Below are 72,089 nucleotides of genomic sequence, written 5' to 3'. Positions count from 1 at the left end.
TTTTATTTTGGTGAACTGCATTTGCAGTCCAGTATATCTGGGAAAGGGAGGATGGCGCAGATCTTGGCCAATGAGTGTGGGGGTTCATTTGGCTTGTTCAGCACTACCACCCCATGATGCTGCAACTGGGTGGCTGCATCATTCTTGGCTACCCCACAGAGGCAAGGCGACTGTGGTGGGGCAAGGTGCTCCACCACCTCACACAGATCTTTGGGCCAGGAAGGAACGACCACCAACTCAAGAATGGCTGGGCAGATCTTGTAACAAGGGAGCAGGATCTGCTGGATCATCTGGGCATAGAGATTGGTGGAGCAGTTGGTAAGTCTTCGATTTCCATACAAAGTCCTTTCTTTTGCATGTGCATGACAGTTGTAGATACGGTTTAGTCCTGCAGGTAATGAAGCCGATGCTGGGCAGATGTACCATTTTCCCTGCACACCGATTACAAAGTGTTGTGATGCATACATAGGGTAACTCGGAAATGAGCAGCACCAAATGAGGCCTGCGCCATGCATCATGTATGGAAAGGGGTCCCAAAACCTGTTTGGGAGGCAAATGTATAAGCCACTGAGTAAAATGAGAAATCCCTTATTTCAATTTTTCATGCATTCTGAATGGCTGCTGAAAGCAGGTGTGATATGGGTGCATAAAAATGATTGAGATGGGTCCCCATGTACTCAGCAGAAGTTGTGATGATCTGTTGCAACTTCTGCTGAGTACATCATTTACCAACACATAAATAGATGCAGTTGGACCCTACCTGCATCATGCTGTGCCTTAATTCTCATTAGGCGCACACATGGCGGGGGTAAGCAGTGTGCTGAGGGCCTCAATGGCTGTATAGATGGTGCTGCACCCCTGTTGTTCTATCAGCCCCTTTGTGCCATTGTCCAAGGCCATGTAAGGAAGCTTGACCATGCACTTTTTCCAGACTACTAGCACTTGTTCCAGTTCATTGTGTATCACATACACTCTATACTATGTCTATTACCACACACATGTGCAGAGTCAGCTCCACAGGCCTGCCACTTCTAACTGACAGTATGGGGCTGCCCTGCATCTGCTCCATCACTGGCACATCACTCAGTGACCTGCACCAACAAATGCATCCTTGGACCACAGAACAAGTGTTTCTGTGTTGAAACATATTTCTATGCACGTGTTCTTATCTCTCTCTGGACAATTAATAGTAAACCACAGCAACAATGGCTGGCCACACACTATTGGCAATACATCCATGACTCCAATCAGTCAATGTGCAGGTAGGTACAACTATCTTCACATTAGTATACTCCCATAGCATTATTGCTCATGTGGGTGCCTTGTGATGGCACACACAAATTACTTGCTTCACTGAAGGATGTATCACGTCTTCCTCAACACCTTGGAATACCCATATAACCCCTGGGCAGTAGTTTGGCAGTTTACTGTGACAATGAGGCAGATGTCTACAACATCTGAGGCAAGTTCAAATGCTATGGGTGCCACAATTGGACAGCCACTGCAACAACCATTACATGCCCCTCTGATGCAATAAACGGTGTTAAGCAGTCCCATATGGTCATGGAGGTGTAGAGCTAACAGACACCTGCATGACAATGCCATGTATAAATGGTGCAGGGAGAAGCACCACAGGACTGTCAGGGACAGTGGTTGTAGGTGCGTGGGTCTACATTATCTGAGACTATGGCCCTCATTATGACATTGGCGATCAGGTGACCGCCATGCCGGCGATGGTGATAGTACCATCACCAGGCTGGCGGTAATGACCGCCAAATTATGACCATGGTGGTGATCCCTCCCATAGACAGCCAATGTACCACTACAACCGCCAGTGCGGTACAACCACTGTCCACGGTGGTAGCCGCCTACAGGCTGGCGGAAGACAAGGACCCACCCACCATATTATGACATAGCAGACAGCCAGGATTTCCGGGGCGCTAGCACCGCCACCAAAAGCCTGGCAGAAGCACATCATATAAAAGGAGACACTCACCTCCAGGGACACAGAGGAGTCCGCGGCCATCATGGACCCCAAACTGGAAGTTTTCACGATGCTGCTCCACGCAATGGCAGTCCAGGAGCACCAACGCTGACGAAGACGACGACGGTGAGTACAGCTACCTAGCACACAAGGGAGGGAGGGGAGAGTGACCCACACACGTACAACACACACCATGCACACACACTCAGAACTAACTGCAGAGTAAGTCGACAGCAACAGAACCCAGGAGCCAAGAAAGCTAGGACACATACCTACTTTAATCATGTTGGATAGCGAGCATAAATTAATATAAGTAATTAATAACATATAAAAAGGCAGGGCCATTGGACAGTTCAAAGTACGCAAATGGCCACAGGGTAACGTCCAAGGCCCAACTTGACTCCTGACAACCTTGGCACTCCACTGGGCAGGGGCATCATCGAGATGGTAGGCAGGCACCTCAGGGGTCAGAAGGGGCTGGGGGGATTTTCTTCTTGGGAGGGGGCAGGTCCTTGCACTTCTGTTTTAGGGACAGAGGAGTGGTGTGAGAATGACCGGCGGGAGTCGACACTTGCGTAGGTTAAATGAAAGGCAAGTTTATTCTGAAATACGTCGTACAACAAGTCCTACACCAACCAAGTCCTTATCTCTTCATGCCATCTCTCTCTCTCCCTCTCAACGGCCTCTTCACCAACGCCTCCCACATTCCACTTTCCAACATTCCACATTCTCCTTGTTCTTACGCTTGCTCTGGCTCTCTCATTCTTATGCTCATGCCAGAGCACCCACGTAGAGGATACCACAAGTGGCCTTGGGACGGGGGGCCAGAGTGCCATTTTTTTGCACGTTAGTGGCAGAGTACTCTTAGGTGGAGGAACTGGAGTCAACTTGGAGCTGGAGGTACTGGGTTGGGGAGGTGAGACTTTGCTCTTGCAGGCAGGACGGGGTGGGGGAGGAATGAGGTCAAGGACGGAAAGGAAAAGCTTCTTAAGACAAATGGGGTGGGGTGTGGGAGGAGGAATGGGAGTGGAGGTACAGGGATTGGTTGTTGGAGGAGGAGGTGTGCTGAACTTGGGTGGAGGTTCAAGGACAGTGTGCGTGTGTGAGGTGGATGGCTGTTGGGTTTCTGAGTGGGAGCGTTTATGTGTTTTTGGAGGGGGGCAGACAGGGTGTGGGAGGACAAACAGGACGTTTGGATGTATGTTGAGGTGGTGTCTGCAAATGAGGTGGGTGTGCTGCATGAAGTGGTGATGTTGGTGGTGGTGAATGCGCATGTGGTATGTGGGGTGCATGTCTGCTGGTCTGCTGTTGTGGTGACTCTGGGCAAGGCTGTACAGGTGGCAGGATCTGGGACTGTTGATGCAGTGCATGCAGGTGTGAGAGCTGATGTGACTGCGAGGGAGGAGGAGGGGGAGACAGTAGAGGCAGTGGCTGTTGTTGTGAGTGCATCTGTGTGTTGGCTGTGTGTGTGCTTGTGAAGTGAAGTGTGCTGCCTGTATTTCTCAGTGCGAGTTCTGTCTTTTGTTTTGGGTGCATGCTTGTCAGAATGTGTGCATGGGATGGGTTGGGGGAGAGGAGACAGTGACTGGGAAGAGGTAGTTGGAGGGGGGACGGAAGAAACAGGGACATTGGCTGCCGTCAGAGAGGAGGCCAGAGCCTCAAATGATCTCTGTAGGGCTGCCAAGCCACCATGAATGCCCTCGAGGTAGACATTGCATTGCTGATTCTTGGATGCTAGCCCCTGGATGTTATTCAATATGGTTGACTGCCCTACAGAGATGGATTTCAGGAGGTCAATAGCCTCCTGAATGAAGGCAGCAACGCTGACAGAGGCAGGGCCTGAGGAGCGTGGGGAGAGGGAAACGTCCACCCTCCTCGGTTAGGGGGCACGGACAACTCAACTGGGTGAGGAGATACTGGGAGGGCGGTGCTGGTACGGGGTGGCGGAAGATCTTGTAGCTGGGCTGGTCCCAGGGGGGTCCGCCACCAACAGGGAGCTTCCATTGGAAGAGGAATCAGAGTCAGTTATATCAGCTCCAGTCTCCTCTGTGGTGCTCCCCTCGCCCTCCAACCCACTCGTCCCCTCGGCGTTGGTGGATTCTGCCTCCTGGGTCCCATTGACTGCAGCTCCCTCACTCGCCAGTACACCTGCTCCTTCGCCAGATGATGCTAATGCACACATGACCAGGATGACAAAAGGGGGGGGGGAGGAGAAAGGAGAGCACAGGGTCAATTACAGTACCAACTGCACAGATGACATACTCATCACCATTACTCTCTGGGACTTACAGTGCGCAGAATGGACCACAGTGCCATAACATTGCCTAGGTACTACAGCAGGAAGGAACCAAAACACTACCATCTGCACCCCTACTGGGACAAACTAAGCCCTGTCTGACATGGCATGCTAGCTACCTAGCAATACCAAAAATGGATACCACCCTACATAGCTAAGCAGGACCACACAGGAATGGCCAAACCGGCATGTTGGGGCATCCACTGACTCGAACCTTGCACCCAAATCCCATGGCAGGCAACAAAAAAGTGAATACCACACACACTGTACTCACCCCCTTGTGGCTGCTGTGCTGCCCTCTAGCGCTCATCAAACTCAGGATTGGCCACTGCCAGTATGCGGTCATTAGGGGGGGGTCATGCTCGACGGGCACCCCTACCTCATTGGGAGGCTGCCCCCAGTTGGGCCTCTGCAATCTTCTGGGTTCAGCGTCTCAAGTCCTTCCACCGTTTCCTGCAGTAGGTGCTTGTTGGAAATGGCCCTTCTGCAGGGTTACCCCCAGACTTTTTGCCTTCCTCCTTCTCTTTTTCTGACCTCATTTTTGCTGGTTTTTAGACTCTGCGCACTTTACCACTGCTAACCAGTGCTAAAGTGCATATCCAATCTCCCTTTAAACATGGTAACATTGGATCATACTCAATTGGACTATTTAATTTAACTATAAGTCCCTAGTAAGGTGCACTGTATGTGCCCAGGGCCTGTAGATTAAATGCTACTAGTGGGCCTGCAGCACTGGTTGTGCCACCCACTTAAGTAGCCCCTCAACCTTGTCTCGGGCCTGCCATTGCAAGGCCTGTGTGTGCAGTTTCACTGTCACTTCGACTTGGCATTTAAAAGTACTTGCCAAGCCTAAAACTCACCTTTTTCTACATATAAGTCACCCCTAAGGTGTGCCCTAGGTAACCCCTAGGGCAGGGTGCTGTGTGGGTAAAAGGCAGGACATGTACCTGTGTAGTTTACATGTCCTGCTAGTGTAAAACTCCTAAATTCGTTTTTACACTACTGTGAGGCCTGCTCCCTTCATAGGCTAGCATTGGGGCTGCCCTCATACATTGCTGAAGTGGTAGCTGCTGATCTGAAAGGAGTAGGAAGGTCATATTTAGTATGGCCAGAATGGTAATACAAAATCCTGTTGACTGGTGAAGTTGGATTTAATATTAATATTTTAGAAATGCCACTTTTAGAAAGTGAGCTTTCTCTGCACTTAAATCTTTCTGTGCCTTACAATCCACGTCTGGCTGGGTTTAGTTGACAGCTCCTAGTGCATTTACTCAGACACACTCCAAACACAATGTACTCAGCCTCACTTGCACACATCTGCATTTTGAATGGGTCTTCCTGGGCTGGGAGGGTGGAGGGCCTGCTCTCACACAAAGGACTGCCACACCCCTTACTGGGACCCTGGCAGACAGGATTGAACTGAAAGGGGACCTGGTGCACTTCTAAGCCACTCTTTGAAGTCTCCCCCACTTCAAAGGCACATTTGGGTATAAAACAGGGCCTCTGCCCTACCACCTCAGACACTTCCTGGAGAAGAAACCTGAACCAGAACCTGCACCCTGACAAGTAGAACGGCCTGGCTGCCTAAAGGAGTCACCTGACTGCTTTCTACAGAGGACTGCTGCCTTGCTGTTGCCCTGCTGTCTTGCTGCTCTCTTGCTTTGCTGCAGAAGTGCTCTCCAAGGGCTTGGATAGAGCTTGCCTCCTGTTCCCTGAAGTCTCAGGACCAAAAAGACTTCTCTCTTGCAAACTGGACTCCTTGTGCAGCGAAACATTAGATGAACAGCTTGTTCTGTGGTGAAAAATTCACTGCACGCCGAACAGGGGACGAAGCCGCTCGACTTCGCAAGGAAAAGATCGACGCAGTGCCTGAGGTGCGACCGGAACTTCGACGCACAGCCCACCCGGGACAACGCCGCCCGACTTCCAGAGGGGAAATCGACGCAGTGCCTGCCGTGAGGGAGAAATTTCCCTGCATCGCCCACCGGAACGACGCAGAGCTGGTCAACAAGCCCAGGATTCCACGCACAGACCCCGGGGCATGTGAAAACCCCGCAACCCGAAGAGGAGGCCCGTCCGCGTGCCGGAAATCGACGCAACGTCTTCCCCGCGTGGAAAATAACAACGCAAGTCTGTGTGCGAAGGGGCGAAACCGACGCACACACCATTTTCCACACATATCCTCCTCTGCGGCCCTTTGCGTAGATTTTTCACTCAAACCAGGTACTTTGTGCCTGAAAGAGACTTTGTTTGCTTTTAAAAGACATACAACACTTTATATCACTTTCCAGTGATATCTTTACATTTTCTTATTGCATCTTTTATCGTTTTGACCTGCAAATATCCAGATAAATATTATATATTTTTCTAAACACTGTGTGGTGTATTTTTGTGGTGCTATATTGTGTTATTGTATGATTTATTGCACAAATACTTTACACATTGCCTTCTAAGTTAAGCCTGACTGCTCAGTGCCAAGCTACCAGAGGGTGGGCACAGGATAATTTGGATTGTGTGTGACTTACCCTGATTAGAGTGAGGGTCCTTGCTTGGACAGGGGGTAACCTGACTGCCAACCAAAGACCCCATTTCTAACAGTGCTCCACTGGCTATGGACCCCCAGGGTCTGCACATGCTTGGTGATGGCACGCTACAACCCCTTCTTCTGATGGGCGCTAACCTGCAGAGGTAACAGACAGAAGGACACCATGAACCATGCAATCCAGCATGTCAAATGGCCTACATACTGCATTTGCCCCTAAACAAGCACACACATGACCTGTATCTCTGCATTCACATTGCCTGCAGCCTTACCCCCCTTAATGACACAGTGCTAGCACACACATACATCTACATGCAGCCATGTTGCATGCAACGTACCCATGATGTACTCACCTGTTGATCTGGAGGCCCATACAACTGCCCATAGAGGGGTAGGACCCCATCCACAAGCCTCGCCAATTTCTCCGACGTGGAGGCTGGGGCCCTTTCCCCTGTAGCATAGGCCATGGCAGGTTCCAGACACAGGTCACAGCAGCACACGCAGAGGAGATGCCATTCAGTGGAAAGTCAGGAATCAAGTGAAGTGGTGGTAAGAAAATGGTGGTCACGTCCGCACCGGTGAACACCGTCACCGCTGGCATTGATCATCATTGGTTCCTGCACTCCATAGAGCCCCATGTTAGCCAATGAGGAATTGCACTGCGGTGCAGACAATCTTCGGCCATGACGCCTAATCCTGGCAGAGTGAGGTCACTTCCACCTGTCACTACATACAGGAAAGGCGTTTGCCGTTTCCTACTGCTAGTACTCATGTTTAGTATTTATATGTGCGTCATTGATGTTGACTGTACACACCTAGACAATTCTAGTGTCCTACATACATACATGTTCTGTGTACTATGATGTTGTGTGTCCATAGGTCCTGTAGTCACACCCATTTAACTTTTGGCTCACTTAGATACCAACCAGTGCGGAGCAATAGATGGAGGAGGCAAGCGCCCGTGCACAGACCTCTTGTGGACTTGGCTACACTGGAGGACCGGCACATCATACTCACCTATTGTCTGGACAGGGTCACAATCACAGAGCTGTGTGCACAATTGGAGCCTGGTCTACTACCAGCTATCCGTTGCACCACAGTAATTCCCCCTCTTGTGCAGGTACTGTCAGTGCTCCATTTTCCTGGTAACTAGGTATTTCCAGGTGGCTGTGGGCTTGGTTGCAGGAATGTCACAGCCAACGTTCTCGATTGTGCTTTGAAGGGTTTTGGCTGCCATGCTCAAACACATGTGCAGCTACATCTCATTCCCCCAGATTGAAGATTTGCCCACTGTGAAGGCTGGATTATACGCAATGGGACACATACCACATGTGATTGAGGCCATTGACAGGACCCATATTGCCTTAGTCCCTCCCAGGGCAAATGTGCAGGTGTACAGGAAAAGGAATAGTTTCCACTCTCTCAATGTCCAGATGGTGTGTTTTGCTGACCAGTACACCTGCCACATTACTACCAAGTATCCTGGATCTGTGCATGATGCCTATGTCTTGAGGAATATCAGTGACCCACAGGTGATGGCACAACTACAGAGGCACAGAGGGTAGTATATAGGTGAGCTTGATTCCCCACCCAATGTATGTCAATGTATGCCTACTGGAGTCATACAGCATGCCATTGTGCATGGCTAATGTGTGTCCTTCACTTCTTCCAGGTGACTCCGGCTAATCAAACCTGTCCTGGCCGCTGACCCCTGTTAGGAATCTGAGGACAGGGGCTGAAAATCAGTACAATGATGCTCATGGGCATACCAGGAGGATTATGGAACACACTTTCGGTCTCCTGAAAGCCATGTTCAATTGCCTCCATTTGAAGGGTGGATCCCTATGCTACTCCCCTGAGAAAATCTGCCAGATTGTGGTGGTCTGATGCATGGTGCACGATTTGGCCCTCAGACGCCATGTGCCCTCTCTGCAGGAGATAGGGGGTGACAATGCACCTGTGGAAGCAGTGGGCACTGGGGACAGTGAAGAGGAAGAGGATGAGGATGTGGACAACAGGACACCTATCATTCACCAGTACTTCCAAAAACACTCAGGTAAGACTGTTGTAAAGTGCTGTGTGACTGTAGTGTTGTGCCAGTCACTACCTTTGCATCACAATTGACTGTCACCTATGCCTTCCCTTATTGCAGATTCTGGTGTGGTTACAACAGTATACTGATGTCATGACTACAAACTGCTGAGACACATTTGTTGGATGGATTGACACATTAAAGGGCATTTTCACAAGATAACAGAGTTCTATACAGTTCAATACATTGCACAGTTCTATCTGATAAAGCACTATTACTCAAGTTGTGTTCTAGGGTGTTTATTTGAATAAGATAAACAATGGAAAGTGCAATTGAGTGGGGTGATGGTTGGGAACGGTCCAGTGTAGTGGGCCAGTCTGTTTGTAGCACAGTTCCAGTGTCCAAGGGGCCATAGGAAGAGGAACAATGGCAGTCCAAAGTGAACAATGTGAGTCAGTGGAACACCAGGGGGACATTCTTGAGGAGCTCATTTCCTGGCAGTGGGCTTGGTCTTGGCAACTGTCTCTGGTGTCTGTCTGGGTCACAGGGAACGTTTGTGGGGTGGTTCACCTTCTGCAGGGGGAAGGGTGCTGGTGGACTGTGAGTCCTGTGGCAGGGCCTCCTGTCCATTAGCTGCAGCATATGTGGAGGGCTGGTCAGTACACTACCTGGTGGTAGGGGCCCACTAGTGTGCTGTGTGCTCCTGCATGATGTTTGCCATGTCTCTCAGCACCCCTGCAATGGAGCCCATGGTGGTATTCACGGCCTGCAATTGCTGCATGACCTTCTGGTTGTGTTCCCCCTGCAGCCGCTGGTTCTCCTGCATGATGTTTAACACCTGACCCATTCTGTCCTGGGATTGTTGGTATGCCCCTAGGACATTTGTGAGTTCCTCCTGGGCAGTCGGTTCCCTGGGCCTGTCCTCCCCCTGGTGCTCAGCCGTCCTCTGACTGTCCCTGGCACCCTGTACCTGTGCCCCCGGAATGGTGTGCCCACTCTCACTGGCACCAGGGCCTTCATCGTCTTGCCTGTGTGGTGTCGACTCAAGTCCATGTACGCTACTGATTGATGTGTCCTGGAGACAGTGGTTTCGGGACGTTGACTGGCTGCTGTGGTGTTTGAGTCTGAGGGGGGGCTGGGATGGACTGGCTGTGGGATGTGGTAGCTGACTGACCAGTGATCACAGATGGGCCAGGGAATTTATCCAGATCAAGATCTCCGGGTTTGCTGTTATCACTGATGGGCTCATCCGGTGGGGGACTGGGTTGCCGTGGCACCTCCTCGCCACTGACATTGGCTGGTGCACCTGTGGGGATGTGAGTGATTTGTTAGGATAATTGTCTGTCACATATTGCGCATTTCTACCTTTACCATTGATATTGGTGTTGTCCTCCCACTTTTGGTAGTGTATGGTGATGGATTGGTAGTTCTCCATGCTGTCATGCATTGGTGGTCGATGTGCATGCTGAGCTGGGAGGGATGTGCTTGCAGTGTGTATGGCATGCAGGGGTAGACATTTAGGTGTGGTAATTGGGGTGGTGCACATTGTGGGATGGAGTGGGGTGAAGGGAGTCAGGGTGAGGGGGTGAGATGGCATGCAGGTATGGGGTGGTGGAAGGTTGGTAAAAGTGACTCATCAGAGTCCAGTCCTCCGGCTACTCCAGTGAGGCCCTCTGGATGCAGTATTGCCAAGACTTGCTCTTCCCATGCTGTCAGCTGTGGGGGAGAAGGTGGAGGTCCACCGCCAGTCCTCCTTATGGCGAGCTGGTGCCTTGCCTCATAGGTCATTCCACCTATTCCGAATGTCGTCCCTTGTGCGTGGATGTTGTCCCACGGTGTTCACCATGTCCACGATCCTCCGCCATAGCTCCTTCTTCCTCGCGATGGAGATCTGCTGTACCTGTGCTTCAAACAGCTGTGGCTCTACCCAGACTATTTCCTCAACCATCACCCGCAACTCGTCAGCAGTGAAACAGGGGTGCTTTTGTGGGGACATGGGTGTTGTCTGGTGTGTGTGTTGTGCAGAGGATTTTGTGTGATGTGGGGGAGGTGTGGTGCGTGACGGATGAATGGGTAGTTATGGTGTGCATGTGCGCAGTTGTCTCTGGGATTGGTGAGGCAAAGTGTAGTGGTCTTCTCTTGTTCGCAAAGGTTTGTGGGTGATGTTGGGGTGTGTTTTATGGTACTGTTGGTGGGTGTATGAGGTGTGTGTATTTGTGTCAGTTGTGGGTTTTTTGTTCTGCCCAATGTTGCCTTGTTTTGTTTTTGGGCGGCCATTTCAGCCGCGGCGGTGTTCACCGCCAATGTTTTACCGCCGTTGAATGCCTGCTGAAGTGATTCATGGGTCATTATTTGGAGGACGTTGTTTTAGTAGCGTAACGGTATTGATGATAGTTCTGAAAGTTTATTGCGTTTGTTGGGTCTGGCCGATATGTGGTTGTGGCTGGTTTCTGTCGGTTTGGCATGTGTATGTCAAAATCTAGGAGTCGGATGTTCGCCTCCACGGCGGTATGTTGGCGTCCATCACCACAGCGGTAATTGGAATTTACCGCCAATGTCATAATAAGGTCCTATGTGTGATTGACTATTCATAGATGTTTGTCAGTTGCTCTGATCTACCACTAAGATGACTTGCTCACTCAGCCTAACAAGTTAACATTAAACAATGTCGTCCATTAACTGGTATGTACAAATTACACTACGCAATGTTTTCCATTCATGTCCCGTAGGTGAGGTTGTCCGATTTGAAGACCCCAATGCATCCAGTAAGTGTCATCTTGTGCTTCAGGTGTGCTAATCCAGGATTTGGTGAGAGTCAGTATTAAGGCCCTCATTAGATCTGACCACCGGACGGCCGCCAATGCAGCCGCACCCCGCCGCGGTCATTATGAGATCCCCGCTGGGCCACAACATAGGAGCCGGCTCCAAATGGATCCGGCGGTGTTGCGGCCGTGCGACGGGTGCAGTTGCACCCGTCGCGCTTTTCACTGTCTGCAGAGCAGACAGTGAAAAGCTGCATGGGGTCCTGTCAGGGGGCCCCTGCACTGCCCATGCGGTTCAAACCGCCAGGAAAAGGCGTAATCCCCTGGGCAGCTCTGCAAACAGCGCTGCCCTGGCGGATTATCACCGCCTGGGCAAATTTTGCGGGAAACCGCCGGCCCCGGTGGTGCGACCGCGGCGCTACCGCCGCAGTCGTAATCCCCTCTGAAGCACCGCCAGCCTGTTGCCGGTGCTTCAGCCAAAACAGCCCTGGCGGTCTTGGACCGCCAGGGTTGTAATGAGGGCCTAAGTGTGGAATGCTATGAAAGATGATTTTGCCTGACCAATGATGTGATATCATTGGAGAATGGATGGTGACATCATGTATGTTGGAATGTTGTGCAATGAGAATGGCTTGCTTGTAGTTCAATGGGCTACGTGTGCTGGCATTGAATTGTGAAATAGGAATTGTAATGGCTGGCCACTTATTCATGGATGTGTGCCATGATAGGTCTCAGGGCAGCTGTTTATGTACATAGCATGCCTATTGACAACCAATTTGTCACAGCACCATTGTCAGCACTGTGTGCTACACATAGCTTACACTTACTGACAAGACAGTACAGATGCGGGTCATATATGCAGAGGTCTCTAGGGGGCTTATGTAGGAGACACATACACCACAGTTGCCTCAGTACCCTTCAGATATAATGAGTCTGTAGTACAGCCTGCAAGGAGCTATATTGTGCTGCACAGCAGTCAGTAGTGTACACAATTAATAGACAACTAAGCTCCAGATGGTTGTGTGAAAAGTCTATGATTCTTCCCACACCAGATCTCACCAGTTTTCACAACATGGTCCTGCCACCATGATATTTGTGAGTGATTGTAGGAAGTTGGCTCTGTATGCACTATTTCAAAGTAAGGAATAGTATGCACAGAGTCCAAGGGTTCCCCTTAGAGGTAAGATAGTGGCAAAAAGAGATAATACTAATGCTCTATTTTGTGGTAGTGTGGTCGAGCAGTAGGCTTATCAAAGGAGTAGTGTTAAGCATTTGTTGTACATACACACAGGCAATAAATGAGGAACACACACTCAGAGACAATTCCAGGCCAATAGGTTTTGTTATAGAAAAATATATTTTCTTAGTTTATTTTAAGAACCACAGGTTCAAATTCTACATGTAATATCTCATTTGAAAGGTATTGCAGGTATGTACTTTAGGAACTTTGAATAATCACAATAGCATATATACTTTTTACATAAAACACATTTAGCTGTTTTAAAAGTGGACACAGTGCAATTTTCACAGTTCCTGGGGGTGGTAAAGTAATGTTAGTTCTTGCAGGTAAGTAAACCACCTACGGGGTTCAAATTGGGGTCCAAGGTAGCCCACTGTTGGGGGTTCAGAGCAACCCCAAAGTTACCACACCAGCAGCTCAGGGCCGGTCAGGTGCAGAGTTCAAAGTGGTGCCCAAAACGCATGGGCTTCAATGGAAAGAAGGGGGTGCCCCGTTTCCAGTCTGCCAGCAGGTAAGTACCCGTGTCTTCGGATGGCAGACCAGGGGGGTTTTGTAGGGCACCGGGGGGGACACAAGCTCACACAAAAAGTACACCCTCAGCGGCACTGGGGCGGCCGGGTGCAGTGTGCAAACACGCGTCGGGTTTTCAATAGGTTTCAATGGGGGACCAAGGGGTCTCTTCAGCGATGCAGGCAGGCAGGGGGGGGCTCCTCGGGGTAGCCACCACCTGGGCAAGGGAGAGGGCCTCCTGGGGGTCACTCCTGCACTGGAGTTCCGATCCTTCAGGTGCTGGGGGCTGCGGGTGCAGGGTCTTTTCCAGCCGTCTGGATTTTAGAGTCAGGCAGTCGCGGTCAGGGGGAGCCTGGGGATTTCCTCTGCAGGCGTCGCTGTGGGGGCTCAGGGGGGACAACTTTGGTTACTCACAGTCTTGGAGTCGCCGGAGGGTCCTCCCTGAGGTGTTGGTTCTCCACCAGTCGAGTCGGGGTCGCCGGGTGCAGTGTTGCAAGTCTCACGCTTCTTGCGGGGATTGCAGGGGTCTTTAAATCTGCTCCTCTGGATACAAAGTTGCAGTCTTTGTTGAACAGGGCCGCTGTTCTCGGGAGTTTCTTGGTCTCTTGGAAGCAGGGCAGTCCTCTGAGGATTCAGAGGTCGCTGGTCCCAGGGAAAGCGTCGCTGGAGCAGTTTTCTTCCGAAGGCAGGAGACAGGCCGGTAGGACTGGGGCCAAAGCAGTTGGTGTCTTCTTTCTTCTTCTGCAGGTGTTTTCAGCTCAGCAGTCCTCTTCTTCTGTAAGTTGCAGGAATCTGAGTTCCTAGGTTCTGGGGAGCCCCTAAATACTGAATTTAGGGGTGTGTTTAGGTCTGGGAGGGCAGTAGCCAATGGCTACTGTCCTTGAGGGTGGGTACACCCTCTTTGTGCCTCCTCCCTGAGGGGAGGGGGGCACATCCCTACTCCTATTGGGGGAATCCTCCTTCTACAAGTTGGAGGATTTCTAAAAGTCAGAGTCACCTCAGCTCAGGACATCTTAGGGGCTGTCCTGACTGGCCAGTGACTCCTCCTTGTTTTTCTCATTATCTCTCCTGGACTTGCCGCCAAAAGTGGGGGCTGTGTCCAGGGGGCGGGCATCTCCACTAGCTGGAGTGCCCTGGGGCATTGTAACACGAAGCTTGAGCCTTTGAAGCTCACTGCTAGGTGTTACAGTTCCTGCAGGGGGGAGGTGTGAAGCACCTCCACCCAGAGCAGGCTTTGTTTCTGTCCTCAGAAAGCACAAAGGCTCTCACCGCATGGGGTCAGAAACTCGTCTCTCAGCAGCAGGCTGGCAGAGACCAGTCAGTCCTGCACTGAACAATTGGGTAAAATACAGGGGGCATCTCTAAGATGCCCTCTGTGTGCATTTTTTAATAAATCCAACACTTGCATCAGTGTGGGTTTATTATTCTGAGAAGTTTGATACTAAACTTCCCAGTATTCAGTGTAGCCATTATGGAGCTGTGGAGTTCGTTTTTGACAGACTCCCAGACCATATACTCTTATGGCTACCCTGCACTTACAATGTCTAAGGTTTTGCTTAGACACTGTAGGGGCATAGTGCTCATGCACCTATGCCCTCACCTGTGGTATAGTGCACTCTGCCTTAGGGCTGTAAGGCCTGTTAGAGGGGTGACTTACCTATGCCATAGGCAGTGTGAGGTTGGCATGGCACCCTGAGGGGAGTGCCATGTCGACTTAGTCATTTTCTCCCCACCAGCACACCCAAGCTGGCAAGCAGTGTGTCTGTGCTGAGTGAGGGGTCCCTAGGGTGGCATAAGACATGCTGCAGCCCTTAGAGACCTTCCCTGGCATCAGGGCCCTTGGTACCAGGGGTACCAGTTACAAGGGACTTACCTGGATGCCAGGGTTGTGCCAATTGTGGAGACAATGGTACATTTTAGGTTAAAGAACACTGGTGCTGGGGCCTGGTTAGCAGGGTCCCAGCACACTTCTCAGTCAAGTCAGCATCAGTATCAGGCAAAAAGTGGGGGGTAACTGCAACAGGGAGCCATTTCTTTACAGTGATATAGGTCACATCAGATATACATATGATGTGAATGCTGTGTGCGTACTTAGTACTTTGATGATGTCTACCATGCATGTGCAAATGATGTACAATGTTTCTGGATACTGTTGCAACACTCAGTGCAGTGCTAAACTCACAGTGGCCTAAGTGAACCCATACAGCCACCATGTGTGTGCCGTTTAACACATGTAGCTCTACATAGCACAGGGTAGGGGGCTTCACTTCTGTTATGTGTTGACAACTTTGATGTGAAGCTCAGGCTTTGGCCAAACTTTCTGGGGACGTGCATCAGTTGTACATGTGGATATATCATGGGCAACAGCGTGCCCCCTTGTAACGTATGCTCAGGCCTGATCTAACACCAGAACTCATTAATGTTGCTTTACCAAACCTTTAAATAGCAGGTGGGAAGTTACCAGACCCCCTATCATATGGCCCACACCTTGCCTCCATGATGACTGGGCAAGCCTTGATATTTCACCAGGGGTGTTGAGGTGATGGATTGCCTGCACAGTCCCCCATATGCACAAGGACACAGGAAATCCAGACTTGTTGGGGCACGTGATCCTCACAAGTTAGAAGACACAAATGTTGATCATGGACAATTTTGATTAATCAGCTCTGAGCCCTGTTGGTTAGCAATAGATTGTCATTATCCCAGTGACATGTACATGATACTGTTGATGGCTGGTGGGATCTAGTCATAGATGAGGAGTAAGTCATTGCTGAGGAATGTGTGTTGGACTGTATGTGTTATCTGCAGTTGCAGTGTACATTATATGGCTGTACAACCTCCACCCAATGCTGATACTGGCATTTGCTTCTCCTCATATTTCAGCTGCCAACATGACACAAGAACAGAGGTGAGCATTCCACAAGAGGGCTGAACGCTACCGCCACATAATGGAGGTTGAGACCGGATAACGCCGAAGGGGCAGAAGGTTCAGAAGTGAGAAAGCCTCTGGGGAATGGCGTGCATTTGACTACGGTGGACCTTCACTGCAGCCACATAAGAACACTGGAGCAAAGGTATCGGGGTGCAGGGAACCACAGCTGGACCAAGGCCCTCCACGTCAGATGCACTAGTCATCATGCAGCCACCAATTCAGCCACCTGCAGCAGTAATCCAGAGCCAGTTTGATAAGGACATGAGAAGGGACATCGGTAAGATTTTAGCCAGACTAGAAAAATTGGAGGAAGAATCAGCAGAGAACCAGAAGATGTTGCAATACATCAAGAAGAAACTTAAGAAAAGCAGGAAGTGAACTTTTTTATATTGTACAACCTCCCAGTTCCTTCCCTCCCTTTTACTTTTTTACATAGTTTTATATTGGGTTTTAGATGTGTAGTTTTAGGTTAGTGTATGGTAGGCATAGGTTAGGTTAAGTATAGTGGGGGTGGGCTGGTTTTTCTACATTATTTTATTGTTGGGGGCTTGGGTGGGGAGGTCTTGTTGGGGTATTTGTGTATAAAAAAATATATATACTAAAAAATCAAAATACCAAAAATATATATAGTTGTTTAGGCCGTAGGTTCGGTTAGCACATATGCAGTCATAGTTTATGTTGTCCTACTTGTATCTTGTCTCTTAAAGGGGTTGGGGGGACAATGTTTAGAGTGTTGTGTTACATGTGTAAGATATGTTTAGAATAGGTTAGATAGGTGTAGTTGTTAATTAAGTATAGTTAGTATAGGTTAGTTTAGCATAGGGTAGGTTTTAGGAATTTATTTGGTATATGGTTTTAAAATAAACCCTGTCCATCTTAGCCTAATAAGTTTTGTAATTTGATTGAGTGTCTTGCGCTTATCATGAGTGCACTGGCCATGTTGAGGGAATGGCCTAGGGTATGCTTACTGTCTTGATTTCCCAGGTTTACCATATGCACTCCCTAGAAGCAAGGAGCTGTCAGAATGGCTGCTACATACTGCCTTCTAGTGCATACATTTGCCACAAAGTATACCAACCGTTCTCAATATGTATGTATTCTTTATCATGGACACGTAAATATGGTACTTCACCTGTCATTGGTGGTGTCCTGCTATTTCAGTGCTGGCAAGTGTGGTACATCTGACAAAAGGCAAATTTGGAACTGTATTCTGCAACACTGACAGGTGGTCATCACTGATAAGGCTAGCTTTTCCTGTTCCATCCAAATAAGTTGTACTGGTACTCCCATCTGGGTAAATTACCATTGATTGGGTTCAGAGCCATACATGCCGTATGTCTACTTCAAAGGATATGGGTTCAAAATCATTTAGTATACACTGTAAGCTGTCTGTATCCGACAACACCACCATTCAGCTTCCTCTTGTTCGGATCCTAGTGTGTGGCTTAGTGTCTGACAGTCATGCACTCATGTGCTGATATTCTGTACACATTGACATGGATTGACACAATGCTATCTTTTAGCTGAGTAGATGGATCACAGTAAACGTAGAAATGCTGCATGTATACAAGTTCCTTTATTTACAAGTGCAATTGTAATTGTGATTTCTATACAATTTCCATTTCACAGACCCCATGAGTGAACATTTGCCATATAAAGCACAATCGGAGTCCAGGGTTGAGGGACATGTCATGCAACATGGTTAGGAGTAGTGTGCATTAGTGAGGAGTGCATAAAATTGCCAGTTGGTATGAAAGAGACAATGACAGCACATAGCAGACAATTCAACAGTGGTTAGGTGAAGAGGGCACATTTCCTACTGTCACAACACTGGCATGATCTTAATCCCAGAACTAAGGAGAAACTGTCCATCTGGCACAGACTGGTGCTATCGGGTGCTTTTCCTTATGAATGTTATTCTTTCCACATCTTCATCCTCTGATGTGTGTGGTGCATCCTGTGCCATGGCTGATGCTGTTGTAGAGGTAGAGGGGGCAACACACACTTGAAGAGAGAGAGATTTGCAGTCTAAGGTCCTGGCAGCTGCCATTTGTGGCAACACATATGGTATCACTGCTGCAAGGAGGAACTGCTGATTTTTCAATACCGCAGCAACATCACAGTGGTAGGCAGCTACGTTTTCCCTGAGGAAGGCCACTTCCCATTGTATGGACTCTAGGGTATTGTGCATGCTGCTGGCAGTTTGGGAGGGCATTTGCTGTTGCCTCTTCTTCATGACGGCAGCTATGTCTGCCAGGGACTGCTGGAGTCCACATAGCGGGGAGTGGGTGCCTCTGATGGCAGCTGAGTTGCCCTTGTTTGTACTGAGGCACATCCACACTTCCTCTAGGCTACCTGGATGGTGTCCATCCCCACCCGAACCTGCTTTGCCAGCTTGCGCTGGACTCCTTTCACTGTCCTCTAAAAGCTGATATCTGAGTCCTCGGAGTCCAGGGCTGTGTGAGTACTCACTGGTGCTGTGTGTTGTTGGCTGGGTTGTTCATGTGGAGACCCTGCAACGCTATGTATCCTCCCTATGACTGGAGGTGGTGTATGGAGTGATCCTAGGACATCCTGGAGAGTCTGTTCATTGAGGGGTGGCAGCTGATCATCCATGTCATCAGGAAAATCCAGGACAGGCAGTTCAGCAGGAGGTAAGCCATCATGCTCTGCAATCCCCTGCACTGGCACTAAATAGAGCTGCCTAGCACCAACGCAGGCAGATGTCTGCATTGAAAGGTCTGATTGTTTATGTGTGGGAAGGTGTCCATTCCTGCACACACAATCACTCATGGCGATTTGGCTGTTGTATGTGTGCTGCAGAATGCACCACACACAGTATTGTAAAAGTGTATTTTTTAAATGATATTTTATTTGCTGGAATGATCACCTCCCCACACATCGACAATCATGTCTGGCATTTTGTTCTTTCTATGCGTTCTGCAGAATGCAGGACACATAGAGAAAGAAAAAACGAGGGGGAATAAAAGTATACCTCCTCGCTGCGCCTTGCTAACACCTCCCCTGGGATGGCATTAGATTTTGGCGCTGCCTCAGATTTAGTAGTACTCGTAAATCTGAGGCAGCATCAAAATGCAGTGGGTGTTGCTGTGGCATGCCCACAGCAACACCCATTGCATGTCCCTTACACGCAAAGGGCTGCCTGTGAAAAAAAGTGGCTTAACACCACCTGGTAAATACGGCACAGGACATTGCGCCACCGGAGCATCACGAAAAGTGATGTTCTGCTGGCGCTTGGGGCTCATAAATATGCCCCTAGGTATTTAGGGGCATATTCAGGTATCCCAAGTGCCACCTGAGTGTAAGTTTTGGTGAGGCTCAGGTTGCATAATGCCTTGCCCCATAAGTACTAGGTGGCATGAAGCCACTTTTTGGGTCTTGATGCCACCCTGTATATATGGCCCCTTCACATCCAGCACTTTGCGTGGAAGGTGTGTGCAATGGGTGTTGCTGTGCGCATACCAGGGCAACACCCATTGTGTTTTGACACTGCCTCAGAGTTTGGACTATTTGTATTCCGGACCCTGGGCCAATATCTGACACCAGCATGGCAAAATCTAGGAGTATTGCTTTCATTTGTACTGTATTTCTTCCTTTTACTATGTGTGCTGCATTCTGCTGCACACAGAGTAAGGGCAAATCACACTTTAAGTTTCTTGTTGTGCAGGACGGTGTTCCTTCCTGCACATAAACATTCTCCCCCTCAACACAGCCATCCTTGCACTATGGTGCAAGGGTGGCTGCATTGGCACACACCATCTCATTTCCACTTGCGCAGGGAGGTACACAGGGGTGCGGTGTATTCTTATGAATATGGCACATCCCTGCATTTTTTAAATGATAGTGCATGATGCTGTCTAATTTTGCACAGCAGAATGCACCATCATTTTCTGTATCATCTAGCCCTCTAACTTAACAAATGGTGAAATTGCAGCCACTTGTTCAGCTGCACACATGGGGGGTCATTACAACCCTGGCGGTCAAAGACCGCCAGGGCTGTTTTGGCGATTGCACCACCAACAGGTTGGCGGTGCAATCTTGGCTATTTGGTTTCCCGCCACATTTTCCCTGGCGGTGATAATCCGCCTGGGCAGTGCTGCTTGCAGCCCTGCCCAGGGGATTACGAGTCCCCGACCGCCAGCCTTTTCCTGGCGGTTTGAACCACCAGGAAAAGGCTGGCGGTACTGGGAGTCGCTGGGCCCCCGGGCAGTGCAGGGACCCCCTGACAGGGCCCCATGCAGCTTTTCACTGTCTGCTATGCATACAGTGAAAAGCGCAACGGGTGCAACTGCACCCGTCGCACGGCCGCAACACCGCCGGCTCTATTTGGAGCCGGCTCCTGTGTTGCGGGCGAGATCCCTGATGGGTCGGCGGGTGGAAACCAGGTTTCTTGCCGCCAGCCCAGCGGGGATCTCATAATGACCGCGGCGGGAGTGCAGCCTCATTGGTGGCCGCCTGGCGGTCAGATCTTGGTGGGCGGCTGTAGCCACCCGCCAAGGTCATAATGAGGGCCTTGATGTTCACATACATGCACAATGTGTTGTATGCATTTTATTTTGTGTCCATTCCTATATGACGCATAAGGTTGTGTGTGAGTTGTTGTGGGTGAACCCTGTATGGGTTGTGTTCCACAGGTTGCAATCTTTTGGGGCAGATTTGTTCTCATTTGGCATGGCTCAGAGCAGCTGCAAGATGTGTTGCAGTACACTGCAGCAGTTTAGATATGCAGTGATGTGCCATATTTGCTTGAATACAGTACAGCCCTGTAATTCCCCCTGCACCAACACAGGCATTGTTGTAGCATGATGATGGGGTGGTTGCCTTGAAGTGTTGATTTGTTCATGTGCAGGGAGGTGTCCCTTCCTGCACATGTACAAACTAATTTTGCTGAGATGGCATTTCAATGTGTGCTGCAACATAAGGCACACATGAGTAATGGCAATGCAACGTTTAGGAAGGGAAGCATTTTGGCCAGAGACACCCTGACAACACCCCTGGGGTGGTATTGACTTCCGCCCTAGTCTACGTTGTGTCGGTTCAGGGGCTTTGACTATACTCAATGGGTGTTGTAATGGCACAGCCACACTATTTGTACGTGCCTACCAGGCAATGTGGTGCTTATTTACATGATGGAGTATAGCCATAGTGCGTGGCCTATGTTGATGTTGTGTATATGTTGGTGTGCATTGCATCAACAAAAGTGTCAGTACATGTGTGGCTTGGATGAGGATGGTGCATCCTGATTCATGGCCTATGTGTCCCAATGCAACCCTTTAGCCTGCATTGAGTGTGTCCTATGTGCTTCCCCCTTTTGCAATTAGTGGAGTTCCAGATATCCCCCCTCCAACTTACCCTGCATTTGTGGTGGTTCGTGGTAGTCTGTGCTGTCCTGTTCCGCGATTCCAGTGACCAACTCCTCCGGGATGACCGCTGCAACCATCTTCTCCGGCTCATCCAGGTCTTCCTGTGGTGCAGGACTTCTACCCCCAGTCTGAAGTGCTGCCTTTTGGTTCCTGGCAAGTTTCTCCTTAGTCCTGTGCTTGCATTCATGCCAGTGCTTCTTGACCTCAGTGACAGTCCTCTTCACCTCAGCAACACTGTTTATTTTGTCCACTATTTGCTGCCATATTGCATCTCTCCTACCAAATGGCAGTTTGGAGGTGACGAAGAGCTGATGTTGATGCTCCGTCACCACTCTGACCAGGAAGTCATGCTCCTCCTCGCTAAAACGACACTTGTGCTTTCTCTTCTCCTGGGAGTTTTCTAGACCCTTTTCTGGGCCCTCCTGGGGTCTCTTCTGGCCTGATGATTCCATCTACTCTTGCAATTGCCCTCTTTCCTGCTTTTGCATTTTATTTTACACTAATGTGGTGTAAAAATGGTGCTAACCCTTTTACAACATGTTTACGTGCCGCAAACTGGTGTAGCGCCAGTTTTACAGCATTAACGTCATTTTTCCTTATGACATTGAGCAGCTGTTAGAGCCTTTTTTACGCAATCCATTCCATAATGCCATCCTACGTCATTTCATAAATATGGCGCAGGGATGGCGCTCAGGAATGTCGCTAGCTTGCGTTAATAAAAATGACGCACAACTGCGCTAGCGCACTTGTAGGTAATTTTTCATAAGTATGGCCCTATGATGCTGTGGTCGATCTGCTTGGGTGTGCCCTCCCACCCCAGCCTCCACATGCATGGCTTTGAAATCAGGTTGAAATCAAGTTGTGATCACATTAAATTATTCCAATGCAACAATGGTAATTCAAATTCAAATACAAATGTAGTATGTAAAAAAACAACTACCCGAAAAAAAGTCAACAAGAATATATGGTCGTTGTCAGGAGGTCAAGGTCTACTGGAAAGGTACTCAGCTAGATTTGCTTACTGTTGCAATAGGTTTGAGAGCCTCATGGCAAACAGAATTTACTTGGCCCTAATTGTGGGAATTGGGGCCCTTATCTCTGGTGTTTAGAGACCAGAGGCCTTTTTGTTTTGTATGGGCGTGGGGGCTCCGCCCCTGTAACTGTTCCCTTGTTAATTATTTTTTTACTAATTAAATGCAGCCTACCTGCTGCCGTAATTGTTGATCCTTCAGAAAGCTTCTGACCCTTGCGCTGCGTGAGGGTCAGGCAGTCATAGCACTGACAGGCACTTACTGTGCATTGAAACTTGGGCGTTTCAGACTGCAGCCTGTGATTTCCAAAACAGAGCGGCAGTCTGCAAGGGTTCATCACAGAGTGGGGTGGGTCAGCCAGTCTCCCTCATCCCACCCCACTCTGTGATGAGTTGGGAACAGCAGGCCAGGATTGGAGGCAGAAGGGTTGCGACATGCGGGCAACATCGAGGAGTACTTTGGATAGGAAGAGAAAGATGTTTGCGTGAATTTGAGACACACAGGTAGTCCAGGAGTTTTATTGTTCAGGCTCTGCCCTCTTCCCTCCAACGCATTTGTCTCTGCTTGTTTGGTCCACATGAGCACTATTGGAGAAAAAGGTTTGCAGTCATCCTCAGGATCGGATTGGGTCCAGCGTGGCTAGGTAATTGGTAGCAAGGGTGACCTGTTTCTGCATTTCTGCTTTGATAGAGTCATGTTTTCAAAGCACCAGCAGCCCAACATGGATTAATGAATTGCTTCAGTGTGCTGGCCTATAACGTTTTTCAAGTGCACCATACAACTTAACATGTGTGTGCCTTGAAAAGTTCATTGCTTTTCCCTTTGTTACTCATGTGTAAGAGTAGTGAGATGATGAACAGAGCTTGCATTTTTTCAAAGACAGTATTTGTGTTCTCTTTTAACACATGCTCTGAATAATACAAGCATTTCAGAAATGTAATGGAATGGTATTAGCTAGCTTGGTGTGGCAGGGCATGGAGTACGTACACAGTAATGGATGGACGGAAGGGTACATAATGGCATAGAGGATACAAAAGTGGGGACTTTTGTTTCTGAATGCCATCCACAAATAATTGTGCTACAAGAACAATATAGGTAGGATATCAACTGCGAAAATATACCTCCAGTAAGTATATATAGCTGCACATAAATTTACTATCCTTAATTCGAAATCTGTAAACTTTGAGGCACCCACCCTGAAGTCCCATAGAGACAGTTGCTCTCATTCACTACACTTCCTTGCATAGTCTAATTCAGGATTTAGGCCCTCATTACAACATTGGCGGTAAAAGCCGCTTACCGCCGTGCAGAAGACCGCCAACACATTGCCGCGGCTGCGGAATTCTGCCACAGCTATTATGACCCACATTTCGGAATCCGCCAAAAGTCAGACACCCACACAAGTCCGCCACACCAAAGGTCAGTGATAAACTGGCGAAAACAAAACCGACACCGCCACGCCAACAGAAATACGCCCACACTATCACGACCCACGAATCCACGCGGCGGTCTTTCAACCGCGGTATTCCATTGGTGGTACACACCGCTGCGCTCAAAATACACACACATATACAAAACACAGCCACATTGGACAATTCAAAATACACACACCTGATACACATACACACACCACTCCCACACACCCATTACAATATAAGACACACACCCACATCACCCACAAACCCCTACGACCAAAAATTCCAAAAGAAGGCCAGAGAGAGCCAGCACCAGCAAGAACAACAGCATCCAAAGGCACACAACACCATCACCCACAGAACTTCCATGCACCTCACACAACACACCACTACATATCAGCACACTTTTTACCACACACTCCACCCCACACATCACCTACACCACCCCATGGCACGGCAAAGACACCCCAGGTTCTCGGAGGAGGAGCTCAGGGTCATGGTGGAGGAAATCGTCCGGGTAGAGCCACAGCTATTCGGAGCACAGCTGCAGCACACCTCAATAGCAAGGAAGATGGAGCTATGGTTAAGAATAGTGGACAGGGTCAACGCAGTGGGACAGCACCCAAGAAATTGGGAGGACATCAGGAAGAGGTGGAACGACCTACGGGGGAAGGTGCGTTCCGTGGTCTCAAGACAGCACCTGGCGGTTCAGCGGACTGGCGGCGGACCCCCACCTCCTCCCCCACAACTAACAACATGGGAGGAGCAGGTCTTGGTGATTCTGCATCCTGAGGGCCTCGCAGGAGTAGGTGGAGGAATGGATTCTTGTAAGACAAATCTTAATTATTACATCCCCCACCCTACCTGCATGCCAGCACATACCCCCACCCTCACCCCCAGCACCCCAACTCCTCACATATGTCCCAACATCACAAACCACCCATCCCAACACCAAGCCCTGCATGCAACAACAAAGCATGGACACATCACTAAAGCATGCCCACTGCACATACCCATACAACCCCCAAACCATCATCACACAAGGTCCCACACAGGAATGCAAGCACTGGGGTACACGGCCACCCACCCATTGCACACCATGACACACACAGATGTCATAACCATCCTTTTATACCCCTGCAGGACCCCTACCCAACGTCACCGGACAGGAGGGTCCACACATATCCACACCACCAACAGAAGAGGCCCACAGTGATGACAGCACCTCTGTCCAACTGAATCTAAATGACCAGCCCGGCCCATCGGGGACCTCTGGACAGTCGGTTCCCCTCACACTGGCACAGGCCACTACAGAGCTTCCCCCCTCTGGAAACACCAGCACAACACCCGCCCAGCTGGCCCATACCTCCGTCCCCAGGACACGTCAATCAGCTGTGTGTCCACCACTACAGGGAACCCAGGATAACCCACCACCCCAAAAACAACAGGGACCTGGGGGCAGTGGCAGTGGGCACACGGTCCAGGGGACAGAGGCCCAGGAACACAGGGGAACTGGGAGGACTGCTGTGCGACAGGGGGAGGACAGGCCCAGGGAACCCACTCTCCACGAGGCCCTCTCCAACATAATGGGAGCCTACCACCATTCCCAGGAGACGATGGCAACAGTACTGGCCAAGTTTCAGGAGACCCAGTGGCTGCAGGAGGAACCGTATTTGGGGTTCAGGGAGGAACTCAAATCCATCAGCTCCACCCTGGGCACCATCGTAGGCATGCTGAAGGAACTTGTGAACACCAGGAGGGACACTGTGGCACTACAAGGGGCCCCTGACACTAGCATGGACGAGGAACTGCCCACCACCTCCGCCGGCGCTAGTGGACAGGAGGCACCGCCACAGGACCACCACACCAGAACCCCACCCCCTGCAGAGGGAGAACCACCCCACAAACGGTCCCTGAGATCCAGGACAAAGACAGAGCACGATGCCAAGACCCCCGCCAAGAAATGAGACCATCCTGATTGTTATCCTTCTGTCCCACTTTGTCACCCTGTCCATACTTAAACTGCCCTAGCTCCACTTCCTATGCCCCTTTGGACAATGCACCTGTGAGACTAATAGACTGGACTCTGCCATGGACATTCCTCCACCATCACCCCTGACCATTTTACAACCCCCTCCACTATTTAGCACTTAAATAAACACCCTTAAATCACAAAACAATCTGGAGTCAGTCTGTGCTTTCGAAAATGTGTATTTGCAATAACTGTGGAAAAATGATATATCCAATGTAATGTCTACATACCTATGTCACACAGCTCTAGTCCACGCGGAAACAAAGCAGAGGTCACACAGTGAAATCGAAAGGGAAAGTGACAACTCAGTGTCCATACACTGGGTGAAAATGACAGACAGATGAGAGGTAGAAGAATTAAATCAGATGTAGCAGGCAGTGTTGTCTTCTTACCTGTGTCTCACTGGAAGTATTGCTGGATCACCGTGCTCCTGTTGTCTATATCCTCTTCTGCTGTGTCCTCGTCTTCACTGTCCACAGGCTCCACAGCTGCCACAACACCTCCATCTGGGGCATCCTCCTGCAGGAAAGGCACCTGTTGTCGCAAAGCCAAGTTGTGAAGCATACAGCAGGCCACAATGATCTGGCACACCTTCTTTGGTGAGTAGAATAGGGAACCACCTGTCATATGGAGGCACCGGAACCTGGCCTTCAGGAGGCTGAAGGTCCTCTCTATAATCTTCCTAGTTCACCCATGTGCCTCATTGTAGCGTTCCTCTGCCCTTGTCCTAGGATTCCTCACTGGGGTCAGTAGCCATGACACGTTGGGGTAACCAGAGTCACCTGCAAATGGCGAGGGACAACTGTTAGACACACACTAACTCTTAGGGACATCCCCAGACCCAGACACCTAGTCACACTGTATTGGGTCCATGTCCTCACCTAATAGCCACACACGGTGCCTCTGGAGTTGCCCCTTCACACAAGGGATGCCGCTATTCTGCAGAATGTAAGCGTCATGCACTGAGCCAGGAAACTTGGCATTTACATGGGAGATGTACTGGTCGGCCAAACACACCATCTGCACATTCATAAAATGGTAACTCTTCCGGTTTCTGTACACCTGTTCACTCCTGCGGGGAGACCAATGCCACAAGTGTCCCATCAATGGCACCTATGATGTTGGGGACATGTCCCAGGGCATAGAAGTCACCTTTCACTGTAGGCAAATCCTCCACCTGAGGGAAAATGATGTAGCTTTGCATGTGTTTCAGCAGGGCAGACAACACTCTGGACAACACGTTGGAGAACATTGGCTGGGACATCCCTGATGCAATGGCCGCTGTTGTTTGAAAAGACCCACTTACTAGGAAATGGAGTACTGACAGGACCTGCACTAGAGGGGGGATTCCTGTGGGATGGCGGATAGCTGCCATCAGTTCTGTCTCCAACTGGGCACACAGTTCCAGGATTGTGGTACGATCAAGTCTGTATCCTCCATTGCCGACTGGTCCACCAGCGGTCTGTACACCGGAGGATGCCGCCATCTCCTCACCTGCCCCAGCAGACGTGCTCTATGGAGGAGAACAGGGAACAGAGGGTCAACCAACACTGAGGTACATAAACACAACTTTATAGCAAAATGTTTGAAAATCAATATATGGCTGTATTAGTGAGTATGCAAGGCCTAGATATGTGTGACACATTTAAAATTAATGCCATGTGACCCCCTGAAATGGCGGCTGCCTGACCTGTAATGTGGGACAAGGGGATATGAGGTAACTGCGCTGACGTTGTACACCGTCGCGGTAGGCGGTCGAAGACTGCGGCGCAATCCTGCATTGGTTAACATAGGACCCTATGGGTCCCAGGAGCCAATGACGATGTACGCCGGCGGTGACGATACGTACTGCCGCGGACGTCACCACCATTTTCTCTCTGTTCAATCACTTGATATCTGATCTTCGACAGGAGAGCACCTACACTGCAAGTGCTGCTGTGACCTCAGTCTGGAAGAGACAATGGCTCATGTGTCTGGGGAAAGGGCCCCTGCCTTCAGCACGGAGGAGTTGGCGAAACTAGTGGATGGGGTCCTCCCCCAGTACACGCTACTCTACGGTCCTCCAGACAAACAGGTAAGTACGCTGTGAGCATGCCGAATGGGCAATGTCTGTGTGGAGTGGTGTTGATGAAAGATGTGGGGGAGAGAATGAGGTGTGCATGATACGACGGTGAGTGCATGTGCGTCATGGCAAGGGTAGGGATGCGGGCCAATGACTGTGACGGTGCAGACGGTTATATCTTCTCCTTTTCCCCTGTACTATTCGTGTAGGTCAGCGCCCACCAGAAGAAGGATATTTGGCGTGCCATCGCCAAGGAAGTCCGGACCCTGACGGTTCACCACGGTCGGAGCACCCACTGCCGGAAAAGATGGGAGGACATTCGCCGCTGGAGCAAGAAGACGGCGGAGGCCCAGATGGGGATGGCCCCCCAATGTGGGAGGGGTGCCCGTCGCACCATGACCCCCCTGATGTTCCGGATCCTGGCGGTGGCGTATCCGGAGTTGGATGGGCGCTTGAGGGCATCACAGCAGCCCCAAGGGGGTGAGTACACTCACATTCTGCTGATTCAGCACGCATTGTAGGTGTCTGGGTGGGGGAGGTGGGCTGTGGGTTCCCCTAGGCAAGTTTAGTAGGCAAGGTCCCTTCTTAAGGCAGGCCCAGTGGCACCCCACCCCACCTGTGTTCAGAGGCAACTACACCTAGTCAGGCTCCTATGACTTCCATGTGTGCAGCAATCGGGCATAGGCCTTGTAACCCATGTCCCTGTGATTAATTACGGAACTCTAAGTGCACGGCGTAGTGCAGGGGGCTTCTGTGTCTGTAGTGTCCGCCAACTGTAGCGGTATTGGATGCACTCAACATGTCTTACTTCTGTCTCCCCCCCCTTTTTGTGGTCTCCCTGTTCTTGTGTGCATTAGCATCATCAGGCGGAGGAGCAGTGCCAGCGGAGCAGGAGGGAGCTGCATCCCACATGGCCCTGGTGGGCGACACAACGGAGTCAGAAGCCACCAGTGGGATGGAGGGCGAGGGGAGCTCCATGGCAGGGACAGGAGCTGAGACCAGCGACACAGACTCCTCCTCTGATGGGAGATTTGCCCCAGTCAGCCCTGCTGCCCTCAGTGAGGAGGCCATTGACCTCCTCAGGTCCCTCACTGTTGGACAGTCTACCATTTTGAATGCCATCCAAGGTGTAGAGAGGCAGTTGCAACAGACCAATGCATACCTGGAGGGCATCCATTCTGGTCAGGCAGCCCAACAGCGAGCTTTTCAGACTCTGGCCTCAGCACTGATGGCAGCCATTGTCCCTGTCTCTAGCCTCCCCCCTCCAACTTCCTCCACCCAGACCCAAACCCCTGTACCTCAGCCTATCCCAAGCACACCATCAGACCAGCATGCACACACGTCAACACACAAGGGAAGCTCAGGCAAACATAAGCACCACACATCCCACAGGCACTCATGCAAGCATCATACACCTCAAGACATACCAACATCCACTGCCTCCACTGTGTTCCCCTCCTCCGTGTCTCCCTCCTCCCTCCCAGTCTCGTCTCCACTCACACCTGCATGCACTACATCTTCAGCCTCTACCTCCATCACCAGCACACCCACCACCACACCCCGCTCACGTGCAGTCACCACCCCCACTACCATTCACACAACCCCTGTGTCCTCTCCCAGTGTGTCTGTGAGCCCACCTCCGAAGGTACAGAAACGCAGCCACACACCCACTATCTTTTCAACCTCAGGTCAATCAGACCATTAAATCCTGTATGTGGATTTTGAGGAAATTGAAGAAAATCTTCCCCTATATCTTAAAAGAATGGGGAATTACTGCTACCCTGGCCCTGGTCCTGTCCAGATTGGATTATGGCAATGCCCTCTTGCTTAACATGGACAAAGGATCACTAAAAAACTGCAGCTGATGCAGAACACAGCTGCTAGACTAATATTGAATTTGCCACGATCAGTCTCCGCTATGGAGAGCCTTAGGAATCTACATTGGCTTCCAATAGCCCAACGGATCTCTTTTAAGGCTCTCTGCATCGTACATAAAGCCACTCACGGGATTGGTCCCAAGTATTTGACTACCACATTACAGTGGCACCGACCTACACGAATGCTGTGCGCTGCCAGCACCTTTCAAATTCTAGTCCCCCGCACCAAGAAGGTGAAGTGGGGGGACAAAGCTTTCACTGTCTCCGCTGCCAGGATCTGGAATTCTCTCCCGTTGAATGTCAGGAAAGAGCACAATTACCTTACTTTCAGGAAACGGGTTAAGACCTGGCTGTTTCCTCGATAGCCTGTACCTTTCTCCTTACAGACATTGCACTGCTTCACCATAGTCAGCGCTTTGATGCCCCCGGGCCGGAATGCGCTTTATAAATACACCATACATACATACATACATACATACATACATACATACATACATACATACCTACCCAACAGCCATCCACCTCACGACAGCATCCAGCCCATGCTCCTTCACCCAAAGTCAGCAAACATACACCTCCTACAACCACTACCTCTTCCTCCACTCCCAAACCCCCTCCATCTACCCATCCCAGTGTGTCCCAAAAACTTTTCCTGTGTAACCTTGACCTCTTTCCCTCACCTCCCCTACCTCTTCAGTCTCCTAGGGCCCGCCTTTCCAGGTCCCAACCCAGCACCTCAGCCACAACATCTGTGGAAACAGTGGTGCCAGTAGTAACCGGCTTCTGGAGTGCACCAAACATCAGGGCTGCCAGTGTGCCAAGGAGCCAGACCACGGACAGTCCCCAAGCTCAAAAGCACAAAAAGTTGGCCAGTGCCCGGCGGGAGAGAGGCAAAACATATACCACCAAAGCCTCTCCCAGGGGTACAGTTGGGAGTGGGAAGACAGCTGAGCCACCATCAAAGATGAGGAAGGGGCACAGAAAAACAGGCAAGTCGGCGAAAACCTGCACGGCGGACAAGACCGCCACCAGCACCGCTGCCAAGGACACCGCAGCCACCAGCACCGCTGCCAAGGACACCGCCGCCACCAGCACCGCTGAACAGGACACCGCCGCCACCAGCACCGCTGAACAGGACACCGCCGCCACCAGCACCGCTGCCAAGACACCGCCGCCACAAGCACTGCTGCCAAGGACACCGCCGCCACCAGCACCGCTGCCAAGACACCGCCGCCACAAGCACTGCTGCCAAGGACACCGCCGCCACCAGCACCGCTGCCAAGGACACCGCAGTCACAAGCACCGCTGCCAAGTACACTGCCGCCACAAGCACCGCAGGCCAATGAGCGCCAAAGCTTCCGATGCTTCTTAGGCCACCACAAGCAGGATGAATCACTCTGGGCACAAGGCCCCCTCCAGAACCAGTGGAGAAAGGCATCCAGTACCTCTGTCCTTGGCAGGATGAAGCACTCTGGGCACAAACCCCCTCCAGAAGCAGTGGAGTATCCCATCCACTACCTCTGTCCTTGGCAGGATGAAGCACTCTGGGCACAAAGCCCCCTCCAGACCCAGTGGAGAAAGGCATACACTACCTCTGTCCTTAGCAGGATGAAGCACTCTGGGCACAAAGCCCCCTCCAGAACCAGTGGAGATTTACATCCACTACCTCAGTCCTTGGCAGGATGAAGCACTCTGGGCACAAAGCCCCCTCCAGAACCAGTGGAGAAAGGCATCCAGTACCTCTGTCCTTGACAGGATAAAGCACTCTGGGCACAAATCCCCCTCCAGAACCAGTGGAGTAAGGCATCCACTTGAGAGACTGTGGCTTTGTACTCCCCAGGATGCAGCAGTGGGCAACCCACTCACTGGAAAGACTTGTGAGACTGTGGCTTTGCACTCCCCAGGATAAAGCAGTGGGCAACCCACCCACTGGAAAGACTTGTGAGACTGTGGCTTTGCACTCCCCAGGATACAGCAGTGGGCAACCCACCCACTGGAAAGACTTGTGAGACTGTGGCTTTGTACTCCCCAGGATACAGCAGTGGGCAAACCACCCACTGGAAAGACTTGCGAGACTGTGGCTTTGCACTTTCCAGGATACAGCAGTGGGCATGGAGCCCCCTCGTGGATCTGGCGTCGTGCACTCATCCAGCTGAGGTGTCCCCCCTTCCCTTCCCCCTGAGGTGCCTGTTGTATTTCTATCTGATGCCCCAGCAGTGTTCTCTCAGTTTTGATCGGGTATTGAGTGTGGGCCTCGCCCATGCATTTTGGGCCCAGTGGTCCACGGACTATGATGGTGGAATACCTTGGACTTGTATTTTTGGTGTATATATTTGTGTATAGTGTAAATATTTATATATATCTGCCCCACTACAATCCAAACAATCTGTCCCACTCCATTTCAAAACAACCTGCCCCAATCCCATCTGTTCCACTCCAATCCAAAAATATCTCCCCTACTCCATTCCAAAACAGACAGTCCCACTTCAATCTAAAACCATCTGCCCCACTCCAGTCCAAAACAATATGCCCTACTCCAGTCTGCCCCACTACAATCCAAAAAATCTTCCCCACTACAATCCAGAGCAATCTGCTCCACTGCAATCTGTCCCAATACAAACTAAAACAATCTGCCCCACTCCAACCTGCCCCCCTCCAGCTCAAAACAATCTGCCACAGTAATCCAAAGAAACCTGCCCACTTCAGTCTAAAACAATCAGGCCCACTGTAATCTGAAATATTTTGCACTAGTCCAGTCTGCCCCACTCCAGTCCAAACAATTTGCCCACTTCAATCCAAAGCAATGTGTCCTACTCTAGTCTGCCCCACTCCAGTCCAAAATAATTTGACCACTTCAATCTAAAGCAATGTGTCCTACTCCAGTCTGCCCCACTCCAATCCAAAACAATCAGCTCCGGTCCAACATCTGCCTGACACCAACACAAACCTTTCTGCCCCACTCCAGTCCGAAACAATCAGCCTCACTGTGATCTAAAACAATCAGCACCACTCCAATCTGTCCCACTCCAATCCAAAACAATCTGCCTACTTCAATCCAAAACAATCTGCCCCACACCAATCCCATCCACCCCAGTTCAATCCGCTGCACTGCAATCCACCCCATTCCAATCCAGTCTACCTCACCACAATGCACCTCACTCCAATCTGCTCCACTCCAATTTACCCCACTCCAATCTGCCCCACTCCAATCTGCCCCACTCCAATCTGTCCCACTCCAATCCAAAAAAGCCTGCCTACTCCATTCCAAGTGAATCTGCCCCACTCCAGTCCAAAACAATCTGCCCCTCTACAATCCAAAAAATCTTCCTCACTACAATCCAAAGCAATCTGCTCCACTCCAATCTGTCCCAACACAAACTAAAACAATCTGCCCCACTCCAACCTGCCCCACTCCAGCTCAAAACAATCTGCCACTGTAATCCAAAGCAACTTGCCCACTTCAATCTAAAGCAATGTGTCCCACTTCAGTCTGACCCACTCCAATCCAAAACAATCAGCTCCAGTCCAAAACAATCTGCCTGACACCAATACAAACCTATCTGCTCCACTCCAGTCTCAAACAAACGGCCTCACTGTGATCTAAAACAATTGGCACCACTCCAATCTGTCCCACTCCAATCCAAAACAATCTGCCCACTTCAGTCCGAAATAATCTGACCCACACCAATCCCATCCACTCCAATTCAATCCGCTGCACTCCAATCCACCCCATTACAATCCAGTCCACCTCACCACAATCCACCTCACTCCAATCTGCTCCACTCCAATCCACCCCACTCCAATATGCCCCACCCCAATCCACCCTACTCCAATCTACCCCACTCAATCCCAAACAATCTGCCACACTCCAATCTGTCTCACTCCAATCCAAAAAAGCCTGCCTACTCCAATCCAAATGAATATGCCCCACTCCAGTCCAAAACAATCTGCCCCACTACAATCCAAAACAATATGCTCCACACCAATCTGTCCCAATACAGACCAAAATAGTATGCCCCAAACCAATCTGCCACACTCCAGCCCAAAACAATCTGCCCACTCCAATTCAGAGCAATCTGCCCCACTCCAACCTGCCCCACTCCAATCCAAAATAATTTTTTCCAACTCCAATCCAAAACACTTTTCCCCACTTCAATCTGCCCCACTCCAAGCCAAAGCAATCTGCCCCACTCCAATCTGTGCCACTCTAATCCAAAACAATCTGCCCCACTCAATCTAAAAAAATCTGCCCCACTCCAATACAAAACAATGTGCCCCACTCCAATCCTTAACAATCTGCTCCACTCCAATTCCCCTACTCCAATCCAATCCGTCCACTCCATTTCAATCCACCCCACTCCAATCCAGTCCACGTCACCCCAATCTGCCCCACTCAAATCCAAAACAATGTGCACCACTCCACTCCAAAAAAATCTGCCCCATTCCAATCTGTCCCCCTCCAGTCCACTTCAATCTGCCCCACCCCAGTACAAAACAATCTTCCCAACTCCAATCCAAAATAATGTGCCCCACTCCGATCCAAAACAATCTACCCCATTCCAATCCGCACCACCCAAGTCCAAAACAATCTGCCCCACTCCAATTCACCCACTCCAATCCAATCCAATCCGCCCACTCCATTCTAATCCACCCCACTCCAATCCAGTCCCATCACCCCAATCCGACAAGCTCCAATCTGACCCACTCTAATCCAATACAGTCCGCTCTACTCCTGTCTGCCCCACTCCAGACCACCCCGCTCCAATCCAAAACAATCTTCCCACTCCAATCTGCCCCACTCCAAACCAAAAACAAGCTGCCCCACTCAATCTAAAACAATTTGCCCCACTCCAATCCGAAAGCATTTGCCCCTTCAATCCGAAACAATCCACCCACTCCATTCCAATCCACCCAACTCCAATCCAGTCTACCTCATCCCAATCCGACTCACTTCAATCTGCCCCACACCAATTTGCCCCACTCCAATCCAAAACAATGTGCCCCACTCCAATTCAAAACAAGCTGTCCCACTCCAATCTTTCCACTCCAATCCAAAACAATCTGACCCTCTCAAGTACAAACCCATCTGCCCCACTCCAATCCACAATATTCTGCCCACTCCAGTCCGTAATAATCTTCCCCACTCCTGTCTGCTGCACTTCAATCCAAAACAATCCTCTCCACTCCATCTGCCCCACTCTAATCCAAAACAGTCCACCACACTCCAGTCCAAAACAACCTGTACCACTTCAATTCAAAACAATCTACCCCGCTCTAATCTGCCCCATTCCAATGCAAAACAATCTGTCCCACTTCAGTCAAATACAATCTGTCCCACTCCAGTCCAAAATAATCTGCCCTACTCCAATCTGCCCCACTCCATTCTGCCCCGTTCCAAACCTGTCCATCTCACCACGATCCAATCCATCACACTCCATCCCAATTCACCCAGCACCAATCCAATCCACCCCAATCCAGCTCAAAACAATCCACCCCAATCCAATCCAATCTACTTTACTCCAATCAAATCTACCCCACTCCAATTCACCACAATCCAACCCACTCCAGTACAAACCACCCTAGTACAGTCCAACCCACCATACTCCAGTCCAACCCATCCCACTCCAAACCACCACATTCCAATCTAACCCATCAGACTCCACCCCAACCCATTCCAATCCACCTCACCCACTCCAGTCTAGCCCACCACAATCCAATCCAACCCAATCCACCCATTCCAATTCACCCACAACACCCAAGTCCACTTTACTCCAATACAATCCACCTTAATCTACCCCAGTCCAATCCTGTTCACCTTATTCCTACCCATTCCAATCCAATCCATCACTCACCACCTTAATACGCACCATTCCAATCCAATCCAATCCAATCCAATCCACCGTAATCTACCCCAGTCCAACCCTGTTCACCTTAATCCAACCAACTCCAATCCACTCCATCCCTCACCACCTTAATCCACCACACTCCAATCCACTCCACTCCACACCAATTCAATCCATTGCACTCCACACCAATCAAATCCACCCCACTGCAATCCAGTTCATCCCATTCCAGTCCAATCTACCCCACTCCAATCTAATCCACCCCACCCCATCCCAATCCAATCCACTCCACCAATCCAAGCCACCCCACCCTAATCCAATCCATCCTACTCAATCCAATCCACCTCACTCCATTCATCTCCTCCCCACTCCAGTCCACCTCACTCGAAACCAGTTCACCCCACTCAATCCATCTCACCCCACACCAATCCAATCCACCTCACCTCAATTCATTCCACCTCAATCAAATCCACCTTACCACACTGCGATCCAATTCAAACCACCCACCCAAATCGAATCCACCCACTCCAACCTAATCCACCCCACCTCATTTCAATCCACACCACTCCAATCTGCCCCACTGCAGTCCTAAACAATCTTCCCTACTCTACTCTAAAACAATCTGTCCCACTTCAATCCAAAACAATCTGCCCCACTCCAATCAGAAACAATCCGCCCCACTCCAATTCCCCCACTCCAATCCAATCGGCCCCAATCCAATCAAGTCCACTACACCTCAATCAGCCCCACTTCAATCTGCCCCATTCCAATCTGCCTCACTCCATTCTGCCTCTATTCCAAAACAATATGCCCCACTCTAATCTAAAACAATCTGCCCCACTCCAACCTGTCCCACTCCAGTACAAAACAATCTGCCCCATTCCAATCCTCAACAATCTTCGCCACCGCAATCCATAATAATGTGTTCCACTCCAGTCTGTCCCACTCCAATCCAAAACATTCCTCTCCACTCCAATCTGCCCCTCTGCAAACCAAAACAACACTCCGATCCAAAACAGTCTGCCACACTTCAATCCAAAAAAATCTGTCCCCCTGCAATCCAAAACAATCTGCCCCTCTCTAATGTACCCCATTCCAACCCAAAACAATCTGCCCCACTCCAATCAAAAACAATCTGCCCCACTCCAATCAAAAACAATCTGCCCTACTCCAGTCTGCCCCACTCCAGACCACCCCGCTCCAATCCAAAACAATCTTCCCACTCCAATCTGCCCCACTCCAAACCAAAAACAAGCTGCCCCACTCAATCTAAAACAATTTGCCCCACTCCAATCCGAAAGCATTTGCCCCTTCAATCCGAAACAATCCACCCACTCCATTCCAATCCACCCAACTCCAATCCAGTCTACCTCGTCCCAATCCGACTCACTTCAATCTGCCCCACACCAATTTGCCCCACTCCAATCCAAAACAATGTGCCCCACTCCAATTCAAAACAAGCTGTCCCACTCCAATCTTTCCACTCCAATCCAAAACAATCTGACCCTCTCAAGTACAAACCCATCTGCCCCACTCCAATCCACAATATTCTGCCCACTCCAGTCCGTAATAATCTTCCCCACTCCTGTCTGCTGCACTTCAATCCAAAACAATCCTCTCCACTCCATCTGCCCCACTCTAATCCAAAACAGTCCACCACACTCCAGTCCAAAACAACCTGTACCACTTCAATTCAAAACAATCTACCCCGCTCTAATCTGCCCCATTCCAATGCAAAACAATCTGTCCCACTTCAGTCAAATACAATCTGTCCCACTCCAGTCCAAAATAATCTGCCCTACTCCAATCTGCCCCACTCCATTCTGCCCCGTTCCAAACCTGTCCATCTCACCACGATCCAATCCATCACACTCCATCCCAATTCACCCAGCACCAATCCAATCCACCCCAATCCAGCTCAAAACAATCCACCCCAATCCAATCCAATCTACTTTACTCCAATCAAATCTACCCCACTCCAATTCACCACAATCCAACCCACTCCAGTACAAACCACCCTAGTACAGTCCAACCCACCATACTCCAGTCCAACCCATCCCACTCCAAACCACCACATTCCAATCTAACCCATCAGACTCCACCCCAACCCATTCCAATCCACCTCACCCACTCCAGTCTAGCCCACCACAATCCAATCCAACCCAATCCACCCATTCCAATTCACCCACAACACCCAAGTCCACCTTACTCCAATACAATCCACCTTAATCTACCCCAGTCCAATCCTGTTCACCTTATTCCTACCCATTCCAATCCAATCCATCACTCACCACCTTAATACGCACCATTCCAATCCAATCCAATCCAATCCAATCCACCGTAATCTACCCCAGTCCAACCCTGTTCACCTTAATCCAACCAACTCCAATCCACTCCATCCCTCACCACCTTAATCCACCACACTCCAATCCACTCCACTCCACACCAATTCAATCCATTGCACTCCACACCAATCAAATCCACCCCACTGCAATCCAGTTCATCCCATTCCAGTCCAATCTACCCCACTCCAATCTAATCCACCCCACCCCATCCCAATCCAATCCACTCCACCAATCCAAGCCACCCCACCCTAATCCAATCCATCCTACTCAATCCAATCCACCTCACTCCATTCATCTCCTCCCCACTCCAGTCCACCTCACTCGAAACCAGTTCACCCCACTCAATCCATCTCACCCCACACCAATCCAATCCACCTCACCTCAATTCATTCCACCTCAATCAAATCCACCTTACCACACTGCGATCCAATTCAAACCACCCACCCAAATCGAATCCACCCACTCCAACCTAATCCACCCCACCTCATTTCAATCCACACCACTCCAATCTGCCCCACTGCAGTCCTAAACAATCTTCCCTACTCTACTCTAAAACAATCTGTCCCACTTCAATCCAAAACAATCTGCCCCACTCCAATCAGAAACAATCCGCCCCACTCCAATTCCCCCACTCCAATCCAATCGGCCCCAATCCAATCAAGTCCACTACACCTCAATCAGCCCCACTTCAATCTGCCCCATTCCAATCTGCCTCACTCCATTCTGCCTCTATTCCAAAACAATATGCCCCACTCTAATCTAAAACAATCTGCCCCACTCCAACCTGTCCCACTCCAGTACAAAACAATCTGCCCCATTCCAATCCTCAACAATCTTCGCCACCGCAATCCATAATAATGTGTTACACTCCAGTCTGTCCCACTCCAATCCAAAACATTCCTCTCCACTCCAATCTGCCCCTCTGCAAACCAAAACAACACTCCGATCCAAAACAGTCTGCCACACTTCAATCCAAAAAAATCTGTCTCCCTGCAATCCAAAACAATCTGCCCCTCTCTAATGTACCCCATTCCAACCCAAAACAATCTGCCCCACTCCAATCAAAAACAATCTGCCCCACTCCAATCAAAAACAATCTGCCCTACTCCAGTCTGCCCCAGTCCAGACTGCCCTCTCCAATCCAGTCCACCTCAGCTCACCTCACCACAATCCAATCCACTGCACTCCGTCCTAATTCACCCCACCCCATCCCAGTTCACCCAACTCCAATCCACCACAATCCACCCCATACCAATCCAATCCACCACAATACAGACCAATACCTATCCACCCCAATCCAATCTATCCCACTTCAATCCAATCTATTGCACTCCAATTCATTGCAGTTCAGCCTGCTCCAGAACAAACCACCCCACTACAGTCCAACTTACCCTACTTTGGTCCACACCACCATGCTCCAGTACAGCCCACACCACCACACTTTAACCTAACTCATCCCACTCCAAACCACCGCATTCCAATCCAATCCAACCTACCCGCTCTAACCCAACCCATTCCAATCCAACCCACCCCACTCAAATCCAGCCCACCACAATCCACTGCTCCAATCCACCCACCTCACACCAGTCCATCCCACTCCAAACTAATCCACCTTAATCTACCCCAAATCCAATCCAGTCACCTTAATCCAACCCACACCTTTCCAATCCATCCCACACCACCTTGTCCACCCCACTCTAATTCAATCCACCACACTCTTCACCAATCCAATCTACTGCTCTTCACACCATTCTAATCCACCCACTCCAATCCAGTCCATCCCACTCCAGTCCAATCTACCACACTCCGATCCAGTCCAATCCACCCCACCCCACTCCACCCCACCCCACTCCAGCCCACCCCAACCCCACCACACCCCAATTCAATCAACCCCACCCATCCAACCCATTACACCCAATCTGCCCCAATCCCATCATCACCACTCAATCCAAACCACCTCACTCCATTCCTCTCCACCCCACTGCAGTCCTCCAAATTCCAATCTAATTGACCCAATTCAATCAATCTCACCTCACACCAATCCAATCCACCTCAGTGCATTCCACCTCACTCCAATCCACCTTACCACACCTCAACCCAATCCAACTCACCCCATCCAGTCGCCCTCACCCCATTTCAATCCACCCCACTCTAATCCACTCCACCCCATCTACTCCACCCCACTCCAATCCACCTCATTGCACCATACTCCAGTCCACCACGCTCTACTCCAATCCACCACACTCTAATCCAATCCTACCAACTTTGTTTCAATCCACTCCACTCTACTCCAGTCCACCCCACTCTACTCCAAACCACCCCGCACCACTTCACTCTACTCCAATCCACCCCAGTCCAATCCACACCACCCTAGTTCAGTCCACCACACTCCAATCCAATCAATTCCAGTCCATCCCACTCTAATCCAATTCACCTTATACCACCCCATTCCAATTCTATCCAATCCCCCTGAAGCCACCCCCTCCTGCACAATCCATCCCAATCCAACTCCCTCCAAACTACCTTAATCCAACCCACCCCAACCCACTCCAATCCAGTCCACCCCACAGCAATCTAATCCGCCCCACACCAATCCAAACCACTCCACACCAATCAAATTCACCCCACTCAATTCAGTCAACCCCACTCCATCCCAATACACCCCACTCTAATATCATTCAACCCACTCCAATCTAGTCCACCCCACTCCAGCCCAATCCACCATGATCCACCCTACTCAAATCCAGTCCATTCCAAACCACCTCACTCCATGTCACTCCAAAAAATGAATTCCAATCCACCATATCCCACCCCAATCCTACTTGCCCCACCCCAATACTATCCACCCAACTCCAGTCAAATCCACCCCACTCCAGTCTACCCCACTCCAATTCAATCAAGTCAACCCGACTCCAGTTCACCCCACTTCAGTCCACTCCACTCCACTCTAGTCCATTAAACCCCACTCCTGTCCAGTCCACCCCACTCTACCCAATCCAATTAAATCCACCTCACCCCAGTCCAATCGATCTACTCAACTCCAGTCCAATCCACTCCAGAATTTACTCCAGTCCAATCTCCCGCACCCCACTCCAGTCATCTACCTACTCCAATCAAATGAATCCAATCCAGCCCACTCCAGTTTATTCCAATCCTCCCCACTCCAGTCCAGTTCAGTCTAATCCACCCTCTCCAAGTCTCCCCACTCAAAACCACTCCAATGCAGTCCAAGCCACCCCAATCCAATCCACCCCATCCTAGTCATATCACTCCATTCCAATCCACCTCATCCCATTTTAATCCACCCCACTCCATTCAATCCACCCCATTTTACTCAAATCCAATTCACCCCTCTCTCTGCTCCAATCCACCCCACTACCGCAGTGCACTCCAACCCACTCCACCCTATTCCATCCCACAACACTCTCTGCCATTGAACCATTGAACTCTACTCTCCTCCACTTAGCTCTACGACACTCTACTCTACTCACTACACTCTACAACACTCTAACCCCACTCCACCCTACGATACTCCACAGAACCAACTTTTAGCTATGCTGAACAGCAACCACACTTATGTACAACGTATCAAAAACACATTGCCAAAGCCAATAGCTCTTGTATAGATGTTTCTAGATAGAATTCATGTATTCTCAGGCACATTTCTGGGGCTGGTTTCAGGCTGTTCAGCTCCTTTTGTTTATTTCTTTCACGGAGGCCAGCCATAGTCTTTATCTTCTAGTGTCAGCAGGAAGATGTGGTGGGATTAGCAATCTCCAGCATAGAGAAACCCCAGTGACCACCACAAAAGAGGGATATGCCTTTGCATACTACTCTTACAAATCTGATGGGGCTAACTCAAGGGGAATAAAACACCTTAAGGGGAACAAAAGAGCAGGAAATAGGCAAAGGCTATCCCTGCACTTCAGAGGGAATGCCTGTCTACTGTCCTTCCACACATAAGAGTCTGGCTTATTACAAAGGTTTCAGGAATACACTGAAGGAGCCCAATACTATCCTGTCAGGCTGCCTTAGCACTGTACTCCAGCACAGAGGAAATCCAAAATAGATTAGGCTGTGCCCAAAATCAAGTATGACACACAAACTCTTTACTCATTCTTCTATTCTCACATACTCTGTTTAAACACATATCAACTTCCACACACAACTTTGGTGATGGCGCATAGCCACTCAGGAATAAATCAGGTGTCTGGTGCCTGACCCATGGGTAGACTGAGACATTGTTCAGCTGTGTGATGCCTGAAAATATAATTTATGTCCAACCAGAGGCATACCTCTGCCACCTAAAGTGAACGCCTCTATGATCAAGTTCTTACACTAGATTGTAAGGCAGATGTAAAATTTGCTTTAAAGTATGCCTTGTGTGATTTCTGTCCGGATTGGTGTCTATGCAGAGGCAGTACACTATCACTTCTCTTGTGCAGGCATTGCATCGCTGTATCCTGCCTCTCCAAACTAGTGTGATTTGGCAGCAAAAGGCTTATGAAACCTTATTCTGCTGTCAAACTAAACCTTGGTCTGTCAAAAGCAGCATGACTCTGATATTGGGTATAATAGGTTACCAATGCAAAACCACTGCACAATGAAAACACTACTTTTTGCACTACTTGTTCCAGTGTTACAATGGCAAACTGGTGACCATGTCGTCGGCCTGGTGCCACTCTTGTTCCCCCCATAAGGCTTCCCACTTCTCTACCCAGGCTAGGCTAATTGCTATCAGTAGTATGCACATTAAGGAACAACTGTTATAAAGAATATTGACATTCTTCTCAGGGAAATTTGGAGAAATTTATAACAAATTTTGCATTTTATAATGTACAAACCGCCAAAGAATAAGCATGGATAGTTATGAAGGATTTGACACTTTATGTGCTGGGGGCTTCAAAACTGAAGTAAGAGCATGGTTGATGTTATTATAACTCTTTTTTTTTCTTTTGTTTTATTGATTTTTCCAGCAGTAAACAGGAAGTGAGGGGGAAGGGAGGTGGGATGTGGAGGGCATACCACACATAGGATGAAGGATTGCAACATAGTGTCAGTTAGGCATGTACCATTAGGCCCATAATAGAAAAGTCAACTTCAGTAATGCACATCTTGAAACCCAGTTCCCTAAGTCAGGCAGAAAGAGATCCCCATAGTCACACGGTTAATCTTCATGGGTGAGGAGTGTCATCAGGAGTCGGCAGGGTCGCCACCAGATTCGAGCTTATAGCCACATCCGCAGATGTAAAGCAAGTGGGGCCCATATGTCAATAGGCCTGGAGTGCACTGGCATAAGGTCCCAATAATTAGACTTTTGTTCCTGACAATATGCGATGTCCTGCAACCAGTCCATAGTCTGAGGTGCAAGCCACATCCCCCAGTAGATGGCCACTCGTCTCTTAGCCCGTAGAAGCAGCATCGCAGTGAGGTGCTTAGAATCTGGGGTAGTCAAATACCTTAAGAGAGCCACCAGGTGCGGATGCTGTGGGAGGTGGCTGTTGATCTGTGCCATCTCTGTGTATATGATGACCAGAAATGTGCCTCCTCAGGGCAGTTCCTGGTAGGATATAAGAAAATGGCCTGTGGGACAGCGCAGCACCAGTATAGTAGATTTTCCACAATTCCCATCCTTCATGGTAGTGTAGAAATTGGAATATTAGGACATCATGATCGATAGCACCCCATATGATCTGGTATGGACCACCTGTTGGCCGTCCAGGAGATCTAGGATATATGAGCTGGGCAAGGGTTTACAAAAGAGACCCTCCAGCGTCTTGCCAGATCTAGCTCCCTCGCCATAGCGATGCACTACTGCCTCCTTATTGTGATAGAATATCTCCTGAGTTGCATTTTCAGCATATTTGAACAGCTTTTCCCTGAGGAGTACAATGGGCGATGAATTGTTCATGGTGTAAAGGTCTAGTTTTAACACACAAATGGCTGCTTCTGATTTTGTGAGTTGCATAAAAATTGCTCTGAGAATGCCAGATTGCTTTGACATGCGGACGACCTGGGTAATGACCTTGAACCCCTCCCATAGCGCAGAAGGGGAGTCAACTGACCCATGGTTGTGAGCAAAGAAAACCAATATGGCCTTGTGGGGTTCATACCAAAACACTGCATCAAGAAGTGCATTCGGAGCTAGGTCTTAGGTGAACGACCAAGAAGAGGCTTTAAGGACAATGAGCTCTAGCAGGACCGGGCCATTGTCTGAGAGGGTATGGGGGAGATGAATGACTTTTGTAGTCCAAGCAAGGGCATCGCATATTAGAAGCCAATAGTGTATGCGGAACTATTTGTTATGCATGGAGGTGATGCAGGTGCCCTTAGTGCTGTGAGGGTGCCGCAGGTGACAAACGTTGCACAGACTATTGTCGCCAATTATTGTGTGTAATTGAGCAGCAGTGCCTGGGTGGGGTCTTCGAGTGTCACTGGAGCGATCAATGGTGTGGTCTAAGATGACATTGAAATCGCCTCCCAAAACATTTGTGCCAGGTCCCCGTGTGGAGGGTAATCTCCAGATCTCTGCGAAGAATTTCTGGCTGTCTATAGTAGGGCCATAGATGGAGGTCACAATGACTGGACAGTTATGTAGGATGCCCTGGAGAAGGACAAACCTGCCTTCCGGGTCTCGGAGAGTACGCCGTGTGTGACTATGCAGTTCCTTACGTAGGAGACTAGCCGTGCCATTGGTGTAATTGGTGTACAATGACGCGTATGTTTCAGAGACCCAGCTAGTTTGGAAGTGAGCAGCAGTCGCCGAGGTCAGATGCAGCTCCTGGAGCAAACATATATCTATGCGGTGTCTATTAAGGTACGCATTACGCATGTGCTTGCCGTGCCTTGTGTTGGTCATTGAGTCCACAGATATTTCAGGTCAGGCAGATGAAAGAACTCATGATGACTGCGAGACGTGTTTGAGAAAGGCAGCTGCCTTGGTAAAGGTGTTTACCACTAGTGCAGAGCTGTCAAGAGGGGGCGGGCAGCTACATCTTGTCTTGTATGCAGAGGAGTAGAGGAAATACAACAATCAAAAACCCACCCCAACCCACTTCAACCCTTCCAAGTGGTTGAAACAAGTCATCCCACCCTCCACCCAAACCCATTCACCAAAAACCATGCAACACATTGGACGTTATCCCATTTGGACAGCAGAGGGCCGGTCTGACACCCCTGGAATAGTCAGTAGGGTGGCTGAAGACAATGGAAAAGAACCCTGATGGGAGGGGTGCGGACAGTGCGGGAGGTCCGTGCATCCAATAGTGAGATGCCACCATGAGCTATGAGACAAGAAAGGTATTGGTACTATTTCAGATGGGTGTAGATCAGGTAAGCCTCTGTGCCTCCTGCAGCAGAGGAACAACAAGAGGTAGGCAGACCAAATGTCGGATCTCTATTCATTGTTGCTGAAGCAGCATACCCCATTTCCTGCAGGATGTCGAGGGAGGTGTCTTGACATGGGCCAGGTGATAAGATAACTTCATTGCCACCTTGGGATATGTGATGAAGCATTTTTTTCCATCCAGTTGGATTCGCAGTTTGGCCAGGCAGAGCAAGAAGTCCGGACTTTTGGACATCTGAAGCAGGTGTTTTACCAGTACAAACTCTCTGCAAGCAGTCTGGACCACGATGGTGAAGTCAGGATATATAGCGATGGTATTATGTTGATACTGTACCGATTGACGCTCCCTGGTGAGTCGCAGAATAGTGTCACTATCGGTGTAATTGAGGAATCGGCCCACAATGGGCCATCTCATGCCAGGAGGAGGCTGTGGGCCCAGCTCTCGGTGCGCTCGTTCAGCAATGAAGACTGACAAGAGTGCATCATCAAACAGGGAGTGAAGCATAGTTTCAACATAGGTTTCCATCGTGTCTATGTCCAAGGACTTAGGGCCAGATGTAGGTAGGTTTCCTTTTGCGAGTTGCAAATTGCGAGTCCCAGCGACTCGCAATTTGCAACTCGCAAAAGGAAATGCAGGAAGGTGTCTCAGACACTTTTTGCGACTCGCTATGGGGTCGCAAAGACCCACCTCATGAATATTTATGAGGTGGGTCGCAGTTTGCGACCCCATAGCGAGTCTAGGTACTCACGGGGATGGTGGCCTGCTGGAGACAGCAGACCACCATGTGCGTGACTGCTTTTAAATAAAGCAGTTTTTTTTTTTTCTTTTTGCAGCCCGTTTTCCTTAAAGGAAAACGAGCTGCAAAAAGAAAAAATACCGAACCCATTTAGTTTCGGCTTTTTCAGAGTAGGCAGTGGTCCATGGGACCACTGCCTGCTCTGAAAAAATATTTTTGTGAGCATTCACAAAGGGGAAGGGGTCCCATGGGGACCCCTTCCCTTTTGCGAATGAGTTTCCATCCACTTCAAGTGGAAGGTAACTGCGAGTTGGTTTGCGACCGCTTTTGCGGTCACAAATCAACTCTACATCGCGATGCGGTCGCAAACAGGAAGGGAAAACCCCTTCCTATTTGCGAGTCGGAATCACATTTTGCGAGTCGGTACCGACTCGCAAAATGTGACTCTGCATCGTGGAAGGCCTTTTGCGCCTCGCAAGCTGCGTTTTTCGCCGTTTGCGAGGCGCAAAAGGCTACCTACATCTGGCCCTTAGAGACCCCCAGGATGAGGAGATTGTTATGTCTGGAATGAGCCCTGTGGTCTTTTTTGTTTTTTTGCTTTGACAGTTCCAGTACTTTCAAAATGCGCAGGAGATGTTCACCTGTTGTGGCATGCTAGTCTTAGATGTCAGAGATCCGAGTTTCCAGATGGTCAAGCTGTTCATCATGTTTATCTACTCTTTCTTTCATGTTATCAATTCTATTGGTCAGGAAATCTATTTTGGAGTCAATAGTGCAAACACTTTGTTTAACGTCAACTAGCGCATCTCCCTGATGTTTTGATCAGCAAGCTCAATCCAGGAGGGGGATCATTAGTGACACAGAGACCCTGGTCTGGATATATCGCATGTGTTTATCTTTTGCACTCAAATGGCAGCTTGGTCTGCTTCGGGTTCTGCTTGCCCGTGGCGTGTGTTCTCCGCACGTCCTAGTGGTGTGGGTCCCATCTCACTCCAGCAATGTGATCTACACGAGGCTTGGGGGGCATGAGTAGACTCCTTTAGAGATCCGTGTGGCAGGGAAAGGTAGAAAGAGCCTGTGCTCAGGATCCCTGAAGTTTACCTGGATGGATGGACACTGAGAAAGCCCAACAGGCGCAGAAGGTCAAGTGTCAGGCAGGGGTATATCCGGTGACCCCCCTGGAGAAGCAACAGCCATCTAAATTCATCCAAGTCCTATCTCACCCCAGCACCCCAAAGTGGGGAATTGGGAGGGGGGGACACGAGCAGACACAGGACAAACAACACTGTGAAGCACTCTGCAGGGGGCATGCTTCAGCAGGGCAAATTGGGCCAAAAGGTCAGGGAGTCGCACTCTCCTGTGGATGTCATTGGGGAGGAGAGAGTGCTCAGCCCTCAGCAGGGTGTACAGTTGAGCTGACCAGGGCCATCTCCACTGCAGCGCCAGCAGCACACCTGGGCCGGTCCAACATAGAAGGACGCAACGGCTGCAGGAGAGCTGCTCGGGCCCAGCTATCACCTCATTTGCTCTATGGCAGTGTCCTCGCAAGAGCCCATTCTCCGCCAGAGGCACCTTGAGGCACCCCTCACAAATCTTCCGGGGACCCCCTACCGCAGATCACTGCCAGTCTTTCTCCACCGCGTATCACCCCAGCGAAGCTCCAGGGCTCGACACAGGACGTCAGCCCTACACGGATGCTAGGGCAAACCAAAAGGCACCGCCACTTGACACCGCCTTGGCCTCAGTGAAAGAACGTGGCCGCCTCACTACGCCTCCAGCTGCATGTGTCAGCTGTTTTCTGGTGTGGAAACGTCCCCAACCCCCAGATGTAGGCTGGATTAATTATTTGGCTGGAGTAGCCTTGCTAAATGGTGGGCACTTGTGGCAGGGCTCTTTGGTGCTCCCATTATTACAAATTTTACGAGAGGGACATAATATATATGTTTCTGTTGGAGTGGCCTCTTTGCGGGACATTACCCATGAGCAGCACAATCTAAGGCCTATATTTATACTTTTTAGTGCCGCATTTGCATAATTTTTGATGCAAAAGCGGCACAAACTTACAAAATACAGGTGCTTAAAGGAAATCTTGTGTCCTTTGCATGTTAGAACACCATTTGTTACAAGGTTAGTTCAAGGCAACTATGGGGGTCATTCCGACCCTGGCGGTCATAGACCGCCAGGGCAGGGGACCGCGGATGCACCGCCAACAGGCTGGCGGTGCATCCAGGCCAATTCTGACCGCGGCGGTAAAGCCGCGGTCAGAAAAGGGAAACCAGTGGTTTCCCCCCGGTTTTCCCCTGGCCTGAGGAATCCTCCATTGCGGCGCTGCAGGCAGCGCCGCCATGGGGATTCCGACCACCTTCCCGCCAGCCTGGCTCTGGCGGTTTTGGCCGCCAGAACCTTGCTGGCGGGAACGGGTGTTGTGGGGCTCCTGGGGGCCCCTACAGTGCCCATACCAATGGCATGGGCACTGCAGGGGCCCCCTAACAGGGCCCCACAAAGATTTTCAGTGTCTGCATAGCAGACACTGAAAATCGCGACGGGTGCAACTGCACCCGTCGCACCCTTTCCACTCCGCCGGCTCCATTCGGAGCCGGCATCCTCGTGGAAGGGGGTTTCCCGCTGGGCGGGCGGGTGGCCTTCTGGCGGTCGCCCGCCGGCCCAGCGGGAAACTCAGAATTACCGCGGCGGTCTTTTGACAGCGCTGCGGTATTCTGTCGGGGGTACTTTGGCGGGCAGCCTCCGCCGCCCGCCGAAGTCAGAATGACCCCCTATATATTTTTCTGAGTTTATTAGTCCTGGTGGCTTTCTGCACAAATGTAGATCAGTCATATCTAGGTGATCTTATGTGAGAACTGCTCAAAGCGGGATGCTAGCAACAACTGTTTGTGTTAAGGCAGTGCAGATTCTTGGCAGAGTAATTACCTGGTGGTAACAGTGCCAACTGATTGGTACTTACTTATTCAATTTGAGAAATAGTGGAAGATGCATTAGAGATCAAACCAGTGATTTTTCCAGTCACAAATTCCAAAATAAGGTGCATTAAGCAACTAATCTCAATATTCTGTGGCCTGTGCATGCGTGGGGCCTCATAAAAGCATAAGTTGCAATGTTCCAGTGAGCAGACTGAAAACTTACTTTTGGTCAGTAATAAAGTGGGAGTGTCTTTCTGAAGATGGAATTAAAATATTTCACAAGTTCGCTTTCAGTTCACAGGAGGAATTGGCAAAGTGTTTAGTTGAGGTGAAACAGCTTTGTGAAAACTGGGTGTAAATTGTTTTGTTTTGAAATCTTTAGAAGCTGCTTGTTAGCTGTGAAATCGGTCATTCCGATTTTTAAAGATCTCTGTCACTGTATTTTCTTCTATTGGCCTAAGGATAACTCTGCCCCATTTTTTGAAGCCTTAGTCCCTCGTCCATTGGTTGAACTGTTAGCCCACACCAAAATTTCACCTCTTGTTGCGCCCTGGTGACAATTTTTTCACCGCTCAGTTTTGTTAGTGTTACCTGTTTTCTCTAGTGAAGAAGAAGACAGGGTTTTGCTGCAGCCAACAAGGTCCCCAGCAACCTATGTCTGCATTGAGGCACGTCCCTGTTGCGTCCTGGATCGTGGTGACAGGACGCCAGCAGATGTGGCACGGGGTGCAAAGTAAATAAAAGGGATACACGGCACCATTGGCTTCGTACTCGTGTCTGGCCCTTTGGTGCCAAACTTGCGAACCTTTATTCATACACTCCTTGCGTGAGGAGCTAAACCATTCATGCCCTACAGCAGAGGGGTGTGGCGTGTTAACATCAACGCCACATCTCCGAACACCCCTGCTGTTTACTACCAACATGGTATGAACATAGCATTCCTCCAAAACTTTAAACAAAAGCACAAAAAGAATTGACACACCCTAATCATAGATATGATTCAAAATCCACAAGGAAAAACAAACGCTGGTACGGCCACAGAAAGCATTCCCCACCAACTTCTACTTGGAGACATAGGCGGTCATTCTGACCGCGGCGGGCAGCTGGCGGCGGTCGCCGCCCGCCATGCGGTCACCGCCGAATGACCGCCCCGCGGTCAAAAGACCGCGGCGGCCATTCCAACTTTCCTGCTGGGCCGGCGGGCGACCGCCAAAAGGCCGCCCGCCGGCCCAGCGGCAAAGCCCCTGCAACGAGGAAGCCGGCTCCGAATGGAGCCAGCGGAGTTGCAGGGGTGCGACGGGTGCAGTGGCACCTGTCGCGATTTTCACTGTCTGCTAAGCAGACAGTGAAAATCTTTGTGGGGCCCTATTAGGGGGCCCCTGTACTGCCCATGCCAGTGGCATGGGCAGTGCAGGGGCCCCCAGGGGCCCACAACACCCGTTCCCGCCATCCTGGTTCTGGCGGTGAAAACCGCCAGAAACAGGGTGGCGGGAAGGGGGTCGGAATCCCCATGGCGGCGCTGCAAGCAGCGCCGCCATGGAGGATTCCCTGGGCCAGGGGAAAACCGGCGGGAACCGCTGGTTCCCCTTTTCTGACCGCGGCTTTACCGCCACGGTCAGAATAGCCCTGGAAGCACCGCCAGCCTGTTGGCGGTGCTTCCGCGGTCCCCGGCCCTGGCGGTCATCGACCGCCAGGGTCGGAATGACCCCCATAATCCTGTAGCCTGACAGATGCAGCTGGCCATGGACGTAGATCATATCGAGCTCCTCCTTGTCTCTCCCAAATTCCAGTCATTTTATCACAAATGGAAGAGTTGGGGAATACATGATTTTCCCCTTCAGCACCTTCAGGCAGTAAAGGTGTTTCTAGCGCCACAGATAAGTCTGGTATTGGACCCCTGAATTCGGACATGGTGCTTTCAGCAGGATGTTCCATCTGGTCAGAGTCCTCATCCTCGATGAGCGCATGCATCGTCGCTGTTGACGGGCTCAATGTCACTTAGGGTACATTATAGTGTTTAAAGAAAGACACATTCTGAGTCACACTCTCCATGTCTCGTCGGGCCGTCACCATTGTGCCTGTCACCTTGATCACTGTCCACGGGACTGGATCAAACGGTAATCTGAATTTACCGCCTGGGCATCGGTTCTTTACTAGTACCTTATCTCCCACCCGTGTCCCAGACGGGCTCGTCTCCTGTGTGTCACCCTGTCATTTTGTACTTGGGGATGACGTAGCCGAGCCGCCACTCAATCATAGAACCTGGGAGACTCTGTCACCTGCGGTAATGTATCCTTCATGCCGCGGAGCATACATACTTCACTGGGAGCAATGTCAGTCGTGACATGTGGAGTTACCCAGTATTCCCTTAGAAACTCAAACAGGGCATGTTCCACATTTCTCCCTTGGGACACCACAATGCGTAGCACCTTATTTAATGTTCTCATGAAACGTTCAGCCTCCCCTTGGCTTGAGGCCACCTGGGGGTGATCTTTCGATGATGAATGGCATGAGAAGCCAGGTACGATGCAAACTCATTGCTTGAAAAAGGAGGACCGTTGTCAGTTCTCAGTTCTTGTACTATTCCATGTGTTGCCATGATTTTCTCTAGGTAGGGCACCACCTTCTCCTTTGTAGTTGAATCCAATGCCTCCACCTCCGGGTACTTGGAGAAGTAATCAATATTGACCAACATGTGGCAACCATCTGGGAGACTGCCTAAATCAGCACTCGCTCGATGCCAAGGAGTTGATGGAATTGGCTCTGTGATTATAGGGGCAGGTGACTCAGCGGGACTGAGGGTTTGGCATCTGTGACAGTGTTGGGTGGTCCGCTCTACCCTGGCATCCAGACCAGGAAACCAAACCTTGCTTCACAGTCTTGCTTTGGTTTTCACTACTCCTTGATGTACAGCATGAGCAAGGTCAACAGTTCTCTGTTGCAAAGCCTCGGGAATCGTCAGACGATGGAATCGTATGAGGCATTCTTCTGAGGACACAGCCAGTTCTTGGTGACCACTGTGTAGGGAGGATAATGTGAGGCTTGCTTCTGTGGTTCTCCGAGATATGTTCTGTTTCAGCCGATGCCACTTGCCATCACGAACGCATGATATCGCCAGCTGTAAGACCTCGTCGGTCCGTGTGGCTTCTTGGATTTCTTGAACCGACATAGGAAGAGGTCTGGACCGCTCCAACACCAGCCTCACACACTCTTCGATCTCTTCGGATTCCATTTCCTCCTGGGCTGTAGGAGGTCTTGTGTGCCATGACTGATGGTCTGCAGGATTTTGTGCGCCAGGTCGATACACCACAGAGAATTGGTAGCCCTGTAGTTGAAGGATCCATTTCTCTATCCTGGGTGGTGGTTGAGATGCAGACTTGTTAAAAAGTGGTATGAGTGGCTTGTGGTCCGTATGCACAACAAATGGGTGGCTTTAGATGTATAGATGGAAATGACGACAGCCCCAGTGCACAGCCATCACCTCTTTTTCAATGTGTGAGTATCTTTGTTCCGTGGGTGTTAACGCTCGGCTAGCATAAGCTACTGGTGCCCACTCTCCATCTTCACCCTTCTGAGACAGCACCGCTCCGAGACCCACCGGACTGGCATTCACTGATATTTCCGTGTCCTTTGAGGGATCGAAATACACCAGAGTGGTGTCAGCCGTCAGTGCTTGTTTGGTCGCTAAGAACGCCGCCTCATGAGTTGAATTCCACTCCCACGGAGTGTGAGCCTTTGTGAGTTCCCTCAGTGGAACCGTGAGTGATGTCAGATTGGCAATGAATCTTCCGCAGTATGTGACCATCCCTAAAAAATTGCGGACACCAGTTACTAATGTGGGCGGCGACGCTGATTGAATATCTGACACTTTCTCAGGATCAGGCCGGAACCCTTTCTCAGAGAAATGATATCCGAAAAATGCAATGTCTTGCTTCAGGGACTCACATTTTTCACGATGAAGTGTCAATCCAATTTGGTGGAGCCGGTGAAACGTGGCACGAAGCCTTTTGAGATGCCCTTCAATTGTGGGAGCATGCACCAGAATGTCATCACTCACATTGATGACTACTTCCAAAGCAGCCAGTACCCCCCTAATCATGTCCTGAAACACCTCTGCAGCACTGGCAATGCCGAAACTGAGGCGCTTGTACCTTCTCAGCCCCACATGGGTGGAAAAAGTGGTTATTGCTCTTGATTCTGGTGCTAGCAAGACTTGGTGGTATCCATCTTGAAGGTCCATTTTGGAAAACCACTGTGATCCTCTGACTTCACCCATGATGTCATCCACGGTGGGGGTGAGATGTTGTTCCCTCCGTATGGCCATATTTGGTAACCTCATGTCCACACAAATACGCACTCCCTCTGGCTGCTTTGGTTTTCTAGTGACCACAATAGGCAACACCCATGGTGTCGGGCCTTCCACCCTCTCAATGATATTAGCCTCCTCCAACTTGTCTAATTTGATTTCCACTTTTGGTCGAAGATGAAACGCAATACGTCTGTGCTTCAGTGCCACCGGCTCTATTGACTTGTCGATATGTAATTTCACCTGCCGTCCCTTTAGACAACCAATACCTTTTAATATCTCAGCGTATTCTTCCTCCAGACTCTCAAGAGCTCCCATGTGTATGCTGAAGGTAAATGTGACCAACTCAAGTTCCTCTGCCGTGCGACAACTTAACAGCATTCCTGTTCCGACTTTTGCAACATATATCTTGGCTCGTGTGGTGATATCTTCATGCATAATGTCTGTCGAGAATACGCCGGCCAATGGAATTGGTGCAGCTGACCCAAATGCGAATACTTGTACTGTGGTGGGACGAAGTTGAGGGCGCTTTGGAATCTGACTAAACACCGACTGGGCAAGAATTTTTATTGAAGCTCCAGTGTCAATGAGGGCTGGCACTTGATGACCTGCTACTGTCACTCGACACCCTGGGATCCACCGCTGAAGTGCGTTTCCTGGGTGAGTGGGATGTATGACATACACTGTGCCGTCTGGCTCATCATCGTCGTCCATGTCTTGCAAATCTTCCTGTTGTTGAATCACTTGCGCTGTGCGTGTCATCTTGGATCCCGCCGGCTTTGTCTTTAGGGTTGACCGGCAAACTTTTGCGAAGTGATTCAGACGGTGACAGTTGGTGCATTGTTTTCCGGCCGCTGGACATTTCCCTTGGTGTGGATACACTCCTCCACACATGTAGTAGGCGCGATTCCCACTTGCTCCTTTGCTCTTCTCCTTCCGCTTCACCATCGCCCCCTCTATCACTGCATTGACCGGTTCTACTTTGATGGACTTCGTGAGGGCTGACTCCATGTGTGCCGCCCGCACTCGAGATAGTTCCTTGGCTCTCCTCATTGTCAGCATGTCTGCCAAAGCCATGCCAGGGACTTCCAAGATATGCTCCCTTAGTTTCATGGAATGACACCCTTGAAAGAACTGTGCACGTATTTCATCCCCTGGGTCCGGTAACGTGCATGTGCTTGCCAATTCCCTTAGTCTAGCGTAGAATACATCAACAGATTCCTCAGGGAGTTGCCTAGCTTGTCTCAGAAGGAAGCGTTCATAATCAGGATTCGCTAGGGGCTCAAAATAGGCTGCGATTGCTCGTTTTAAAGTTTGATAGGAAAACAGCGGGCCCTTCTCTACCACCGACTTACTAATCTTGTGGATCTCAGGGCCACCCAGATGTAACAGCATTGGTCTTTTCCTGTCTTCATCTATGGCCATAGCAGCAAAATAATTTTCAAGGCGTTCTACCCACAGTTTTCATTTCGCTGTGTGCGCCGATGGGGGCCCCTCCACTAAAAATGATTCAAGCGTGGAAAATGTGACCATGGTGATCTCAGCGATCAGATGAAACTTTAAAACTGAGCGGACAATACGTGAAGACACTCCCGGCAGCTATCAACCGCCGCCTGTACGCACTCCGGGACGCGGCATGAACCCCTTTGATTTGGTTTCTCTATTTTTTTTTTTTTTATAGTTCCATGAGCATAGTCCTAGAACAAATGAAGAAGCTAAATATCTTGCTGTCCCTTCGTTGGAGCGCCGATGGGGGCTTACTTGTGAAGGATGAGCTTGGGCCCACAGCTGTGCGACCAGTAGCCACTCCTTCTGAATGACCTTTGTTTTTTTTTTTTTGTTCAGTATTGTTTCTTTCTTTTATGATAGCAGGAATCCATCCCATGGGCAGCGCTGATGAACACACCGCGTAGGAGGCATGCGATGCGGGGCATCCTTCCTCCGCGTGTGACAGTGAACAGCTGAAGGCGTGGCCAAACTCCCACATGGTATACGGGGGTGTGGCACCAACCGAGTACAGCCTGCGAGGTCGTCTATCGTGGTGCACCTCTCCCCGTGTAATATCAGGGTAGCATCAGGCACGGAACAGCTCTCCCCGCAATTCAGATGCAGTCGTGTCTGACAGGTGGCAGCAGCGCGATCTCGGCTGCAGAGACACGAGGGCTGACCCCTGGACCTCGTCGCCAGTTTGTTGCGTCCTGGATCGTGGTGACAGGACGCCAGCAGATGTGGCGCGGGGTGCAAAGTAAATAAAAGGGACACACGGCACCATTGACTTCGTACTCACGCCTGGCCCTTTGGTGCCAAACTTGCGAACCTTTATTCATACGCTCCTTGCGTCAGGAGCTAAACCATTCCTACATGCCCTACAGCAGAGGGGTGTGGTGTGTTAACATCAACACCATATCTCCAAACACCCCTGCTGTTTACTACCAACATGGTATGATCATACCAGTCCTGTAAGTCCTCCATGTTATGCAAAAATATACCAGTTAGGCACTAGGGTATCATTGGATGGCAAGATTATCTCCCAGATGCACATCCATTAGCTGTCCAGGTGAGAACAACTCCATAGAAAATCCCGGACACACCTTGTATGGGCACAGCACCAATAGTCCAGATTTGGAAGCAGCTTTGCCCTATACAGCCTGTCAGGAGTCCAATACCAGTTAAGAAGCATCATGAAAAACAGGAAATTCAGTTGTGCTTCCCTATAACACTTGCCATAAGTTAGAAATAGTGTAGTTCAGTCTTCATCTGTACAAATTCAACCCAAAGCAGTTTTCTGTTTGGTGTCTGACACAGTCATGCTTTAAGGAATCCAGAGATTACAACCCTGAAGGTCCCCCGTTTTAAGATATGTCTGCAGATGGATGAATACACAAATTGTATATTATGTGTACCGGGCCCTAGCGATCTGCCAAGGTAGTGAACCAGTTGACAATGTTGCCATCTGCAGGAGGCATTTTTTTGCATATTCAGATTTCAACTAAAGGATTTCTACATCCCACTAGCAAGCTTCTGATGCTAGTGTTTCCCTTAGTCCCCCATTTCTCCCATTACACTGACTTGCTGCTGATCTTGATACCCACATTATGACTCAGAGAAGCATCAGCCTGAAGATTATGCTCTATTTCTAAATGCTTGAGTATAAATTCTCAGCTTCTCAGGATGACTTTAACAATAGGGTTATCCGAAGATCACTGAGTAGGTCATGGGGCATAGTTAGAATCTCTATACATTGAAAATGTCTCTCTCCCAGCGTACCCAGAGAGGAAGTGGAGAGTCACCAGGGCTAGGGAGGAGACAGGCCAACTGGGAGAGACTAGTGGCAAGGTAATAAGTATGCGTGAGTATGAGTCAATGGTATGCTAGTGTAGTTTACAGGATTTGAGTTGTGGTCAGGCACCATTCAACATGAAGAAGTCATTTTGTGGCATCATTTTTAGTAGGAGGAATTTGTGTATCAGCAGGGGTATTTTGCCAAAAACATAGTTATAATTCAGGACTATGATATTTTCACCACCTGCACCCTGCCATACGGCAAGAGACTGAGGCGTTACCAATGTATTGAGTAGTAGTTGAGAGTTTTGGTGATCAAGGGATTATGACTCGCTATAACAATTCTATAAAACCCTCCATTAAAAGAGGTGCCTAAATACTTGAAGCCCCACAGCCATCAGAACACACTTTCTGTATGGGTGTCATGGCTTGCCTTCGAGGTGAGCCCGAACATTGGCAGTACCTCACTTTTGTGCCATTTGATCTTATATCTGGAGAAGGATGAAAAGGGCAAGCAATCAGAAATCATGGTGGCAACACAAGCTTTCTTGCATAAGGATGGTCATCGAGATGTCTTTTATGTACAGAAACAATTTCACAGAGCCACAGCTCATGCGTATGCCCACTATGACCTTGTTGTGACACATTGCTGCTAATAACAGTGTAAGCACAGGTAGAAAAAGCAATAGCAACAATTGGCAACCCTGATGTGTTCTTGTTCCATTCAGATGTAGCCATGATAAGAAACCGCTGCAGTTCATCTGAGTAGTTGGATTGCCATACAGACACTTGACCTTGGTTATAAAGTCATGCCCAGCCCTGTTCTTTCTGTAGTCCTAAAAAGAACATCTCACTCAACTTAGTTGAAGGTCTTCTCCGCATCCATCAAGACTGCCAGTGCTTTGTTTTTTAGGTCTGTGGTTGTCTTATGAGAGGATCCAGCAGGATTGACGTGGCACAAATCCCACCTTCAACTAGTGGTTTAAGGATGGTATCACTTTATATAACTTGGCAGCAAATATTCTAGCTAGAAGCTTGATGTCAACGTTAATCAGAGATATGGGGTGATATCTACTATATTCCAGAGGGTATTTCCCTTCTTTGGGAATGAGTGGGATGATGGAGCCATGTGCGGAACAGGAACCAGGTGTTCCCTACCAGTCTTGTATTTTTTTGCGATGAATCCATACTCTCTTAAAGATTTACATGCGGGTGGTGTCACAATAGCTTGCAAGATTTCTTCTTTTGTAATCCCACCTTCCAGTAGATGTCATCCCTTGGAAGAGCAAGAGGGTTGTCCAGCTGCCTTAGGAAGCCTTCTACTGCAGATGATGTGCCATGAGATATAGAGAGATTCATAATACAAGGCGAAACCCTTGGTGGCTGTGTTATCAGTTTATCTGAGCTGAATATGTGCGGCTACTATTGCACTACAATTCCCTCTGGTGCAGTTGGGAAACAAACAGCCCCTTATCCTTCTCCCTCATTTGCAAAGCCACTGCTGCAACTTGAACAGACAATACTCTGCCTCAGCAGTGAAGAAAGAGTTGAAAGCAAATCTCTCTTATATATCAACTGATGCTGAAGTTCAGGTGTTGGGTGCAAACTGTATTGTCTGTTAAGATCTCTAACCAAAGTTTTCAGCCAGAGATGTTCTGCTCTGAGGCACCTCATGATTCTGTCTGAATCTCCCATCATGAAGTCCTTACATCATCTTACCAGCAGCCCACAGTAATTATGCCGATGAGATGGAATCCTCTGTCTCTTCCTTATACTCTCTGATCGGTGGATGGCGTGTCCTTCTGTCTTCCAGGTTGTCTATATTTCATGGCCTGCAATGCATGTGCCACAGGCAAGGGAGGGGATTTACTCTATAAATGAAACCCCCTCTGTGTCATCAAGTGGTATGAAAGTCCATCCTCTAGGTTACAGCAATACGCCACAGGGAATACAACAGGGCAAGCTAAAAGTAGTCAGTACGCAATGACTCCCTACATTAGAGAGGAAAATGTAGTTACACTCCCTCTGGTGTAGGGGTACCAGACCTCAATAAGGCTGTGATCTGCCATTTAGTTACGCATCACCGTCTTATCGCCATCGCTGCACCCGTTAAGTTGTCCTATGCTGTCTGAGAGAGGGCCAAAAAAATAAGTAATAATAAAAAAAATAAAAACGTATGTTTTTTTCATGCCACTCCATCCGCTCTGCTCTGCTCCGTCACTGCAGGCACAGGCTCCCAGCTTGCCCTGTGTCCGATTCTACCACTGCTTTCATGCTGCTGGCATTTATTGTAAAATCATAATAAACAGAGTTTATTATGTTTTTACTATAAAAGTTTTGCTGGTGTGTGTGGGGGGGTGCGGGCGACGCTCCTCTGCCATAGCGGAGTAGCCTTCCCGGCCTAAAGTGGTAAATGTGAATTGGTATGCCCAATTGACAAGTACCTTTACCCCCTTATAAGTGTCTAGTGTATGGTACCAGTGGTACCTTTGTCATGGGTGTTACAGGGGTAACTCGGACCAGAAGCACTTGTTGTGCCACTCTGAGTGACCCAAGTAGTCTAGTGACAGCAGGCCTGCCATTGCAGACTGTAAGATCAGTGTAATCCTCTTAAACTTGACTGTTTCCACACCATGTGTGGCACAGCCAAAGCACTAGCTTTAATATAGGTCAGTCACCCCTAAGGAAGGCTTCCTGGGCCCAGAAGGCAGGGTGCCTTATGTTAAAGGCATGGATTTATAGGGACAAGCTTGTTGTTCCTTTAGTGGACTTTTTCATTGAAGGCTACAATAAGTGAACAACGGTCCATAGGATAACATGGGCTGGCACCTGGGCAAATCCGAGGTCCGTTATGGTACCTCCGAAATGGGCCATGTTTGGTATCAAACATTATGCCTCCTGACTCAAATCTTGGGTCAAGGGAGATGTGGCACGGTCCCAGAGAACAGCGTTAGATGTTGCCCACTGAGTTTTCCTGTGCTCTCGCTGCCCGCTCACAGCTGCTGCTGCCCAGACAGGATTTAGACCCTCTGGGCAGAAGTGTGAATGCTCCCAGAAGTCAGAACAATGGCCTGGACAGGAAAGAGGTCACACTTCCCTCCCTCTCAGGAAGGCTAGTGAAGTGGCACATCAAGGCATTTAATGTGCAAACAGGCTGTACCCCAGTGGAGGATAAAGCCATCCTTTCTCCCCAAGCACATTTGCACCCGAGAAAGGCGGGAAAATGAGTTAGTCAGCAGGTGCACACCCCCAGAAGGCTAGCCACACCTCTAGGGTGGGCAGCCTGGTCTGTACAGCTGAGGAAGACTTCTGTCATCTTGAAAAGTGGCAAAATAGAGGGTTCTGAGTAGAAAAGGTACCATAACCCACCAGATCTGGTCACCCCAGGGGTGGATTAGCCACTTAGCCAATTGGCTACTTGCACCCTTAGCCAATTGGCTACTTGCACCCACCCCCCTAATGCCCCTGAATCTAGGATATAAGGGCAGCCCTGGCACCTGAACGTCAGATCTGCTACAATTTGCAAAGAAAAGACAAGAGGAGACCCACATCGACGACAACAGGAACCTGCACAAACCAGGGGCAGAATACCTTGAACCTATGACGACATTCCTGGAACTGCTTGACTTTAGCTCGTCCTGAACCAAAGACTGAGTCCTCCAGCAGAGGGAACCCTTTGTGAGTAGTGGTACTAGCCCCTCTAACCAGGGGTAAAAATCACCCACCGGAACGAAGAAGCACCAGCCATTGGGCCCTCCAAAGGGATCGTCCAAAAGTAGGGGGTCCAGTACATTGTGGGAAGTGTAGTCCATCTCTGCACTAAGTTACTGCTGTCTACCAGATTCCCCAGGACCTCTGGAAAGAGAGATATCATCTCCTCCACCTTACCATTGCCAAGGCTTGTTGGTGACCAGTCCAGTCATCACCACCTTTACTCAACACTGCAACCCAAGGTCACACCGCAACAACTGCATCTGACATCACCAGTAGCTGCATTGTTGAGTGTCTGCATCTGCTCCCTCACCTGCAATCACAGTGGTAAAACCAGCAGCGGCAGATCCCATTCAGCACCACGGATCACCAAGCACACGCCTGCAGCCGAGCCGCCCGAGCTAGGTGGTGTTGTTCTGCCACGTGATCCCAGGTCCAGGGGCCCACACAAGCTTAACCCCCAGTGGATTCCCACCAACTTGACCTACAAGTGACCGTTTGTCATAAGTATCATATTTCAGCACCTGCGCCTCCCGCGATCAGCACCAAGGATAGTCAGGACACCTCTGCACCTGGGCCCCACAAGGCAGGCAAAATTGGTCTGACTGTCGCAGCTTGGTCCTGGGTCCTGCACAACCGTAACTAACAGTGGGTGCCTCTGAACTCACCCCGCGAGTGACAGAGTGTCACTAGTGATTTTCCCTATTGACTGCAATGGTAAAAGTTTGAGAGCTTGAACTGTATTGAAATATTTTTCTTTGGAAAATCCATAACTCTGTTCAGACATATCTGACTTACTTTAGTTTAGTGTCTAAGTTAATATAAAAATCTGCTTTATTATTATAAATTGGTGTTGGATTTCTTTCAAGTCGTGCCAATTACTTATTATCCCTGCTGGTACTCTGAATTGCTTTATACATGTTTCTCTAGTAATGCCTGACTGGTGTTTGCCACTCTACCAGGACTGAGCTAAGGATTTATTATTGTGAATCCAAGGACCATCTTTGGGGCATTGTGAGAGTATTACATAGTGAAGCCTAGCCAGCATCACTGCATAATACTCCACTTTCCTATATTGAGGACTAGAGTAGCATGAATGGAAGCAAGTGGGTAGCACAGAAACATTAGGGAACAATGAATGCATCACTGATGCGTCAACAAGGAACATGTAAATCAAATGTAACATCAGGCTTACATTCGAGAGGGCACCATCTATTCGGTCTTTAGTCATGTGTGCAAAGATCTGTTGGGAGGGCAAATGAGGGCTATGGTAAAGTCAGTCTTGTTATTAGCTATTTAACCACTGGTTTCTGGTCAATCGCCCTATGGACCTTGAATGTTGATACTGAGGAAAGCTTACACCCACTGGGCGAAGTACCTTTTGAGTGGCTAATCTGCTAGGATGAATGAAACACCATGGCCCAAATGTATAGATTTCACCACTTTCACCAGTTCTGAGATATTTGATTCCTTTTTTTCAAGTTGCAGAGCGGCTGTTTGAAAGTTCTTTCATCACTGTGTCGAGTGTAGTGTCAGGAGTCATAGACATGGTGAATGACACAAGGTGCCTTCTGCTCGCCAGTGTCTCTGAAAATAGTATTTTTTTTGCAGACTTCGATGTAGACATATGCAATTGTGGCTGGCAGGAAAGAGTACAGAAAGGCACAAGAGTAGTTAACAAGTAGTGAAGATAAGTCCCAAAAATGTGCAAGAGACAAAGATGGCCATAGTGCCCAGATCTTCCCTGATCCGAGGTAGATTCCCCTGGTAAACAAGGCAGACAGTGACCTTATGAGTGAACCACCAGACAGTGGACAGCATATGTTTTCCAAGCCTATGGGCTAGAGTTTAGAGCCAGTACACTGGAGTGCTGAATAGGCAGTCACTGATCATGCACTCCTCAAGACAAACCGTGGTAAGCCATGAAGTAATGCTAACGTTCCAGCAGTCCCCCTTCATTTTCCTGACATGTAGTGACTAGGTCACATGGCTCTCAGAGTCACTGGAATGTCTAAGTTGTTGACGGATGATGACCACTAGGAGCCTAGTGGCCTGCGAAGAAGACACATACATTTTAATGGTGATTTTCCTAGCTTCAGTGAAGAGAAAATCTGATATTTTATTAAAGGTAATGATTTAAATATAATATGCAAATTCCCTTCTTTGACTACTTCCAACAGCAATAAGGTGTGATACGATAAATGCTTATGATGTCACCATTCCTGTATTATAGTCTCCCCAGCACAACATGCCCTCTTGTTGCTGACTGCTAAAGGAGGACCAGGGATGCATCTAACATCAGTGTGAAAACCCTATATAACTTGAGGCCATCATTTAATAGGAATCCTGGTAGACAACTCAGAGCATGCCAGTAGACTGACATTGCACCAGGGCTTCAGGAAAAACTGACAACCTGAGGGTGACACTGAACAGGGATCCAGGAAAACAACAAAATGAAAGCCAACGCGAGGAGGACCTATCGAACGTTGTAGGCACTACAAAGTAATTATTCTAAACCTGAACGGAAGAACAAGCGTTAGGTAATTCTGAGGCATAGGTCTGGCAGAAGAGATAATTCATACATATAAAGGCAAAGAAAAGAGGCTCTAAGAGACTGCAGATGAACAAACCCAACACCATCTGGATGGAACGGGGGAGCACTATACTCACCTCATTGTCTTTAATAAAATCCTCATATGTCCTCTTCACTAAAGTCAGGACAGAATCAATTTTACTATAAGAAAATGAGGCAGCACAGTATGCATGTTTAAGCCATGTGTTCAAAAGGCAGCCTTCTAAGCTGAATGCCTTTTATAAGGCTACATACCTGAGGATCTAACACCAGAGATAGGTCATTGAAGAAAGGAAGGGGGCTGAAATTGCAAACTGATAAACATTGATAGTCATATAGAATAGGCCCATAGAAATAACAGTTGAAAGGAAATTGGCTAGCAAAGAAGGAGAGGAAGCAAAGGGATCAAAATTCTGTCCTAAGAAATGACAAAGCCATGCTTGTGTGGCAGAACTGCCGACTTGTCTAGTGCCTGAAGCTCAAAACTTATTGGCAAGCCTGCTGCTACATCTGAAAGTATTGGCCATTTTGAGGATCCCCAGAGCTTTTTCATGCCAGAGGATAATGACAGCCTTAAACCACAAGGTTGTTGGGACAACCCTCTTGGTCCAGATGGGATGTTGAAAGAATGGAGAAGATGTGGGGAAATCCTTGGCTAACTCCGAAAGATGAGGGAACCAGGTTGAGAGAGCCCAGGATTTGTAATGGGGACCATCTGGCCAGGATAAGCACTATAGAAGGGAGAGTGTACGAGAGAAGAGACCAGTCCTGAAGAAAGGCATTCATAGGTTCGGCGTTTTGGTTCATACACAAGTTCACAAATACCTGAAGGTGACAGTTCAGTGTGATGCAAAAAGGTCCAAAATCAGGGGTCCCCAGAGGAGAGACAGACTGGAAGCAAGACCTCCCTGTCTGACATCTAATCACTGGAGTCCTGAACTGATCCACCTTTGAGTTGGAGAGGTCTAAGAGATATTCTACCACTACAGAGATGCTGTTGCAAAGGCAGTGCTCCCAGATGTTCTTGGATGGATCAGCAATGGGTTTGAGTTTCAATTGTCTAGCTTGTTGACCTATCTGACTGCTGAAAAGTTGTCAATTTTTAGCAGGACTCAACAATCAGACTCCTGCTTTGTGAATCTCTTTATGGCAAAGGTGCTTGCAAGAAGTTTTGGCTTTAATATGTACTTCCTTTTCGGATGACCACAAGCCCACAGTTTAATGGCCATTGCAGTTTGTACCCCAACCTGACCTGTTTGCATCTGACCTGATGAATGTGTCTAGGGAGGAGCCAAAAATGGGTTTGCCATTCTTTGCTTCTGTGTTAAGGGACCATCACTGCATCTCCTTGCTTTCTCCAACAGAATAGGATCTGAACCATCTGAAGGAAGAGGTGCACCTCTTAGCTCTGCAGAGCTTGTTATTGAAGAGGGGCCATAACGATTCCTGAATCAAGGCTGTCAGAATGCTGATCAATTGGGCAACAGATGTCAGTAGCATTGATGGTGCCATAAAGGGGGACCTCACTTCCTATTTGATGCAAGAAATCTTCATGGGGAAGTATAAGAATTAGGTGATGGTGTCTGCTGTAAATCCAAGAAAGTCAGAGAACAGGACAACCTTTTGAAGTTTACTGGAACCCTACATTGTAAAAAATATATCCAATTTAGATGATGTGTGATGGTTGTCTCAAACAGGTTCATTATAAAAATGTTGTCTAAATATGTGATAAGACAAACTCCGCTGGCATGTAGGCATGTTGCAACCACACTAATGACCTTGGTGAAACACCGGTGGGTGAAGGATATGCCAAAGGAAAGGAAACAGCCTCCACTGAAATTTTAGAAGGTGTTGGTGTTCGGGGTAGATTGCAGTTGAAAAATGGCATCTATCAGGTTGACCCTTACTAACCAATTCCAGGAAAGGAGAGTGTTGCATAGATGTTGGATGTCTTTCATCTTCAAATGATGATAAACTACCCACTGGTTGAGAGAGCTCAGGTTTATGAGAGGCCTGATGGATTTTTCTGTCTTGCAAATAATTCTGAAAACCATGTTCACAATTTCCTGGTCCACCAGGGCAGTCTCCTCTTGCAGGAAAAAGGCCTGGTAGGGCGTGAGGGGTATTGTGATGGTGGAGGCTGCAGTAATATATGCAATAGCCAGCGATCATCCCTGGTACTCAAAGGTTTGGGAGGAAAAGGACAAGAGGGAAAGAATAATGTTAGAAATGGGGTCTCTAGTTGGCAGTGGTTTGCACCCTGTCCAAGTAGGGATCCTCACTCTATGCGGGGTAAGGGAGCCACACAGCTAAGATAACCTCTGTTCAGCTCTTTGGTAGCTTGGCTCAAGCAGTCAGGCTTATCTCAGAGGCAATGTATAAAGTATTTTTACCCACACACACAGTAACGCAGTGAAAACACTACAGAATGACTCCACACCGGTTTGGGGAAATAGCCAATATTTATCTGAGTGAAACAAGACCAGAACAACAAAAATCCAATATACACAAGTCAAAATATCACTTTTTAAAAGTGGAAGCAAGTCTTAATCCATAGGAATCAATGGATGGATCTCTTTAGCACAAAGTACCTGGAATGCGTCAAAAATAGAGATGATGAGGGCCACATGAGTGGTGAGGTGCCGGAAAAGCAAAGGGGTGCTTGGGTTCCTTATTGGCAGAGGAGATGGTGCAGTGATTCACCCTTTGCAGGAAAGGCGATGCACGTCGATTTCTGGGCACACGGTCTCAGTTCCTTAACCCCTTGGGCACCACAGACGTCATGGTTACATCCGTGGCTGCGGCGCTGAGGCACCACAGACGTAACCATTACGTCCTAGTACTGCTCAGCATTTCTCTTCAGCTCGGGAGGAAGGGGCAGGCAGAGGAATGAAAGGAAAGGAAAGGCCTTTCGCGATGCGATTGGGCAGCAGAAATACCCACTAGATACCAGGGATTTTTTTTTTATACTTACTCATAAGGGGAGCGGGTCCCCAGGGGGCCAAATTATTTTTAGGCCATTTCTGCCCCCAAGGGAGTAAAAAAAACCTAGACACCAGGGATACATTTTATTTTTGTTTATTTATTTTTTAAATGCAGGGAGGGACCCCTTAGGCAAGGGTCGCTCCCCGGGAGCAAAATTACTTTTAGGCCATTTCTGCCCCCTCTAGTGGCAGATCGGCCTATTTTTATTAGGCAAATCTGCAGAAACCACTAGACACCAGGGATTTTTTTAAATATACTTACGCATAAGGGAAGCGGCCCCTTGGGCAAGGGTCGCTCCCCAGTGAGGCAAAATATTTTCAGGCCTTTTCTGCCCCCCCCCGTGGGGGCAGATCAGCCTATTATAATTAGGCTAATCTGCCCCTAAGGGGGGCAGAAATCACTAGGCACCGGGGATTTTTTTTTGCACCAATTTCATGCAAGGGGAGCAACCCCTTAGACAAGGGTCGCTCATTTGGGGAGGCGAATTTATTTTAGGCCATTTCTGCTCCCCTTGGGGGCAGAACGGCCTATTTCTATTAGACCCCTTAGGCACCAGAAATTGGTGGGTGTGTATGTGTGTGTTTTGTTTGGGGGGCCAGCCCCTTGCGCAAGGGTCGCTCCCCATGGGGGCACATTACTGTTGGCCATATCTGCCCCCTATCGGCCTATTTTTGGAAGGCCCATCTGGCCCCAAAGGGGGCAGCAAGCCCACCAGAGACCAGGGAAGATTTTTTTTCATAATAAGAGGGTGGGGGTATGGCCATACCCCCACCCAAATAAATGGGGCAAAACTGTTCTGCCCACCAGTAGGCAGATTGGGCAATTACCCCCGATCTACCGCCGGGGGGGCAGAAAGTCTACTAGATGTCAGGGAATTAAAAAACAAAATAGAGTGGTGGTGGCTATCAACCAGTACAGGCATGGTTATTCCCCAACCCCAACCGAAGGGGGTAACAGTCTTTCAGCTCTCTCCCCGCACACTAAAACATCTTATTCCAATGCAAGCAAGAGGACATTTGATTATTTTGGGTTTTGGTTTTACATTTGGGCCATGAACGCTTGGCTAACTCTCAAAACCGTCCCAGTTGGAATGGTGAGGGCTGCACTTTTTGGACTTTGGGACGCTGCCATGTAGAAATATCCACAAGACCTAGACACATCTGAAAACTAAACATCTGGGTGAGTCCAGGGTGGTGTGCTTCACATGCACCCCACACCATTTTCTTACCCACAATGCCCTGCAAACCTTCATCTTTGCTGGAAATTACACATTTTTTCGTGATGGAACCTTCCGGAATCTGCAGAAATCCACAAAATTCCTACCACCCAGCATTGTCTCATCTATACCGATAAAAATGTTGCCCCACTTGTCAGCCTAAAAATGTTTTTTTTCAAACTGCCCTTTTGGACCCGCTTTGGTTCCCCCTGAATTTCGACATGTTTTTGGCTCTTCCCTGTCACAGGCACTTGACTCCCCTACACATGTGAGCCATAATTTTTACCGGGAGACTGAGGGGAATGTTGGATGGTAGGAAATTTGTCCCAGTGCAGTGAACCCACACAGAAATGTGGGAAAATGTGATTTTTTAGCTAAATTTGAGGTTTGCTGAGGATTCTGGGTAAGAAAACATTGGGGGATCCACGCATGTCACACCTCCCTGGATTTCCTGGGGTGTCTAGTTTTCAGAAGTGTTTGGGTTTGGTAGGTTTCCCTATATGGCTGCTGAGCCCAGGACCAACAACGCAGGTCCCCCCCCAAAAACAGGCAGTTTAGTATTTGATAATTTTGATGTGTCCACATAGTGTTTTAACGCATTTCCTTTCACGGGGACTAGGTCTACCCACACAAATGAGGTACCACATTCATCGGGAGACTTGGGGGACATTTGTGGCTCCTCTCAGATTCCAGAACTTTCTGTCACCAAAATGTGAGGAAAAAGTGTTTTTTTAGCCAAATTTTGAGGTTTGCAAAGGATTCTGGGTAACAGAACCTGGTGGGATCCCCACAAGTCACCCCATCTTGGATTCCCCTAGGTGTCTAGTGTTAAAAAATGTGCAGCTTTGGTAGGTTTCCCTAGGGGCCGGCTGAGCTAGAGGCCAAACTCTACAGCTAGGCACTTTGCAAAAAACATGTCAGATTTCAATGCAAAAATGTGATGTGTCCATGTTGCGTTTCCTGTCGCAAGCTTTAGGCCTACCCATGCAAGTGAGGTACCATTTTTATTGGGAGACTTGGGGAAACACAGAATAGCAAAACAAGTGTTATTGCCCCTTGGCTTTCTCTACATTTTCTCCTTCCAAATGTTGAGAAATGCCCTGTAATTCACATGCTTGTACGGGCACGCCGGAATTCAGAGATGTGCAAATAACCACTGCTTCTCAACACCTTATCTTGTGCCCATTTTAGAAATACAAAGGTTTTCTTGATACCTATTTTTCACTCTTTATATTTCAGCAAATGAATTGCTGTATACCCGGTATAGAATGAAAACCCATTGCAAGGTGCAAATCATTTATTGGCTCTGCGTACCTAGGGTTCTTGATGAATCTACAAGCCCTATATATCCCCGCAACCAGAAGAGTCCTGCAGACGTAACAGATATGGTTTAAAAATTCTGACATCGCAGGGAAAAGTTAAACGTGGAGAAAAATAGCAGTTTTTTTCACCTTAATTTCATTTTTTTTATTTCAGCTGTTATTTTCTGTAGGAAACCCTTGTCGGATCTACACAAATTACCCCTTTCAGAATTCAGAATTTTGTCTACTTCTTATAAATGTTTAGCTTCTGGGATCCAGCATTGGTTTCACACCAATTTCTGTCACTAACTGGAAGGAGGCTGAAAGCACAAACAATAGTAAAAAGGGGTATGTCCCAGTAAAATGCCAAAATTGTGTTGAAAAATTGGGTTTTCTGATTCAAGTCTGCCTGTTCCTGAAAGCTAGGAAGATGGTGATTTTAGCACTGCAAACTCTTTGTTGATGCAATTTTAAAGGTCAAAAAACACAAGCCTTCTTTTGCAGCCCTTGTTTCCTATTTTTTGGAAAAAAAATACATTTTCACTGTATTTTGACTCATTTCTTGGCCTCCTTCAGGGGAACCCACAAAGTCTGGGTACCTCTAGAATCTCTAGGATGTTGGAAAAAAAGGACAAAAGTTGGCGTGGGTAGCTCATGTGGACAAGAAGTTATGAGGGCCTAAGCGTGAACTGCCGCAAATAGCCAAAAAAAGGCCTGCCACCTGAGGGGGAAAAGGCCTGGCAGCGAAGGGGTTAATGCGGTGTGGGTTTGATGAAAAATTGGCACCCAGGGATGATGTGTGTTGATGGGACCACAGTGAAACGGGTGCTGCGTCGATTCTGCAGGCGCGAGATAGGCTCTGCATCTATTCTCCAGCTGCATCTATTCTTCAGCTGCAAGACAAGCGTTGCATCGATTCTTCTGGCGCAGCGCATTGATGCATGTGTTTTTTCCTTTAGATTACCAGCTTGCACTTCCAAAGGGCCCAGGGACCGGTGTTGGCACCACTTGGCAAGTTAGGACTCTCAGCAGGAGACCCCAAGCACTGGCAGATGAAGTATTTGATGTCCCTTAGACTTCTTAACAGGAGGCAATCTCAGTCCAAGCCCTTGGAGAACCTTTGAAGGTTGGATGTAGAAAGCCAAGTCCAGTCCTTTCACTCCAAGGATAGAAGCAGCAAGCAGCAGGCCATCACAAAAAAGCAACAGGCAGACTGGCAGGTCCAACTCTTCTCCTGGCAGAATCGTCTCAGTCCAGAAGGATTCTAACAATGTGGTATCAGAGGTTCAGTACTTATCCCCATTTCTGTCTTTGAAGAAGCCAAACTTCAAAGAGAAGACTTTGTAGTGCATGAGAACCTGGCCTTGGACATACTCCAGGGTATTGGAGACTGCTTTGTGTGAAGACAGACACAGCCCTTGTTGTTATTTAGTAGCGATTAGATTAAGCATTAGTAGAAGACATCTTGGGCCGTATTTATACTTTTTGACGCAAAACTGCGCTAACGCAGTTTTGCGTCAAAAAAATTAGCGCCGGCTAACGCCATTCTGAAGCGCCATGCGGCGCCGTATTTATTGAATGGCGTTAGCCGGCGCAAGCAGACCGGCGCTGCCTGGTGTGCGCGAGAAAAACCACGTACACCAGGCAGCGCCGGCGTAGGGGGAAAATGGCGCATGGGCGTCTTAAAATGGGGCAAGTCAGGTTGCGTCGAAAAAATCATCGTAACCCGACTTGCGCCATTTATTTTCGACGCCCATCCCCCATCAACATGACTCCTATCATTGTAAAGATAGGAGTCATGCCCCCTTGCCCAATGGCCATGCCCAGGGGACTTCTGTCCCCTGGGCATGGTCATTGGGCATAGTGGCATGTAGGGGGGCACAAATCAGGCCCCCCTATGCCACAAAAAAAAAAAAAAAAAATACTTACCTGAACTTACCTTAATGTCCATGGGATGGGTCCCTCCGTCCTTGGGTGTCCTCCTGGGGTGGGCAAGGGTGGCAGGGGGGGTCCCTGGGGGCAGGGGAGGGCACTCTGGGCTCATTTTGAGCCCACTTGTCCCTTAACGCCATCCCTGACCCAGGCGTTAAAAAGCGGCGCAAATGCGCCGTTTTTGGCCACGCCCACTCCCGGGCGTCATTTTTGCCCGGGAGTATAAATACCACGTAAAGGCCTGGGAGTCATTTTTTAAGACGGGAACGCCTCTCTTGCATATCATTAACGCAAGGAAGGGGTTCACGCTAAAAAATGACGCACATTCCGGGAACTTTGGCGCTAGACGCGTCTAGCGCCAAAGTATAAATATGGCGTTAGTTTTGCGTCGAATTTGCGTCGTAAAAAACGACGCAAATTCGGCGCAACCAGAGTATAAATATGCCCCCTTGTATTTAGCAACTATTGTGAACATTTCGCGGAATCCATTTAGTATTCATGGCAGCCATTATCTCTGCCACATGCTGCCATGTGCTCGCCATGTGCTCTGTCCTACCTTCCTGTTAACTACTCTTGAAAATCTGTCTAGTGACAAGTTATATTTAGCATCTCCCACTTTGCACATGCCCAGTAAGGTCTGCAGCTGTTAGTAATTAGTAACCGACAGTAATGTGTCTACTAGTCCTTGAAAACTGCTAGCCCCTCCTACCTGTCGACTGTGCATTTCCATATGACCTTATATGTATATAAGTCTTGCTTCTATAATTGTACCACCTTCTTTTAGCCCCTGTGTGGGTATAAAAGGACCATGCTCTCTTAGTTCAGTGTGCTACTTCAAACATTACCGAAGGGTGCTGTTTGAACTGTGGTACCACCTCATGAGGTTTAATAAATTTTGTCTTTTATTTCAGTTTCTGTGCCAACTTCTTCCTATATGGTCTGAGGACTTTGTGCAGAGAAGGGCGAACCCCTTGCACTAGTAGGCCTTGCTGAGGCTTACTTCGACACCCTATTCCGGTGCATGTGTCCGCTCCTTCCACCACTCTAGCCCAGGAAGACCTACCAGCCTGGTGATGGGCCATCAGGATATATAGGTCACACCTCAGCTCCCTTTGTGTGACTGTCTAGGTTGAATGCACAAACAGCCCTACTGTCATCCTGACCATCCATCCTCACCATGACCAAGCAAGTCAACGCCGTGTCATCCGCCTGCTTCCTCACCCTCCGCATGCTCCGCAAGATCTTCCGCTGGATCCCCGCCGACACCAGAAAAACCGTGACCCACGCCCTCGTCACGAGCCGCCTGGACTACGGCAACACCCTCTACGCCGGGACCACAGCCAAACTCCAAAATCGCCTACAACGCATTCAAAACGCCTCGGCCTGCCTCATCCTCGACGTACCCCGCAGCAGCCACATCTCCGCACACCTGAGACACCTGCATTGGCTCCCAGTCAGCAAAAGGATCACCTTCCGACTTCTCACCCACGCACACAA

This window comes from Pleurodeles waltl, chromosome 9 (genome assembly GCF_031143425.1).
Source record: "Pleurodeles waltl isolate 20211129_DDA chromosome 9, aPleWal1.hap1.20221129, whole genome shotgun sequence".
Classification (NCBI taxonomy): Eukaryota; Metazoa; Chordata; class Amphibia; order Caudata; family Salamandridae; genus Pleurodeles; species Pleurodeles waltl.
Note: the sequence above shows the minus strand (reverse complement) of the source record.